Below are 72089 nucleotides of genomic sequence, written 5' to 3'. Positions count from 1 at the left end.
GCAAGGAAGAAAGTACAATTAATCTTGTTTTATAGTTTGTGACCTCAGATATGGTAGGACTAAATGAACCATTCAGTACCTTTTAGTAAGTTGGTGGCAGAGCTAGGATCTCCATTTCTCTATTCCAAGCTCTAATTCTGGAACTTTAAGCACAGAGTCATCTTGCTCCGCCTTTATGCCTTTAAATTTGGCTGGGTCCTGTTATTTCCATCGATCCTATAATAGCCTATTGGGCAAGAGAATGGATGAACAGTCACAAGAACTTTAATTATATCTCTGGCTTTTTCATTGCTGGTGAAGATCACTCAAACTTTGTGCTTTGGTTTCTTTGCTTATAAGATAAAGATAACTTTGCCACCTCAGTTTTGTATCATTCTAAACATGCTATGTGCTGTTGTTTTACTTGATGAACACTCGTGGCCAAGACCTCTACTTGTTACTTGGCATCATTAAAATCAGTGGATTGTTTGCATGTTAGTGCCTTAGATTTGCAGCCATCTGTGAATGTCTAGAGGAGCTGTGGTAAGGTCCTGCCGTAGCACAGTTCTTGTACACTTCCCTACTTGCCTTCAGAGAAATTTCTCTTGTGCGTAGTATTTGGCACATGCTGAAGTATCTAGATGAATTGGAAGGCAAGAACAGTGGATGCAATGCCAATTCTTTGTTGCGTGCCTTGCAATGCTCAGTTTGAGGTTTGCACAAGAAATCATGGGTGACTGCATGAAGATGCAGTGAGGATATGTTTGGAATTCTAATTTTGCTATTTATGCTCAGACAACTTACTGTTCTCAAGGTATTTCAGTATAAAGCATAAAGGTTTCTAATTAAACATATAAATCAAGCACACATGTACTGAAATATTTCCCACTGCTGGATGCAAAGAATATTTGCAATGTGTCAAAGAGTAAAAGGTGCTGTGGAAGTAACAAGTAGTTGTTACAGATTACAAATTGAAAATGCTGCCAGCATATAAAGCAGTTGATTTAAAAAAAAAAAAAAAAAAAACAACCAAAAATCAAAAAACCCACTTGTCCATATTGATGATCCTGGTCACTGATCCTGGTCACAGATACTTATTTATATTAACATTTGTGCATGTATATGTAAGTGTGTTTTGGGGTAATGTAAGCAAGAGCAGCAAGAGCCCTCTTTATATCAGATATCTTTCCTCAATTACTATGTACCCCTATTTTGGAAAAAGTTATCTGCAAATCGATACTGGAAAGTCACAATTATCAGGAATGTAATTGTCAGGAAGGAGAAATCGGACTAGTCTCAATACGTATATTATCCCTAACTGCCTTCCTTGACTCAGCTTGAAATATATGCTGTCAGATTTTTTATAATGTATTAAAACATTTTCTCGGAGATCAGATTTGAATCAGAGTGTAACCTAAGCAGTATTGCCCGGATAGAACATAAACCTGTTATCAGTTGCTCTTTTGCATTTGAAAGAGGGATGGTACTGCATCCAGGTCTGGCAAATATCCCTGATTGTTTCCTTATAGGACTAATTAATGTCCCTGGAGCTAATGTTCAAAGTGCTCAGAAGGATCAGACTGATTCTGTGTGTTCATTTAAGGTTGCCCTTTTTTTTTTTTTTTTTTTTAAATCAGAAGATTGGCATTTGATCTGCTGGTTAGTGGATCCTCTTACTAGAAGTAAATCTGACCCTCGATAATTAGTGCTGGAGAGCTGCTACAGCTCTGGAATGAAAGGTGAAAGTGCTGCGATGCTGTTCAAAATCCACTAACCAAAGAGAGTGTTAGGGAGCCTCTAGACTTCATGACCTTATCCAGTCTCTAACAAACAAATTCTGTAAGCTTAATCAATGAAACGGAATGACACTGAGGTCCTTATATTTACCTACTCTTCAGTGTTTTTAAGCCAACTCTATAGGAGGATGATTCTCTCCTGTTCCTTAAACAAAGGCTGATGACCCTCTGAGCTGTGTTTAACGTGTCTTGCTGGGAGGCCGTTCTGCCAAGTTATTTTTAAGACTGCAGTGATATGCAGTTTGGCTAGTAGGCACTGCTAGACCCGACAAACACATTCAGTCCTTTGGAGTCTAAAAGTACTTGACTAGCCCAGTGCAGTAGGTGAGATTTTTCATGCACAGCAGTAACAATGTGAAAACTCTTTGCGAGCAGCATGCACCATCTTCTTGTGAATGCATAAGCAAAAGGGACATGAATTACGTGTAAACACTGATAGGCTTGAAGCCCAAGAGGAGAGATGACTAAGTCGCATCTCTGCTGTAGATGCAGACATAATGAAAAATCTCAGGTTTCTCGGGGACGCACAGAAGATCCCAGTGGTCTCGGCATTACGAGGAGGCCCATCAAACAGCATTAGCAGACTAATTAAGTGTGCAGCTTAAACTTAATTTTCCTGGTAGCATTAGGACGGATTAAACATTATTCATTTTGTGATGTCCTTGTCTGTGAGTTAATATTTTTCTCTCCTCTTCCCACCTTGTCACTTTGTTTCAATCAATAATATTACTGTTTTTAGTTTAGTAAATGCACCTGAGCAGGATGTAAATATAGGATTTTCTGGGCAAATCTTCATAATTTACAGCACCTGGATTCCTATTTCGCAATAAGAAAAGCACTGCTTTGTATATTGAAATACACTAATTATGCAAAGCACGAAGACAGGGGGGAAGCAGTGAAAATTTGATAATCTATAAATGAGGAGGAGGATCTGTTTTAAAAGGTGCACTTTCTGTATTGCTCCACTTCTTTTTCTGCCATGCAAACTAGATGAAGCTGTGAACTGGCACTGGTATGAAACCGTAGGAATCCAAATATGTAAATTCCTGTTTCTGCTTTGTTTTCTGATAAGTATGTGCAATTGCAGTGCTGTTCTTATACAGAATGGGAGCTGTAACCTAGTACCATAGATCTTGCTGCTCTCTATGAAAGTCTGGAAATAAGTGAAAGATTTAGGGGGTTGAGGGTAAGAGGTTAATTTTTTTTTCCTTCCCCTCTTCTAGGAAGATATCTTTGATTTTTGTAATTATTTAAGTAGTCCTGAAGTGCTAAATCTTGCTCTGCAGGTAAACCCAGATCCTGCAAATAGATGCCCAGACACTGATTGTACAGGCAGTAGAAGTTTGACTGATACGTCTATTTATAGACTATATGGGATACGTTCTTTCAGACCTGCCTTCTGACATTCTGCCCCAAGGATTTGGTGGTCTCTTCAGTGTATCAGGAGATGAAACTCCTGGAAGCCATGCTAAAAGTTGTATGTTCAGTGACAGAACTAGTGGCCTGTTCAAACTTAATTTGACTTCTGTACATCTGCATGCTGATACGATCTTTAATTACATGATCACCTACTTTCTTTCCATCTGGGTCACTAGGTAGATTAGCAACTATAAAATATATAAAAGAGAAGGAATTATAGAATCACCTGAAAAAGACAGTTGCAATTTATTTTATATTGTGAAATGAAAGCTCTGACCAAGTGTAGTATAGTGTGGCACCTCCCAGCTAAAGAAATAGGCTACCTTTTAATTCCTTTTGTGTCCTTGAAACCTGCCATTAGTCCTTGCAGTGCTAGGAATCCCGAAGTGCATCATTTTTCTGAGATCTTGACTACAACTGCCAAAATCTGCTGGAGCATGGCATCTTACAGGATATGGGGGAGGACTTTTTTGTTGGTTGTTTTCTGCMTGTCTGCTGTTGACTCATTTTTTGAAATGGATGCTTATGTTATTTTATTTTCAATATTCCACTGGATCTGGGAGGTTGCTTTCCTGCTTCTGCAACTTCTTGATTGCTCTAATCTCACTGTAATACAGAGGGAGTTGGTCAACAGAAGCTTTAGCCACAATTTTCATGATGAATGATTTTYCCTTATTTATATTGGCTTATTAATTGTTTTTGGGAGCGCCCAGGAGTGCTTGGTTCTTTTTAGTTGTAGAASGAGTGACAGCTCCTGGTTGAAGAAACGCAAAGCTTCATAGCTGAGCCAGGAAAAAGGAACAACTAGAAGGATTTTTCTGTCTAAATCGGCAAGATTCATAAAGGTCAGCAGAGCAGATGGGATTTATTAAGAGACACTTCAGCATGGAGAAGGCRCAGTCTTGCAGCTGAGGTCACACAGTAAGGATGGAGTGGATTAGAGATGGTTATGTAAGTACTCCTGCTTTGGTTTGGTTACAGCAGGTTCTCTGGTCACGCTATTCAGCATATATTCATTTGATATTTTCTTTGTGACTGAGGGACCATGAACTGGGAAAAGGTGAATGTTTGCAAATAGCTGGTGATTTATGCTGGGATGGGGCTGGAATTGTACTAGGCTGTGGACTGTTTTTAACTTTAAAACCTTGTCCATGTAGTGACAGTCTGAAAAATGAAAACTTTCCTAGTACCTCTGTTTTTTAATGTTCACAAATGCTACTTGCAAGCCCAAAAGTAGTAAGGTAACATATCTGTTTTCAAAGAGACAGACAACTTAATTGGTGTATAAATTTAGAGTTTATAATGCATACTTTTTTTTTTTTGGTAATGTATTCTGTATACTTTGTGTTAGCTGGGTAATTTGTTTTTGCCTTCTACCTTAGGAAGTAGTGGGATGGAGCTATTTATCTTATTTCTTGTGGGAGATTTTTGTAAAGCATATGTTGGGTTGCTGATAGTGTATTACAAAACAGTCATTGCAGTTTTTACTAATCTGAAGCTTTTTTTTTTTTTTTTTTTTTTTTTTTTTTTTTTTTCCCTCCCCACCACAATCCAAGAGGCAGGTAATTTTTTTTTAAACCTCTTTCAGAGTTACGGACATTACACCTTTCTCTTCAGGTTTTTTTTTTTTTTTTTTTTTTTAAGAAGCACAGAATGCAGAATGTGTCTTGAACAAAGTACACTTAGTTTGGGACTGGTGCATGAATTTTTCATACAGAATAGCTAATCAGTGAGTGAAGTTTATGTAATAATAATGTGGTTGGAACTAGCTGCTTTATTTACCCATATAAGTCATGCTGAAAATGGGATTTTGAGAATTGAATTGTCTGCGGGTGAAATTCTCCCCCAGCAATGCTGAAGTATTGACTTGTATACTGGGTAGTCTCTATCCTAAGGCCTCTGAAGGGAATTCACAGGTGAAAACCTAATGGGTGGCCCATMAGATGGAGAAGATTGTGATCACCAGCAACACTCCCCTCTAGAATGGGAGGGAACAGAGAACAGATTATGTGGGGGCTGCTGTGAGGCTGTGGTTTGAATTCCTCTCCTTTGCCCCCAAGACAAAGGACCACTATGAACCTCATCTTCCACTCCCCAACTGCCAGGCAAGTTTCTTTGTTTTTGCATACACATGTACTTGGATATGTATTTGTGTAAATAAAAACAAAACTACCTATCACCAGAAGACTTTCTGCTCTGCCTCCTGAGAGAACAGATTATGTGCATGACAACTACCAGTTGTGTCGCTTGAAGTACTGTTGGAACATGCTTATTTCCTTCAGCAAGGAGCAAGGTATATAAATATGTGAAAAATAGAATGAAACTTCAAGTTTGTTTTGCCACAGGGATGAATTTCACCCTTTTTTTTTTTTTTTTTTAATTTAAGGAGTAACCAGACCCTGCCTCCCTCCAATAACCTTGGTTCAGCACAAGACCACGAACTCCTGATAGAGAACAGGTCTGTGTCTGTTGATCCCCTCATTAAACACTGCTTTTTTTGGGGCCATGGTTCTGCATAGAAAACTCACAGTCCAACTGACTGGCCAAAAATAAGGAAGCAAACGTGATGGACCATCAGTCCCTTTTTAACTCAGTACATCACTGTGATGCGTAGTTCAATTCCCACTAGTGTGGGACTCTGGTTTCTCCAATGATGGTGAACATTACAGCCTAACCTCTACCCTCTGGGAGAGGATTCTGGTCTCTTGGAGGCCTGATTCAGATCTTGTGTCTGAGTTTTGCACTGAAGCATTGTGTTGTATCAGCAGTTACTGACCCTGTCTGGCACCAACACCTACTTGCAGAGAGACTCCTGTGAGGTTTCTCGAGGTCCCCTACATTGGAGGCAGAGTCTTCTGATTCCGATCTGGGCATTCTTTTGTAACACCCCATGGTACAATCTATCCCTGTCCCTCAGCTGTAAAGGGAGGTTAGCCATGGCTGTCTCAGTGGATGCCGATTTTTGGGTAATATTAATCCCTTCTATAATGCAAAGTGGGAAYTGGGACTTGTGTTGCTACACAAGCTTCTCCCTGGGCAGCATTTATCATGTTCAGCTTTGTACTAACGGCTGAAGATGTGAGCAGCTTCAGAGACTGGGGGCCAACCCCGTGTGGATTGGGGGGATGTGAGGAAACTGGCTGTGGGGTCTCTGACACTCAAGCAGTTCTTATGCTGCTGTAAGCTCAGATAAAGTTTAGAGCAACTTTAGAGACTGCAATGCCTTACACCTGTTCTGGTACAATCTTGAGAAACTGCACAGCATGGATAAAACGCTGCCCTCAACCTATGTCTGATGCCTTGCAAGACCCAGACTGCAATGGGTACATTGGCTCTCTGTCCCAAACTAGGTGGTGCCGAAACATCCCCTAGTTCAGGAGAACTTTCATATGGCTGGATTTAGCTGTTATATCCTCCAAGTCTGACAGCAAGGACTGGAGTGCAGCTGAGGACTCAGTCAGTGCTCATATGAGCTGTACATTTTCCAACTTGTTGAACAAACAAAAAAAAGTGGTGGCATTATTATTATCACTTTTTACTTCATTTAATAGATTCCTGGTGTCATTCTCTGTGCAACACAACCTATTGTCTGTGTCAGCACTGTAAACTATTATTGTTGTTTATTATTTATTGTGTGTTAAATGTTGACAATGTGACATGCAAAGGATAGGCTGAAAAAGAGGTATTTATGCAGATGTGATTTATGCTTCTTGCAAGCTGCCTTTGTAAGAATTCAGGGCTTTCATATTTGCAAATCTCAGGTTGGTGGGTTTTACAGACTATTCAGCTAAATCAGCCCCATCTTTCAAACATCTGTCGCCTCTGCAGAGTTCTCAGTGTGAAGAGGAAACTGTGTTATTTATAAGAAGAAGCTGTCAAAGATCAGCTCTGCTCAACAATCTAAAGCATCGCTTACGTACATCAGCACTAAACTATGCTCATTTGGATAGCATGAATGGCTAATTTTAGCTTAAAATTGGAAGCAATTATGGGTTCAGGAAGAAAAGTAGGGCTGTATGTCATTAGTAATTGATTTCTTTTGTGGAAGAGCTTGAAATGAGCAGTTACAAAGAAAAACATTGTTAAGTGATGCAACCTGTCGCATACAATATGCAGATGTTTCCCAGATTTGTGGGTATGTGTCTCAGGTGGACAGATAGTTCTTCTGTTGTCATTCCCCCTCCTCCCTCTTGTTCCTTAATATTTTATATTTTTTTACCCATATCTTTCAGTCTCTTCTGTGGAACTCTTAAGCTGATGATAGCTCACATGGGGAGCATTATGCAACTCCTGTACAATGTGGAGAGTGGTATGTCATGGCGTAGGAAGCAGTGAGTCACTTGGTAAGACTTTGTTCCTTGCTTTRTACATCACAAGGCCTTAAAAATAAGTAATTGTTCCACCTGTGCCTCTTATGGTGAACTAGAGTAGGTCAGTCCAACAAAACAAAGATGTTTTATACACTGGTAAAATGGAAGTGCCTTCCACCCATTTTTCACTGAGCTTCACCTTTTCATGTGCAAGGAGTTACCAGAATGATTGGACCAGCTACTGGGAGAGAGTTGTCATCCTGAGGGCTAGCAAAAGGAGAGAGAGGATTGCGCACAAGGCTGATGTTATAAAGGATCACTTTCCTGATCACCGGTTCTGGGAATGCCTTGGGCTAGCAGAAGAAAGCACATTTGTCTCAGTGAAGCCAGCAAGTAGGGAGAGGAATGACGAAATGATTTTGTTCTGTGCCTGGAACAGAATCTCAGTACTCTATTGGGGCAACCTCTCTTTGCTGGGAAGGGTTATGTTTACATGGTCTTTTGCAGACAGACATGAACTGTGAGTCTGTGCTGATTAGCTGATTAGACTCAGTGTTGTGCTAATATGATGATGTGGCTTTTGGATCAGAGCTAGATTATGTCCAGTTATTCCAGCGTGTGGGCAGGGTGAGTGTGCATCTGTCTGCACAAGATCACATAGACCTGTCAGGTAGGATTCAGTTTCTCAAGCATTACGTAAAGCCATTTGAGACATGCTAGCATACCTGAGACATCTAGTAAGGGGCTGGCAGCGATAACATAGGACCTATATCTGACCCATGCTTGTCTGGAGAGGTAACTGGCAGCCAAACAGAATTCCCAGGGGCATCTAAAATGGGCTGAACACCTATGAAAACCACGTGCCCTGTCTGCTTGCATCTTGGTTGGTCCTCCCAGTCATGTGGGGAGGAGCTATTTGGAGGGTTGAGAGGAGCAGTCCTATTACAAGTACCCCAGGCCTTATACAGATGACTGGAAGAAATGGCCTGTCCTCCAGGGGGCTAGGCCACCAGACAGTGGGATTTGCTGCCCCTTTTATGGAGGGGAACCTATCTAGAAAAGTGGCAGGTTTGCACCATGTCAGGAAGCTTGAAGCCAGAAGTGTTCTGTGGACTTCTAAATTACTAAGACAAATATGTGCAGGAAAGTTGGCTGAAAAAGAAGGATTTCCAGTTAGTTTGAGATTTTTTTATTATTTTTATTTGATTTGGGTTCAAAGTTATCAGGATTGCTGAGGGGATGAAAAGCCCCTTACTTCAAATCTTAGAGAATATCTGCCAAGTACATCTGTTCTAGGACTAGCACACCTTGCTAGCCAAGACAGCAGAGCTGTGAGGAATGCAGGGTTCCCTTAAGTACCTGCTGTGGATTAGATCAACATTTGTCCAGAGATTTTTTTGTTTTGTTTTTAAGTAATTTTTCAGCTCAGCAAAACATTTTATGATGACCGTGGTTCAGTCAAAAATTTTCAAACATTTCTGTTTGCAGTGGCTGAACCACACACAGGAGACATTTGGCATGACTGCTTTCTTTCCTTAAGACTTTTTATGGCAAGAAAAATTGTACAAAGGTTTCATTTATTTCATTTTTGAAATTCATATGTATGTTTCGTGCATGCCTCAAACAGAAGATCCCAGACTGATTTCCTATCCCCTGTCCTCTTTTTCCTAGAGACAGAAAAAACCTGTGCAAAATTCTTATGGAAGAGCAAAATATTCATGTTTGTATTTATGTCCTCAATAGCTTTCTCTGACCTTGTTAAAACTGAGTTTTAACGTTCAGTTCTGTGGAACTTTATCCAGTTTTGTGTCTTGTGACTTTACAGCTAGTTGCATGGTATTTTGTTTTTCTGTAGTGTCTAACTTCTGCCCATACCTAGCTTTAGGCTTGTTTTGAAAAATAATATTATAATATATTAAACAGTAATATTATGAAATACTTAATGTGCCGTAAAATCTAAAAGCCTAAATAATAACTTTGTCTACTACAATGCATTCCACTATTTTTTCTCCTAGAACTTCATGATTGTGAGGGGCCCTCTCCTAAATCATAGATATTTCTTGTTTTAAAAAAAAAAAAAAAATCCAATCCCTTCTATTCTGGTTTCCTAAGGGAATGAGACTTATGATCTTATTCTGCCTGCCTGCCAGTCAATCTCTTAATAACTTTTGAATCCGTTGGTTGGTTTTAGCCACCTTTGACATGGGATAGGCATCTCACAGATATTACATTCCTACACATTTTGTGCAAATCAACAACTAGGTCAAGGAAAAAGATTTTATTGCAAATCCCTCTGAGGGAATGGCAAGGGTGTCTGTTATTTCTCCTGTATGGCAGCAGCCACACAACCAGTGAGCAAATTGGTATGGATCCAGCTCCAAGTTAGCCATAGCACCTGGGCTGGGGACATGGGAGAACCTGGAAGTGTTGTGAGGCTGGAATGGATGTGGGAAAGTCTGGTGGTTTGGAAAGGAGCAAAAGGGTTAGGAAACCTGGGGAGGACTGGGACGTTGCGGTGTATGTGATGAAGGGGATGCTGGGCTTGTCATAGAGGTCTGTGTGAAATGGGGACGTTAAAGACAAATCACTAAGGAACTGGGCTCTGCTAGTTCCACTGCTTGGGGAATAAATTTTAAGCTTGTTTCTTTCAATAGATGCGCTGTATTTCAACATCTTTCAGTTTGACCTCCAGTCTATGTGGTACTTAGGGCACAGAAGGAAAGGTGAGACGCATTTACTGTACAATTCTCTTTGATTTTTGTATCCCAGCTACTCAGTGGGTGACAATGAGTAGTTATACAGCTGATTATTGAGTGTTTGATTATGATCTATCCAGTCTTAGTCCAGAGCTAATGTATTTAACATCTTGATTTCTCTATCGAATAATATTGTGGCATTGGTTGCATACAGTGATTTCTACCATCTGATTAACTAAACAAAACCACAGGCAATTTTTAACAATAAGTGGTTTGTTTGGCTGCATTAATATGAATTCAAACTATTTTTATTGTGTCTGCATACATATGAACCATCTCTTTCAGAAAATCAGATTTATTCTGTTCGAAAAATCTTAATAGAAACTGCTGTTATCCAGCATTCTTCTCTACATAAGAAATTTTCTAAATTTCAGCAAGATTTTCAATAAGCAAATGCAAATCTTGGAAGATTTCATAGTTCTATATGGAAATAACTTGCCAGTTTTTGGAACCCTCTGCAACAATTCAAAGAAATGATTCTGTTTTGCTTAAGTTCTTAATGCTTCAGGAAAGGAATATTTGAAAAGATTTACTGAGGAGATCACCAAACTGGGYGTAATTTTGGTTTGGAAAATGCTATCATTATGCTCAGTTTATCTATTTTGTAGTATGATGTGTTTTGATCAAGAGGATTCTGTAGACAGAATAAAACGGAGAGTGCAAGGCAGATTGACGAGCAACTGCTGTTTGACACATTCTGTCCATTGGCCTAGTTTATTAAACCTGGAGTGAAACAACTTAAGCGCTAGTGATGAATGTGTCTTGGCTTTCCACAAAAAGAGCTCCAGGGTATTGCTGGAAGTAGCTGTTGTTTTTCATATGAAATTGGTAGAGTATCTCATTAAACAAAAGGCAATTATATGTATTAGCAATAATGATAGGATCATACCCCTCCCCCCCCCCGGCTCCCCCATGGATGTAATTTTAGAAATGCATTATGCAAGGGGTTAATTTGAGAGCTGTTTTTTTACATTTTGAAAGCTTTGCTGTAATTTTGTATGAAATTTGAGATCAGTGAGTCTATAATATCTTATGAATAATTTACAACACCAACAGTCTTTCTGTGGAAGAATACTAAATTAATTAAGGCCTGAAGGAATTTCCATGTGTTTAAGCCACATTATATCTTCAAGGCTTTACTGCTTCAAAGTCACTGAGATGAACTGCTGGCTTTTCAGGTGTTAACAGTTCTAGGAAAACAAGACTGGTGCCCTTGCTTTAGCCTAGAAGAACTAAAGGGCTTGAAAGTGTGTGCTGTGCATGAATCTATTAAAATAGTAGTACCTTACTCTCAGTTTGTTCCCTCACTTAGTTGTCTGATATGCTGTATTTAAAAGAACTGCCTTAGCATCTCCCACACCCACAGATATTTTGCTGGACCAGAGGGTGACAGGCTGCAATCCCCGAGCCAGCCTGGCTGCTCTTTTCTCTAGGTTAAAGGAAGTGAGAAACATCTCCTGACAACAGGAACAATGAGTAACCAAGCTTATTCCTGCTCTGAAAAGCACAAAGCATATTTCTTACCACACCAGAGTATGGGGAGAGGGATTTCTTTTGGCCTGGTGGTCAACCTTCAGAGGATCAATGRGAAACTTCTTACATGCTCCCAGAATTTTTGCGAGTCTCAAGCCACACGTCTCCCACAGCTGATATTGCAGCAAGGGCTGGAGATGGTGAGAACTCCAGCCTGCCACACATGCATTATTTATTTGAACAGGACAAAATAGATGCTTTCCAAGTGTTCTCAATACCCTTGAGTTGAAATGCAAATACAGAAAAAACATGTGCCACTATAACCAGCTGACAGACGTTCCCCTTCCCTGAAAACAAATCAAGCAAAGCAAAAGAGGAAGCAAGTCCCTCTCTCCCATAGCTAACCACCCTCAGCTTCCTTTCCTTACTTCTCTCTGCAGACAGCTACCCTGAGCAGAGTTGTTTTCTTTTCTCTGAGAACTCCTTCATTTAGACTCTCGCTTGGTATACCATTTATTGATCCAGACTAGTACTTGCATGTGTCTAGGTCTGGACTCTGAATGCCTCACAGTAATTAGTGTCCTCCTCACAACACTTCTGTGCTATCCCCACTTTAAGGATAACATACTGGAGCACAGAGTGCAGAGGTTACTTTACCATGGTTTGTAAGGATGTTTGTGACACATTATGAGTGTATAAATTCAGTTCCTTATTGGTGTATTCCCCATTTCTCACCCAAGTCCTGCCCCTCCTTTATTTCAAACTGTGTGCATGTTACTTTGTACCTGGTTCCTATGGTGGGGCAAACTAGATAGTCTCCTGCCTGGGAAAACCTGGGTATGGAGTCCTGGGGTCTTGTCCCTACTCACAGTATAGAACAGCTCACACTAAAACATACTCCCTTCAGCCTGCTGTAACTGTTGCTTTGACCAGGTTCTCTGCACTTTATCTCAGTGTATTGGGTGAGGGAGGTGAGAGCTGGGCTCTACCTTCTCTTTTATAGCATACAGATGGTTCAGGGGCAGTCCACTGTGGTCTGATTCTTGTTAAAGTATCTTGTCAAGCAGTAGCTTGGAGAGGCAGGGGATGCAAAGGAGAGGCTGTGAGGGGCTATGCTGGGCCTGGGCCCTCATAGAGATCAAGCCTGTGTGGTTGTACGTTGTATATGGGGCAGATGAGTTGGAGGGGGGTGGTACTAGCAGGACCTGTTTGTAAAGACTTATGGTCAAGATCTCATGTCATGGGATGTTCTTGCTGAAGTGTGTTAGAAGCAATGTGTCAGCCCCAGTGTGATGGAGATGAACCAGGCCATGGCACTTGATGTGGGAAATATCCCTACCAAAGGTAGTAGAAGCTCAGTTGTATACTCTCAGATAAGCACAGATCTGAGCTCACTTCAAGATCAGGCTTGTCCGTTATCCTCCTTGTAAATACATTTTCTTGTGCTGGGGAAGGYTGCCTCAGTCTTGGCTATCAGACTGGTATCTCTGTGAGGCTCAGCTCCTGTTCATGTGGTTTGGCTGGAGTAAGCACAGCCTGAGTCAGTGGTCTGTGGACTCATCCACATCTTATATATGGTTCCTTCCAAACACTGTGTGGTTGGTTTGGACCTGAAATACAGCTGAGCAAACTGCACACACTGTGGATGCAAAGCCTGTGGGTCATGAAGCATGCTGTGCTCAAGTCTTCTCTTAAGTCTCTAATGTAGTCTGGGGAGTTTGGTCCCTCCTTGCTGTAGAGCCCCATTTCCTCCTTATGAGCATGTTTGGAAACACTTTACCGAATCAGGACCTCTGCAGGACCAYGACCAATTTGTACATACGTTAACTCAGAAATGAACTGGGGCAAAGACTCAGGATACAGACAGCTGCAATGTCTTATTATACRTGGTCAAATTACTGACGTTATATGTTCAGGCTACTTGAACTTGCAAATTAAAAGTGGGGGGTGGAGGGAAGGCAGTCAATGAGGCCTGTATGACTGTAAAAGGTGGGGGGAAGTCAGTCCAGGGGCCCTCAGCAATACCCAAATTGTCCTGTTTGCCAATATCCATGGATAATTTACACATCAAAAGGAGAGAGCGGAAATGGACATGAAAAGTGACAGCAGTTGCCAAGTTAAATAAAAGCCCCTCAGTGAACATGAAGAGCAATAAGAGCCGTTTGGAAAGTTGGCTGCAGAAGAAGAGGTTATGTGAGAGCTTATACCGACCGCCTTCCTGGCCCCTTGGGAACCAATACAGACATGGAATTCACTTGACCTGCAGGGCTGAGCAAAATATGGCCACACATCAGTAAAGCTTGATGCTTAAGTCATAGGAAACAAAAGCAGAACTGTGCCAGATGCCAGACGAGTGGGATCAGGTAGCAGGAACCACAGCCTGACTTCAAAATGCTTGAGTAAATCTGGGCTGCTAAATTTCCACTGGACTGAATCTGAAGAAAATAAAGGGGAAGAAATGGCTGTTTTTTTCTTTTTTAGAAGGGTGCTAGAARATGGGTATAGGTTGAGTTCAAATAAGCAAGAGACAATATTTTTAAGAAAGATCACTTTTTAAAAAATAAGGTTTTGTAGCTTTGGCATTAAAGCAATTTCTGTCCTTGTCATGAATCACTGAAAGACAGATGGTGTGTACAGGTAGAATATTAATACCCAAATATTTTCTTGCCTCTCTGCCCTCAGTGGTATTTTTTCTCCTTTGCTTGAAACAAATTTAGAAATAATCTTGATTTTTCCCTCTCTATCCCAGTCTCCTCCTCCACTACTCAATAGCTGCTTAAGATACATTGTCAAGCAATGTCATCCCCGCTTGACTTTGCTAAGACGTGGTGCAAATGATCAGGGTTTCCAATGCAAGCACTAAAAGCAAAACTAATTTTTGCCCTAAGCAAGAATCTTCCGAATAGAAGCTGAACTCCTTTACGCAAGTCCAAACCTGAGACATCTCCACAGAAGTCAGTACAATCACTCTAGATGCGTAACAGCGACGAATCTGCCTGCACGTCCTCAGTCTTGTTTCCTGGGGGGGTTGCCTAGCTCAGGAGAAGGGGGAAGAAAGCAGGAGGCCTGCTAGGATTGCACAAAGCACGGAGATTCACCCTGCTTTTTTATACAACCTGCATCAGCTTTGTGATCAAAGGCTCCGAGTGACCAGACCAGGCGGAGTCCTGGGCCTTCCCATTCACTAGGCGCAGCAGGCTTAACCCTGCCTGCTTAACTCTCTGACTCAACGCTTTGATGCGGGTCACGTACGTCTCTACTGCTGTGACTCTTTGTTGCAGCCCAAGGAGGCAGGGAGTGGTGTACGTGTGAGTTTAGGGTGGGAGGGTGTTCAAAACCTGCTCAGACATTTTGGGTAGATTGGGGCTTGAGTCAGTCCAGAGTGCTGGGGCTCTGGGCCCGTGCTCCAGTGCTGGTCTGTCCACCTTCCTCTGCGAACAGCTTATTGTGATGAAGTCTGCAGCTGCCGGGGCAGGGGTCTCTGCTTTCTAGAGACAAGCCAAATACTTCACAGGATGGCTCTATCTTTGGCTGCCGTACGGTGGGGATTGGAYTACAAGTAGCTTCATGCTGACATGGCTTTGGAGAAATAATAATATCTTGAATATTATGGAATTTGAGGAATAATAATATTGGAGSGATCATAATATCCCCTAGAGAATGAGGTTGTGCCTCTCTTTCATATGACCCTGGCACGGAGAGACTGCAGCTTTCTATATGTAGTGGGGAATTACCACTTTCTTCAAGACCTACATGCCAGTTCTAGCTAAAGAGTTCCCAGCATGTATTCTGGCACTGCATACAGGATGGGGATCTCCCAGCAAAATAATGCAATTGGGGCTTCCAGATCTGCTTGAAATCACTCCGCTTCCTATGCCTGGGAGTTGATAGCACTCAGAGATTTCCCTTGGCATCTGCTCTTCCTTTTTCCTTCCAATCAGTTAAGGGCCAGGTACATTTTTCCTCCACTGTATTCTCTTTAGGACCCATGCTTCCATTTGCTGTACATATGTGTAGCTCCATCAATTCAAAGGAGCAGAAGGTATAATCAAGCCGAGCATCTAAATACCCCCAGAAGGTGGTTTGGGATACTGAACCCTGAATTCAGGGTAATGATGCTAGAAATAAATAATATGCTTGTGTTTCCATGCTAGAATATAGTTAAGTTCTGGTGTAATTGATTTGCATTACCTTCACAAAACCTCTTTACTGGTGCTAGGTTTAATACCTGAGGCTAAAGGAGAAAAGGTTAGGTTTAACAGAGAAAGGACATAGCAGGAACATGGCTGGGCGATGTTGGTTTCTAACACTTCCTTACAAGATGAGGAAAGTCCCCTTGATGAAAATCCTACCTGTACAGAAAAAAATATGTATTTTTTTCAGCATCGTGTTCAGGCTGGCAAGCTCTCCTGGTGCAGGAGAGCTGTCCAGTTCGCCAGCCCTCGGGCAGCCTGAGAATAGCAATTGCATGTGCACTGTGAGGCCAAAGAGCTGTGTTCCCTGGGGCGGTGAGCCCTGGGACAGCGCTGCTGCAGCCGCACGCTGACACTAATCTTCTGCACGTCAACAGGCAGTTCACCTTGCCTGCCAGCTCAAGACAGGATGATGCCACCAAATCAAGAGATAGAAATCTAGGTGAAACATAATATGGCAGTCTTTGTCTTGGCTGGCCTAGCAGAAGAGCAGGAGGATTTGCTGCATAATCTGGGGGGATCAGAGGGCTCAGTGAGCTCCTGAGTCCAGGACTAGTGGACTCAGGCAAGGAAGAGCAGAGCAGAGGCACACTTTAGCTCGCAGTGGTAGTATACAGGCTTCACTGTAGCTTCAGTACTGCCTGCTGGCGTATTCGTCCATTGGAGCAGGCAGCGTCTCTGAAACAGCTGCTTGCCTTGCTTCTCTGACACCCAGCAAGGTGCAATGATGACAGCTGCTCCCTTAAGGAGAGCTGCCTAGGAAGGGCAGCCAGGTCTGGAGGGATTTGCTCTGGGAAGGGCAGGCCTTGGGCTGTGCACATGCCAGTCCGCACAGGCAAAGCACCATCTGGTGAGAGGTGACTGCTGCGGAGGAGGGAGCAAGGACAAGGATTGTTTCTCAAAGCCAACTATGCACTYGCACTTTTTTTTTTCCTTTTCTGCAGGACTGCATGTGTGCTGGGGAAAAAAAGAGGGGAGGGACTGCTATGAAACGGTGTCTCTGTCAGCTACATACACACCTAATTCTTAAAACAAATGGGGAATGGTGGCAAAATCGTTTGGAAAATCCTGTGAGCTGTAGAAGAGAAAAGCAAAAAAACCCCTAAGTGAGATACCAAACTGCATGGCCCAGACCTCCTTGCCATGAGGCTCAGGAAAGGGGAGAGAAATCTAGTCAAACTCAGTGGGCTTCTAGCTGCCTTTGGAAAGACTTGCTGTCTCACATGAAAGCCACAGCCATGGCAGACGCTCCAAGGTGCCTTTCAGAGGATTGCATTATCCATGGCTCCAGGTGTTCAAGGGAGACAGCTGACAATTACACCTTTTGTTTTCTTTGTCATGTTTGAGAGCCAGATGCCTTTTTGATCTGCAGTGTGTGTGTGTCTGTGTGTGCATATGTGTATATTTATATACAGTCTCAGATCTATCACTTTGGCAGTATCGTAAATGGCTTAACTGAACATTTAAACAAATACAGGGCTGATTTACACTCTATAACATCAAATGGAGGGGTTGCCTTTTGGCAATTGCTGTCCCCTGCAGTGTTACAAAACATGTTTTTTCTTGTGGCGCTGTGAAATTATAAGGTGGTTGTGCAGATTTTGCTAAACAGAAGCCAGTCCTAAGGTTTGTTTCCCAACGATTGATGAGTTGTGTGACAAAACTGTTTGGCAGGACTTTGGAATTTAGTACCTCACAACAAGGYGCAGGATGACTGACTGTATGTTGTGAATGATGCCTATCAGTTCCTGAACCAGCTCTCATTTCTGGAGAGATCTCAGAGGTGGAAAAGCAAAAGACTTAACAAAGTCATAGAAACGGAGATCTTTCTGTAATTGTGAAAATCAGACAATCCAAGTAATAACGTAAAAGGAACAGGTTATTCCTACTGGCTGCATGTTGTACAGCCAGAGTCAGAAATGTAAAGAAAATGTTTGTATTAGTTCAGATATTAAGAATGATTTTTCCCTGCCAATGGMGAGTTAAAAATCAAAAAAAMMCCCAAGCYCCTCTTTTCCCTGAGYGTTTACTATTGGTCACTGTGGGAGACGGAATATTGGCTTGGATGGCCTCTTATTGACCTTATTACATTCTTATAAAAAGCAAGTTGTTTTCTGGTTTAGAGCAGGGATTTTCTGCTCAGAGAAAAAYCTTTGCTGGCTATTTCTGGCTCTGGAGTCAACCCCACTGCAGGAGCTCTGAGGCCTCCCAAGAAATGGTRCGAGCTGCAGGGGACTGTTAAATGGTATTCTGAGACGAAGAGGGCACTTCTAGGCTTGACTTACATTAGAGTAGTTTAAAACCATGGTAGCTCACCAAAGTATTCACGGCCTGCCATCAGAATTGCTTGAGAATAAGGCAGCAAAAACATCTGAGCAACCGGTTGCTGTGAACAAGAGAAATTCTGACCTAAGTGGGGGACTGGACTAATTACTGTGTGACCTTGTGGCTCAAGCCAAGACTAAGACTTGCTCAGACTGCAAGATTGTGGACTGTCATTATGTGAAAGAAGGCTTGTTCCAGCAATTCCTTCTCTTTCCAGAAACTACTGGCTGGGAAATGAAAAGCCTGGGATGAAAAATATATTTTCTTCCTGGACTGATATAGGATGACTTTTTTTTTTTTTTTTTTTTTTTTTGCTGTTGGAGAATCAATATATTGGAGGGGGAAAAAAGAGATTATAATTCATGACAATGTGCTGTTCCTGGCAATGATAGTTAAGTCTTGGATGCCTTTTAGAGTTAGGTAGCACTGAGCTCTTCTGGTGACAAAACATGTCAGGATACTTGGTTCCAGTGAGGATCCAAAGAGAATGGTAGGAGGGCTGTRTTTCATGATGCTCTGCAAGCTGAACAACACTGGGTGGAAGGCAGGACTGGCAGTGACATGTCAGCATTCTCAAAGGACAGCCAGTGAGTGATGTATCCCTGCTCACATTCAGCCTCTGCTTATGCAATATGTGAACAGACTAACGTGGAGAGAATGGCAAATACAGGACATATCAACTCTCCAATGCAGAGCCATCTATTGCTCCTGACTAGCTCTACCATGACTTCAAAAAGTTCCTAATTTAATATTTATTACATTCAGAATTCATAGGAAGTCACTGTAAGTTGTAATTTTAATGGAAACTGACCCTRTAAACCACTTGATCAAATCTTGGGTCAAGATGACGTGACATATGAAAATAATATGTAGAGCTCATGTACAGCTGCATGTACAAAGATCACACTCTACCACAGGTAAACCTCCACTGACTTCAATTAAAGTTTTGTCTAAGTCAGCTTAAGCTTTTTACGTGTAGCTCTATGTGGGCTTTGCACATGATTTCCATATGTCATGTAATGTACAATATGCTATTGTGTACTAGCTGTCTCCCCCTAATTAATACATGATAATAAACTCTTAGAGAGTAATGATTAAGAAAAATTTGTGCATAAGGAAATTGCTTGCAAATGACCACACTGGCAAAATTATAACCCAGTAATATTGCAGTCCCATTTATTTTCTGTTAGGTTTAATCACCACTAATAATTCAGTCTAGGGTAATTAATCTTTGCTGATCAAAGTACAGGAAAGGACTGAAGTACTATAACTGCATCATAATGACATGTAATGCTGATGGTGCACAACTGCTCAGTATATGCCTGCCTGCAGAGAGATGTGAAGATGTCCTCATTGGCATACAGTCAATGAACGTGAGTTCGTTATCACTCAGTAGAGGACAGAGGCTCAAATAATAGGTAAAGGAGCCCAGAAATACACACACAAGCAGATGCTTGTACCGACAGCTCTGCTCATTCCCAGAGTTGTGAGGATGGGGCTAAACTGTGGTAGAGACCAGTGAGGAAAAGGACATTCAATATTCTTCTTCCTCTTTTTTTTTTTTTTCTTTTTCCTTGAATTGATCTATCAGGATGGAGTCCAGCTTTTGCTGCACAGAAGAAACAAAAAGTGTTATTCCCAAACCCTTTGGATTTCCCATGGGAACGTCGTGCTCTTGAGTCCCTTGTATTTCTCAGGTCAGTATCAGTATGGAAGTTTGTTGCCTCCRTGGGATTAACTGGTACTTTGTCAAAAAGGATGAGCCTCTGGATGAGTTGATGTGGCCCAGACACCTTAAAGTGGTTGTCTTGCACTTCTTCCCCTAGGGGAAGTGGCTGCTGCATGAAGGGAAGTGGACTGTGGGTGAGAGCTCCTGCAATGAAATCAGAGCGTGGCTGAGAACCACCAAGAGGGGTGGATAAGGCATGTGTCTGTCTTAGTTCTTCCTCTACCATTTTTGAAGTAGGGTTTCTTATCCTGATCGTGCTGTTATCCTGGACCAGGCACAAATCCAGCAAGACCCTTTCAATCCATGTGGCCAGAGAGAAGGGACAGGGACATGTTGCCCCCTGAATTATCTCAGCTAAATATTGGATGTATAACATGCTTGATCTTAAGAGGCTTGGAGTAAATTCTGTGCTGTACTGAGTTTTGCAGATGACATTTTAAAAAGCCCAACACACCTAATTTATTTAGCTAGAGTTCATTTATTTTAATCTTTCAGCCAAGCCCTTGTTGGGGAACTTTGATCTGAAAGTGGTGTTTGTTTTCAAAGTACCAAAAAAAAATCTTTCCACGTCTGAATATGCTGTTTAAAATTCTTTTGATATTCCCTTCTATTGATACTGCCACATCAGTGGTGTTAAAAAAACCCTATTACTATAAAAGGCAGACAGCAACAATGTCCCCGAAGTACAGTGAATCAAAACTGGAACTCCATCAGTTCTTTGGCTGCTAAATCATTTCCATGCTGGGCTGGCATTTATCTTCTAGAATAGAGAAGCCATTCAGAGAACAGTAAATATCTGGCAGTGGGCCAGAGGCCTTGGATATAAGACAATTAGCACAACAGGGGGAAAGAGGGGCTTCCGGAATTAGAGATGAATAAGAAATATTTGTAATGCTCACTTTAAGTTATTGGTTTGATCACAGAAAATGTTTGCCACTTATTTCTCTTGGTTGCAACTGTAGTGCTGTATTACTGGTTGGGTTTTGTTTTCTTCTGTAATTAGTTTCACCACTGAGTGGTAGGACTAGTACATATTGCACTTGTTGTTCTGTTCTTCATCTTAAAAGGCTACTTTGTTTTGTTCAAGACAGATAAAATGGCAACTCATGAGTAGTTACAAAGCTGGACTACTCCCTCCTAATTTGTTAGCTCTCTCTGCATACACAACTTTAATTGGACATGAGGATTTAAGCCTTTACATTCTGAGACATGTAACAGTCAAACTAATAATTAACAGGATATATTTAGATGGTTTAAAAAAACCGCTGCACTTCTAAGAGTAAATCTTGATGTTTAAAATTACTGAGGGGTTTCCAGGCCCCTTACAGCATCATATGCTGTAAATTTGCTCTTCTCGTCATTTGCTCGTCAAAGGAAAATATAGCAATCCTAGAACATAAACAGACTGTCAGGACTTGAACATTAAAGGGTTTCAACCATCTTGTGCTACTCTGTTAGACAGACAAAGTAGTTTCATTGATTAGGGTCACACCAGTTGAAATTCTAGTTCTCTAAGATTTATCTTATGAAGATGAAGAATTAATGAGACCACCATAATCTTGGCTAATGTCAGGGACTGAAGCAAGAGCTTACAAATCCTCTTTTGAATACTTACAGAGGTGAGAAAGCATCCTTCTGCATGGCCCTGTTTAAACTTCAGTTGGAATATCATGCCCTCTTTTGGACACTGCACTCCATGAAAAAAATAGGCCAACAGAAGGAAGGTAGCCTAGAGGAGAACCAAAAACATGGATCTGAAAAATCTGGGGATGTTTAGTACAGAGAAGAGCAGACTGGTGCATGATATGGTATTCTTCAGTTATGTAAAAGGCTGCTGCAGAGCAAAACAGGTAATCTGTTCTCCACAGTGGACAGAAAAAGTAATTGGCTTAAAGTTCAGCAAAGGAAATTTCATTAAGGCATTAGGATAAACTTCCTAATGTAAAGGTAGTTAAGGACTGGGGGAGATTGCCTGTGGAACTTATGGAGTCTCCATCACTGAAGGTTTCCAATAGCATACTAAAGCAATATCTGCTAAAAAGGGCTAGGCTGATGTCCTCAGTGGCATGATTGGCTTCCTGAAGATGCTTTCAGCCCCATTTTCTGTGGTTCTCGCTAATCAGGCTTTCCTCTCACAGGTGCTCATCCTTTATGGCTGGAACATAGAGGCAGTAGCACAATCGGTCTTGCCTGTCTTCTAGACAGGCAGAATGATAGATTTGGAGTTACACATCCTGGAGATGGTCAGAATATGTATATTCTATCTATCTGTCTGTTTGTCTGTCTATCTATCATGTTGAAAATGCCAATGAAGATAACATGAATGTTTTATTTAGAGGTTTCCATGGGAAAACATTGACTACTAAAAACCTTAAGCATTCTCTTTCTGAAAATCAAAGTGCCCCGTGGGAAAAGAAAAGCAAAATACTTTTTGAGGTTGAGCCAATCCAAGTCAAAATGTTGTAGTTTGACACTCAGTGGACAGTGCCTGCTTGAGCAGTGGCTTACAAGAGTTATAGCTTTGTCTCCCAGGACGTGCCATGATCTCCACTCTTCTACTTTCTCACAGTGTCCCATTAGGTTGCCTTACTGGGAGGTTGCAAGTCCTCCAGAAAGATGTAGTGCAGCCTGGTTTACGGACAGCTGTGAGGAACTGAGGCTCCCAAACTACAGTTCCCATGGGGCACAGCAATGGCTTGGGATGAACTATCCACATATCTGAACTATAAAATATTTCACTTTGAAATGTCAAAATGTGTTGAGAGTTACCCTTTCCTGCCAAAAACTGCCTGTATTTACTAGTTTCTAGGGGATTGTTTTGGAGGTTTTTTCCACCCCAAAAAGGTAATATTTTTCATTGRTAAGATTCATTTTTCATGTGAGAAAATGCATGAAAAGAAAGTGTTCTGCAGAAAATTAAACTTCCGGTGAAAGCAAGCAAGCAAACAGCTCTTCCTTGTCCCTTTGCTGACTCTCATTGCTACTGTACCTGGGGAATTCCTAGAACTGAAAATCTCTTTATGGCATCCACTACAACACGAAGCTAAGTAGCTAGGGGCTACAACGGCATTTATCCCTTTGTAGGACAACCCTAGGGAATCATGTTCCAAACTGATGAGTGTACGGTGGTAGCAGAATAAACTCTGCTTTATGATCCCATTTCACTGTGGAGAAGAACAGGACAAAGGAAAAAGACCTTTCCAGAAAATAACTGTTCCTTTGCAAACATGTGAGAGGGAGGCCTCTGTCAAGTTCCCTTGGTTGGAATATTATCTGAGCTGGGTTCCTTCAGCAGTCACCTTCTCCATGGTAATTCTGTCCCCTATTTCTTGCAGCACCTTTGGTCTGTGAGGAGCCCAAGGCCAGGGCTTCCAAAGGAGGCTTGGTCCTTGGGCTTTCTCCATGGCTGCATTTCTTTTGCACCCTTTAACCTTAACCCCAACTCTTTACTCCCTCTCAGACTTTAATTTCTCCTGTTCCTACTGTTCAAGTGGCTTCCAAAGTGCTTTGAAATGCTGACTTAATGGACTTCCTTCCTTGCACTGCTAACAGACCCGAGTAACAGTACCACAGGACATCCTGACCCCCATCTCCCCATTTTCCATGTCAAGGGGAATAAAATGGCTCAAAGCTGTGCAAGAAACTACTCCCCACTTCTCCTATGTCAGTATTTCTCTTGGCTATTTCCAAGACCTTTACTGCTACTATATGGGAAATATGTGCAGGGTCAGAGTGCCAGCCCTTGGGTTTGCATTGCAATGAAGCCTTGCAACATTAATGTAGCAGCTAGACCATAACTGTAACCTTTAAATTGCAGTTTCCTTTATACACAGTCAAGCAATTAGCAGGGTTTGCTATTTGATGACTAGTAAATTTAAAGCTATGTGGAAACCAGCTATTTGTGCCCAGAATAATTTCAAGGGAAGATAGTGGTCTTAGAATAATCTTCCCTCTGAGCTAATATCCTCTCCTAGAGCCTTGGAACTACCTGGAGATCATAAGGGGTCACACTTCTGCATTTTCCAGAGACCCAGTGTGGAGCATTCATACCTTCCAAGGACTTCTCTCCCCTTTGTAACGTTAGCTGTTTTGTCCCATTTCCCGGAAAGCTGCTTGAGGCAAGAGGCAAAACCTGTAGGTTAACCGTAGTGAGTCAAATCCTCACCTGTTGCAAAAAAGTTATAGATTAATGACAAACGCCAGCCTAAGGCTGGGCCTTATGTTCTGAGTAGAGTTAAAGCAGCCCTCTGTTTTACTGCACTTGGGCTGTGCCCGTGAGAGTTAGTTGATAAATTAGCACAGAACAGGCTGCTGTTTAGCAATGTCAAGTTTGGGAGGTGACAAGAGCCAGCCCAGCCTGCTGGCAAATTTCAWTGGGTAGCACTCTCAGGCATGACTCAGTCTGTTGTTCTGTGTAGCAGTTCTGGGGAAGATTTATCATGTCAGAACMTGAAGGGTGGTGATATCCTCCTAATTCCTTCTGAAAAATAAAAAGAAGTGCAAGTCAGAGGCCTTAACAGCCTGATACTGACTGTGCTGTGTATTACGCAGAACTGAAAGTTAAGCACTTGAATACAGAGCGACTTAAACCCAATAAATGAAGAACAAATTAAAGGTAGTTGCATGTTAGATACAAAGAGGAATATTTTTCCAGCTGTAAGCCTTAATCAACTGGAGAGCCCATAGATATCCTCTTGCTGTGTCCAGTTGAGCCTGAGTGCCCTGCTCCTGTCCCTACTCCTTGACTCTGATATCAGCATCACAAATCAACCAGAAATCAGAAGGGGAAGGGAAAAGGGAAGAGGGGGAATTTGTCTTTTCCTTCCCTCTGCTCTTGGGCATTGAGAATCACTGTATACATATTCTGGCTTCCAGTGTTTCTAGGAATGGGTCCTTTTCAGAAATGGGAGTCAAGGGTTTTGTAGTGTCCCTTTCATTGGATTGGACTGTGCACCCCACTGCAGAACACAGGTAGATTTCCATACCAAAAGCAGGAATCTGCTTAAGTGCAGAGTTTCTCAGTGACAGTGACTGGTCTTAGTGATATACAGTCTTGCCATTCTTGTGCTCCTTGTTACTGGAACCAGGACGCTTTGTCACCAGAAATGAAATTCTTTACTTGCTGCAGCTGATCAGAACTGCTGCTGAGACTCAGACTTCAATGACTGTAAATCAGCTATTCTCCGTTGCTCCCGACATCATTTTAACTACTTGTGGGGTATTAATTATAGGTTGTCTTTTTCAGACCTACACTTCTGCATTACTTGTTGCTTTAGGAGCTGAAAAAACAGCCACAAGAGACAATGGCTCTACAGTGGCTTTTAGCCTCCCAGGACAAATCCCAGTGCTGACATCATCTGCAATTATGGTACACAAATACAACCACTCTGACATAAGGTAGTAAATTATTCATGATTTGGCAGCCATCATAAATGGAGAAAGAAACCTCAGAATTGCAAGACTGGTTTGTCACCACAGTCCTATTAGGCCAGTAGCTTATCTTCAGAAACAATACTTTGGATAATGGTGATAGATCCTTAGGGTAGGTGTATGTGGAATAAATTACTTCCCCTTGATTTCATGTGAGTTTCTTKGCTAAAATCTACAGGCACAAGGATTAAAATCCTTTCCATAGGGGGACATGTGGTTTTTCTGCCCCAGAGACCTTGTAGTTTAGACTGGACCAAAGCTAAGCACAGGATGAACATGCTATTGCAGCAGAAGATTTGGTGGTTCAGTGCACAGGGAGGARGGTGAGTAAGTAACCTGGGACAGGCAAACTTCCTGTTTTGTTCTAAAATGCTGGTGTTCACTTCCATACCAGCCAAAGCTGAGAGATAGGGACCCAGGTGCATTGGACTGAAAGGGACAATAACCACAAAAGGAACAGGTCAGGTTTGTAAGCACAGCTACGGAGTTTTGAGGAACTCTCATGAATGATGCAAATATGCGTCATTCTAGCTAAGGCTATTTTTGGTTCAGGAGAGAAAGGGCATTCCTTTCCCCACAAATTAATCAGTCATATGAGACACCTAGGATGAGATGGAGAGTTAATGCTGGCTCTGATGAAAACATTTAGCTCCTATGCTATAAGCAACCAGTGTGACCCATGTCAGTGATTCTGAATCACTATAAAGATGAAAAGTCTTCAAGTTAGACTGAGACCATCATGTGGGGACAGAACAGGAGGAAATACTCTCTTTGTCATCAGTGTTTTGCCCTTATGGAGACATGGGGCAGGTCTAGGATCACCTAGAGGTGAAAGAATCATTGTTCTGGATGGCTGTGAGAACATGAGAACGGGTGGTGAGAAATCCAGCAATGCAGCCTACTGTAGCTCTTGAAGGTCTTGTTTCCTTCCAGGAGATACTGGCAAATTCTGCCTCTCTATCACACATCACTGGTGTGGGCCAGAAGAGAGTATTTGATTCTAAAAGGCGATACCTGGTGTTTGGTAAAATTTCTTTCTTGCTGTTTGTCCTGTTTCTTATGCATCTTTACTGTCTACCATCATTATCACCGCAATGAAAATGCATGTATTTAGCCAGGAACCCTGGGGAAAACTGCCTAGGCCATTGTTTCCTTTGTGGGAGGTATATCATGTTACCCAGAGAAAGCCCCTTTGCATCAATTGCCCTATTGATTTACTCTGTTTGTTAAAGGCTTTTTTTTTACTCATAATCAGCCATATTCTCCAGAATTATAGTAGAGACTGGAATAAATTTTTCAAAAAATATGGAACTGCAGAAGAACATATATTCATGGATTTTCACAGCCAGTAGGGAACATTATTAGCTTCTAGCCTGACCTCTTGCATAGCTGAGGCTAGAGACATGGCCAAGTAACTTATTTATATGGTATTAGGGGAAATAGGTTCTTTATAATCTGCATTTTAACTAGTCATTACTCGGGGAATATGCGTTTGTTAGATTTATTTTTATATGTGCTGAAAATTTAGTTTCTCTCCTTTCCCTCTTCCAATTTCTGTCTTGGAATATCCTCCGGCTCCATCTGGCTGTGCTGGTAACTATGGATAATGCTCAGGAGTCCAGCAGGCTTCTCCAGTGCCGATGTGGTGGTGTGTGCTCAGGCACCTGTCTGGAGTTTACCCACCCTCCCTTTGTGATGAAGCCAGGGGACAGAGGGATCAATTGTCTAGTAAAGAATTAAATGTCCCCTGTCGAGATGAATATTAGTGCAAATGAAGAAATGTGTGGTAGCTGTTGTCCAGAAAAAAAACTTTCAATTTTTCAGAGGCAATTTACAACCCTGTTCCTAATCCAAAGGCAGAAAGTGGTGGATCTGTTAGAGTTTCTGCAAGACATCATCCAGGCAGAGGTGAGCGTGGTCTGCCCACGCTCCTTGTAACTGAAGGCCATGTGAACGTGGTGCTGAGCTGGAACTAATAAGCTTCCCTGAGAGATGGGGTATATTAGCTTAGGCCAAATGTGTCAGTGCTGTCCACATGCCTTCTCTTGGCTCCAAGCAGAGACAGATTCCACTTGCAAAATACTGTGCATCTCATTGCCAAAATTTCCTCTTGCAAACTACTGTGCACCTCATTGTCAAAAATTTCCTCTTGAAACTGGAATGGCCTTTTTCCATCTGTGACCTTTTAGGATATCCCATGATGTTTGGGAACAATGGGGAAACTCTTTAAGAAAGAGGACAATGATTCTTCAGCAGAGGAATTGGGCAGGGGGATATCCTTGGCAGAGATCTACAGAGCCATTTTCATTAACGTGGCCTGGCACTTTTTTGAGAACTCTTTCCTACAGAAAAGCCTAAAGAACCTTAAGGTGAAAGCAACTGATTGTAGAAGTTGGAGGAGTAAAATCTGACAAAAGGTTTCATTTTTCTGTTTGGCACCTTAAAATGAATGTGGTAGCTGTACTTGAAATGTGACACATAGGCTGGCTTCATAGAGAAATGGCCTTATAATCAATATCTTCTGAAACACTAAGAAGAAGAGGGTCCATCAAAGAGAGAATGATATTTATGTGTATTAAAATACATCTGGGTGAAATTTTTTATGCACAACATATTAATAAATGGTAAATAAGGGCTAAATATTAAGGCTCCTTCACGTTAAACAATAGACCCATGTAAATAAAATGCATCAGCGACAGCTGAAAATAGAGTCCTTTGCACACAGGTCCTTTGAATTAATACACTTTCACAAAAAAGCTGTACAAAGAGTGGTAAGTGCATTACTATCTAGAAACTGTCCAGAAGAAACAGCAGTGCAAAGCACAACTGTACTGCTAGCTACAATCTGGCAATCCCAAGTCCCCCTGCAAAACAAAAATCCCAATAAAACACTATATTGCAGGAAATCAATAGTTTTACCCAATTAGGCAGAATAAGTGGGCTGGTGCCAATCTGGTATCTCACGCTTGAGCAGGACAGACACAGCTGCAGTGGGATGCTGGTGACAATTTTTCCTCCAGCAATCTGGGATGAACATAAATCTGCCTATAATCATGACATTTCCAGGATATTGGTAGTTTCTTAGCCTGCAATTCAAAAAAAATGGTTTTGATTTTTTTTGGCAGCTACTCACATCTGTGTCTGAGTGAGTGCTCAAAGATGGAGAACTTGGAAATGAAGCAGCTAGATTCCTCTCCTCCTTCTGGAGCTACTAATCTGCATTAGTATGTTCCAGGCTTAACACCATGGCCTGGAGTCTGTGCTCTGCCCCACCCTCTGCACCAAAAGATATAGGAGGAATGTCTGTAGCACTGCCTGCATCAGCCATCCACAAGCCCTGTGCCAGAGTAGGTCTCCTCAAGGACCTTTTCACCCCTTCGTCTTTCCAGTCCCRATATGCTGCTGGACAATGGCCACTGAAGGAGACCCACTCCCTGCAGTTTACAGCCTCGTCTTGGAGAGCAAAATGTTTTCTGTGCTGAATGCTGCAGAAGCAGAACGTGTTTTCTGTGTATGCTGGTGAGCTAGTGGAAATGCATCCATGGACACTCCATTGGAACTTGGCTTGGAGGAAGTCACCTCTGCATTCCTAGGGATTATTCTGGTGATGTTCGCACTTGTGTGAGTTATTTTGCATTAAAAAAAGGGAGGATTCTAAAAAGAGAAGACCAAGTTGGATGTTTAATTCAGTACTTGATTTATAGTTGCCAATGAAACTAACAGATCAGAACATGGCCTCCAGATTTGTTTGGGTGGCTTTTTGCAGGAGTCATTTGTGCATCTGCTCTGCCATAAGAACACTTTTTGGTGGCATGGACAGCAGCTCTTCCTCTCCTTTCCAGCTTGTTCATATCTTTTCCCATCCAACTCATGCTGACAGAGAAGCTGAAGTAGAGGGACTGCCTGTCTGTTGCACCTACATCATCTAGGGAACTGTCTCTTCCGGATGCGCGTGTTGAAGGTTGATATTTGTGTTTTTGGCCAGCCATGGACAAAGAACTTGTGACTGTAGTGAAAATCTGTTCAGAGGAAATTGTAATGATACCCATCAATATTAAAAGACCTGATTTAAATGAGAGGACCATGCATTTTTCTGGAGGGAATTGTGTGATAGGGCAGACGGCACATAGAAGATATGGARGGTTTAGCATTACCTAGCAGTTCATCTTGAAAGACAGAAATAGCAACAGGTATCAGCAACGGTAACAGCCCCCCCCCCTTTTTTTTCCCCTTTCCCCTTAAACTGTGGAGGCCTGGTTGTCTCTGAAAGTCAGCGCACCATCCATTGTCTGTTATGATGAGTAAGCTTTAATGAGAACTGGAATGGTGATGATGGCAGAAGTGTGTGTTGCTGAAATGACATTTACTTCTAGACCTCGCTTACAATCAGAGGAATGCCTGCATCAGCTTACATCCTTGAATATTTAGGCCTGACGTTCACACCCTGTCTTATTACCTGCAGAAGGTATGGCATCCTTCCTGTACTTTGAAAAAGACACACCACTGCACAGCACTACAGCAAATGTTGTATATTAAGAGTATATATGAGAGAGAAGGGTGTATCCAGCTAATACTTCCATTACACTCACGCATATGCTAGGAATACCTTTAAAACTTTCAGCGTTTGTTTTCAGTACTTAACATTCAGTGATATTCATGCTTCAAAGAATGTAAGGATAACATGGATACCACAAGGTGCCTTAGGGCAGCAAAAGTTAGTTCGTCATGGTATTTGCCACATGTGATTAAAAACAGGATGATTAACTTTCATTACTCCAAATAATTTCTGGTGGCCATGGATAAAGTCCATCCATTCCTAGCCTGGCTACTGTTTCTCCTTCACTTCCAAGAAATCCAATTTTTGTTTTAAAAGTGTACATCTAATTAAAGGATATGTAATTCAGCAGAAAGTCTTTTAAATGCATAACTGATTATCTACTTCCTGTAATTGCTGGTTTGTATATTGAAACTCTGATTGAGTTGTAGACAATAAAAGATTATTTTTTAATTAGATATACTCATCCCTATCATTTGGGAATAGGGGATATTTTCTACTACTGCTATTTCTTCCAGTCCAGGAACACATACTAATCTCTTACTTGCTATCAATGTCATTTTTTCCCAAATGAGAAATAAACAGAAGCCTGCTTTCCTTGCAGAAACAGCATGGCTAGGCAGTATTTGTCATTTCAGTTTGATAAGATGCTGGTAGTGGCATGTGCATGTATGCATTATATGATATGCAGCAGGACTGTATGCCAGGACCAGATTAAAGTACTGAAATTTACTTAAAATCCCCAAGGATTTTTTGATGGTCTTTCTTCATTAAAAATTCTGCTTTTACATCAGAAGAATGTCAACACAAAATTATGACCCCAAACTATTCTTTTATGGGTCCCAAACTCATTTTTTTTTCCTTGTGACAAACCAAGCTATTGTTAGCTGTCTTAAAAGGCATCTCATGCAACCTCTTGGCCTGCAAATTCCCTCTAAAATGACAATATCTCTAGAGACCTTTCTCTGCTTGATAAACTGAGTTGCAGCCTGCCTCTGTTTTAACATACAGTATCATAGGTACCAAAGTGTTTTGAGCTCCTAGTAACAACATTGCTGCAAAATAGGGAGTCTAGTTGGTGAATTGGGAGCAAGTCATATTCCTAGCAAAGCCTCTCAAATTATATATATTTTCTTAGTGTGGGGACAACATTTCAAAGCAAGTGATAGAGTCCCCACACCTCTCATACTCAGCCTGCCCTCCTCCATCCACAACTGTATTACTGTCATGTGGCAACCAGAACAATTGATTCCCTGGCAAAGTAACGAGTGGTTCTGCATATATTTTTAGCTGTCCTTTTTATGTAGTTCAGCCACTAGGAAAGAAGGAGGTGGCAGAAGTACGGGCCTCCCTCATCAAGTCCTCTAAAGAGACTGGTATGAATCCATGTCTACTAACACAGCCAGTCCTTGTTTTACATTTCTGGAGTTAGAAAAGGAAGTCTTGTGATTTGGTGCGCATGGCAAAGCTGTAGCTCTAATTAAAACTACTCTGAATTTTGCTTGCCCCTAATTTTTGCTTAGCCTTCTTCTTTCCCCATCTGCAGTCTCCTCTGCTTCCTCCTCCAGGCCTTACGCTGTCTCGGCTGTGCTGGTGTAACTCCTATTCATGGCATCCCTGATCGTTTTCCTCTTGACTGCTGCAAATCTCCTTCTATTGCAATTTTTTTTTCAGTGGGCCTGTCTCTAAACAAAAGGGATGTGATTCTCCTCTCCCTCCCACTGACTTTAACCTGTTGTAGTTTGCCATGTCATTATTCATGATTTAAATGAGGCTAAGCGAGAGAAGAATAGTGCACTGAGATTTTCATTATGTTGAAGCCATACTATTCTCTGCACGCAGGCTACAGTATTATATCACCCTGTCCCTTCACCACTTTCAAAGGCTTCCTTTCCTCAAGATCAAGCTCAATAGTATGCTAAGGACTTTTAGAGCTTGTTTTTGAACTTGCCTGACCCTGCTTCTCTGATCTCATATCCACTCCCACACACATTTATTTGGTTCTTCTAATCTGGCTATCTCCTGTGGCCACGTGGCTCTGAGCATCTGGGTGTTCTCATTTATGCTTCCCATTTATCTGAAGCTTCAATCCCCTGAGTCATTTCCCCTCTCTCGGTCTCACCTTTGCAGCTCTCCCTCACCCTTGCAGCAGACAAGCCGGCAAGCCCGGCATGCTCCCTTTCCAGCTCCTCTGGCTAATGCTGCGGGCTGGATTAGACCAAGGGCTGCACCATGGTGCCTCACTAAAGAGCTCAGGGAGGCCCCTGCCTCCCTTGCTGCTGGGAGGGTTGAGTTGACACCTCCTTCGCTTTATGATTTCACTCAGCTTTGGCATGAGATCTGGTGACTTTTCTAACTTGCACTGGCTGTGCAGAGCCCGCTTGCTATCYTGTCCGAGTGAGCATAGCCAGCATGGCATGAGGCCTTTCCCTCAGTGGCCTTCTCCCAAGCCGGCTGCTGCACTGCTCCGTCATGTACTCTGCCACAGGACTCCCTCAGCCAGCGTCCTCTGTCTAGGGCTGCTTTCCACCTCCTCTCTGCCTCAAAGGGGACACACTGAGCAGGGCTTCTAGGCCCTGAGGGAGTGACAGGGTGTTTGCTGAAGAAGCATGAAGCTATCTCCAGCTGGGTACGTAAGGAAGGTGCGGGTATCTCTGCATGTGCTGCTGTATCTGGAGGGGCCCCCACAGTGTGATTTAGCTAGTGCTGACAGCACACAAGTATTCCTGGTCCGGTCAGCACCCAGGGACCTTTCTGTGATTAAACAGTGCTAATAAAGAAAGCTTTGTCAAAGCTGGTGATTTTCAGGCTGCATTTTAATGCCATTGACTCTGGATTTATGCTCCTGTGAAAGGATCCTCACGTTTGCAGGCATTGGCTGCTGATTCTTTTCCTTCCATAATTGCTCGACTGCCCTTTATGGGGAGGAGAGAAAGTGAGAGGTGGCAAGCAGCTAAGTAACCTCTAGCTGCTACTGCATCTTCAGGAGGCCTTTCAGTGTGGCAGGTGTAACCTTTGCGGAAGACATATGCTATCATCACTCTTCCTCTCCACCCACCGGGCTACCGCTGAGGTGACATGTGATCAGATGATTTGGAGAAGAACCTCAGGGCAGGACTGCATGAAATACCCAGGTATCAAATATGCTGCTCATCTATATGTAACTCTCTTTCTATTACGGCATATGTTATAATAACATGTGGGCATATCGCTTCCCACCAGGAGCAGCAATTTGCACATGTATATGTGAATTTTAAGAGGTGTATGCATCTCTGCAGTGCTGGTGCAGATTCTGTGCAACCCTTTGTCATTGCAATAGGTTACAGAAATGCCTTTCAGCTCAATGTGGTCTTCACACCTTTGAGACTCCTGAGAAAGTAAGGAAGAACAGACTTACATTTCTGTATAAATGACAGCATCACTGCTGGAATTTTTTTGGGGGATCTACCATCCTCACAAATGTTTGGAAAGCACTGACTTAGAGTGACCTCAGAGAAACTGTGCCTTCTTCTGAGCTATAATGGTTTTTGTGAGCTTGACAGATCAAAGGAGGAACATGCTCTGATCATACATCCCTCATCTGCACCCAGGGTGCACTTTCCAGCACATTTGTGGGAGAGGTGTGGGGAAAGGTGACTGGGGAATTTAACCRTAGGGGAACCTGTGTCAAATCTGTTATTCTTTTATGCCAGTGAAGACTGAACCTGGGACATATGTGACAGCAGCCCCAGTTGTCTTCTGTGGGAGTGAGTATAGCTAGGAAGTGTCAGGATCATGTTCCTGAAACCCCTAGGCACTTCTCTGGAGTTGCCAAGTTGTTCCTACAAAATCGAAGTTCATTATAAAACCCCCAGCCTCTCTAGCTTTTGAGACTGAGGAGGTCTTTTCTACTGATGGTTTCATTACAGGATTCTGACCCTTTCTTGGTGGCAAAAGATGTCCTGGTTCTCTTTCAGTGTGATGCTTTAACTGTTGCTCTGCACACAACAGAGCCTTCCCTCTCATTTGGTTAGGTACGGTGGCTTAGGAGAGGCAGTGTTAGTAGGATCCCTCTTATCCTGTAAAAGTACATATTTTGAACTACTGTACACTGTGGACATACACTTTTTTCCCCTACAGAATTTGAGTTCAAGCAATTTGGTACCTCTGTCCAGGATTTCAGAGGCTCTGACTGCTCGGGCAGGGTAAAAATTCAGATATGCTCTCTGCATGTGCCCGGATCAGCTGTAGGGCACATGTGGTGTGTCCAGCATTTCCAGGAGCCACAGGCCTTTGCTCTGTATGCTGGACAGATGGTCTGTATATGCACAATAAATGCCATGTGTTTCCATGCACAGACCATCTGTGAAATGYAGGCGCAGTATATCTGATGCTTTCTGAAAACCTGGAACATAAATATGGCAACCCTACGGCTGATGCAATGAGACTGAGACCAGAATTTTCAAAGGAATCTGGACTTTCAACTCCTGCTGATTTCAGCATATCTTCCAAAGCAGATGCTGAGCAGGCCTTGGACTCTATGACTGGGGCACTTAGCAGGACAGATGTTGCATTTGAAGGTCCTGAGTGCAGCAAGGAAAGGCAAGGAAGATATTCATTGGGAGGCTATTTGAACAGTGTGGTGCAATGTGGAAGGCTACAGAGTGCAGCTGGGGTCAGAGAGATATTTTAGCATAACTTCAATGTGATGAAAAGGCTGCGTGGCTCTTTCAGTGGAGTTATCCAGATACAACAAACACACCTACTGCTACTTATAGCAGTTTTATTTATTCACATATTAACTGTACTGGAAATTACAGCCTATTGTAAAAGTATCACTGTTCTCCAGCGGATTTATGATTGATGTCTTGTGAGCTTTGCATACCCTGACAAATGAGAGTGATGTGTTTCTTAGCTGTTAGCTAAATAATTCTTTACGTGAGTTATTGTCTCATTTAGTAGAGCTGGTAGACTAGACCTCCACCTGATGTGCCCTCCCCATGCAGAACAAAATTTATTTAATTTTGCTCTAATTTAGAATGGTATTAACATAAACATTCAGTAGTGAGATACTGCCCAGAGGCTTTTCTCTTGCGTTTTCCCTGTGGGGCAATTCACATTTTAAACTTTCCCAAAATAAAAGGTCATCCCATTTATTTACTGCATGATTGTATGCCTTTCTGGAGACTAACATATAGCCAATATTTATATAGGACAACATTCTCATTAGCCCACTGCTGCTGCCTGTCAAGATCATTTGGAAGATTTTTCAAATTTGCAGTTCTCCCATGTCAAGAAATGAAATGAAGAGAGCTTGCAGAATGGACCATCTGTTCTGAGAGAAGGCAAGCACAGGTATGGGAAGTGAAAATGCCCATGCTCCCACTGAGTTCCCTCTTGAGTTGCTAGAGCAGGAGCCTGGGGACAATTCAACAGCACTGTCACAGGACTTGGGACTGGCACACATGCTGTTTCTCTCTTATTATGACCTGCTGCCTTTCACTGTGTTTCCTTTCCCTCCTTGGTACCTTGCAGTGTCATTGGCAATGCTGGTGACAACACAGAATTTGCTTGTTCTTTGCCACAGGAGAGAAATGAGTGGAGGTGAAAGCAGATGGCAAAGGAAGGTCATTTGGGATCCAAATTTCCTAGCGTGGACATAAGCAGTTCCTCCTCACCCGATTCATCTTAACCTCCTTCGTTAGCTCACCTCATTCCCCTAATCTCCCATTCCCTTCTCTGTCCCTTTCTCTTTCTTTGGGCTCTCCTACCTACCAATGATTTGTTGCAGTGTGCTGGCTCATGTTGGCAGCTGCCACCACAAGAAAACAGAAAGAGTCATGAAGGTTTTAATCTGTTTGAGCTTAGCTTCTCCCTTAGCTGTGGCCATTGCCATTCTTTTATCATTAGCCATCCTGCCACCTTGCCTATCTTGATCACAGTCATCATTGCTGAAAAATCAGTGTAAAGTGTCCATTTAATTTTGGGGCTGGAACCTTCGTGTCTTTAATATTCCTGGCTAGCTGCCCCACTCCTTTCCCTGCTTTTTTTTTTTTTTTTTTTTAATTCATAGGGCTGAAGAACACATACTGTTTACTTTTGTATCCATCGCAAGGTCTCACTCAGTTTGCTCTGTGATTTCTAAAATGCAGTTCCCTTTGCTGAGTTGTCTTTTTTTCCATTCTTCTCTGGCTCTTGGTTGATTGTTATTAGCCTTTGTTGAGGTGGTTTATTCATCCATTTAAATTCAGAGTGATTCTTACAGGCTTTGTTTTTCCCTGGCTTGGGAGATGTGCTGGAGGTGGTTTTTATACTTTTGGCTTTAAGGCATTCCAGGCCTTTCCCACATTCAAGCCCTTTCGCTCTTTAGTCCAGCTGAGTTCACTAATTAGTTCCCTTAATTTCTCAGATTTGGCTCATTTGAAATGTAGAACCTTAATTACAGACCTATTTTTGTTTACTCTTCCATTTAATTTAAAATGAGTCAACTTCTGATCACTCAGTCACAGGTTATTTTCCTTGATCACTTCTCTTGTAATGTGTTTGCTATTTACCAAAACGAAGCCTAAAATAGCATCAGAGGTTCAGCACTCTTTGGTGAATTAATTTGTTGGCAATTACATCTAAAACTATCTTAGCCATATTGCCAGTAGTAGCATCTGCATCTGTGAAACTGTATTTATTACCCTCAAATTTCATTCCTCATGAGATGGTGCATCAACTGTGATATTGATAAAGAAGCAAATCAAATGGTAAAAATTCTTGAGAGGAATAGAGAACAAAATGGAGATCTTTGTTATGTCACTTTGTAACTCTTTAATGCTGTGTGCATTTCTGGTACATCCCGTCTCATACAGGATATAGCACAAATGGAAAAGGTTCAGAGATGGGCAAGAAGAATAAATATGAAGGAGCTTCTGTAGGAGGAACAATTGACTACAGTAAGAGTCTTCAGGGTGGAAAAGATATAATTGAAGGCATCTATATTGGAGGACAGGATATCATAAAGGTGGTAAATAAGGCAGGATTGCTCACTGTCCTTTTCCATGCAAGAACTAGAGAGTACCAGGAGAAAATGGCAGATAGTGGGTTCAAAACAGGAAAAAAGAAATGGTTCTTCACATGGTATGTAGTTTTGTAAAACTTCTGGCYACAGGATGCTGTACCTGTTCTGGTTCAAAAAAACCCAGACATATTAACAGAAGAAAGAAGTCTAGTGAAGACTACTGACAACACTTCCGACTCAGAAAGCTGTTGGAGACAGGGTGTGTATTCTGAGGAAATATCACTGCAGGCTTTCTCTGTTCTTATGTTCTGTCCTGGACATCTGCTTTTGGCTTTTTCTGGGGACAAGATGGACTTTTAGCTTGTTGGGCTGCTCCTGTAAACTCATGTCTAGTGACAAGCAAAGGCCTTTATTGTATTGCAGGTTATAATGCCTCCAAAATGAGTCCCAGTTCATTGGCAGGGGTAATGTAGGAAGATAAATAGCAATTTATGTTTTGTTTTCCTTTCTTTGGATATTTGTACAGGCCTGAGTAAGCTTCAGTTCTGAAAGGTATGTGCTCACCATTTCTTCTTAATTACCAGGCACCTTTTCTGTTGGAGATGGTCTCAGTGCTTTTTCCATGCTCAAGTAGGCAGCACATCACAGAGCAAAATGCCAAGGAAGCACAGACCTCTGTTCCGGGTCATTTAAGGGATAAAGGCAGGTGAGGGCAAACAATTAAGAAAATGTGATTGGCTAATAAATATTATTGAATTAATGGTCTCACGTATGGCATAGCTGCGCAACGACCTCTGAACAGTGTTCTTAGGCAGAAGCCCTGTGAATCTGCTAATACCACTGGATGCTGCTACCAACTTTATACAGTTCCATTTACCTCTTTGCTGCCAAAGCTGAGTTCATAACAAACAAACCTCTAACAACTGCCTGATGTTCTTTTGATCTTTCACATATGCTGCATTCTTCACAGTAACAAAGGCACAAGCAATAGTTTTTCAAATCCTACAGCTTTCTAGGAGGTCTAAGATTTGACTTTTGACCCTCCAAACCAAAGGTAACTGGCAATGTGCGATTGTCATACTTATTTCAGAATTTCTCAAGCAATGGATGTGTATTGAAAGGACTGGGATACTCTACCCTGCTTTTGGTAGTCAGCTCTAGCTTATACAAAGAGATGGATCTGTCTTGGCACATTTTAACTCATATGGGGAGAATCCTACATCTTTTCTGGATTGTATCCTTCTCCAGCCTTTTGTCTTGTCTATTAAGGTCATTAGTTCCTTGGGCAAACTCTCTCTCCACTGTTTGTTCAGAGCCTAGAACAAAGAGCTCATAGCCTGGCCCCTAGACACTGCTGTAATACTGCTATGAATGATTCTTTCTTTTAACTGCACAGATCATACTGGTGAACTCCCGCTTTGAGGCTTCCAGACTGATCATATGCACATCATTCGGATGATCAATTTTTTGTGGTTACTGTGAAAAACATCAGCTTAATACAATTTAACAGGAAGAAGAACAAAAGGGAGCAGTGTCCTACTATGTTTCTCATGCAATAAACCCCTTGGATATTTCCCAAGCTTCCTTCTTCCTTAAGATGTGTTTTTAAAATTTTTCTCCCTAAAACTCTTTGATCATTGCCCCTAGTTTAGTTGGCTTTTAGGGCATCTTCAATTAGAGCTGGTCAAAAGTTAATAACTTTTTTTTTATTCACAGGTATATTTAATGAATGCTTTAAAATTCCTTCCTACGTCTTCATGGTCCAGAGCTCCTATTTATTAACACATTCTATTTTAAATTGTTTTAACCTTCTGCACCTTCACTGTGTCCCAGTCTATGACTGATTGTTTCAGCATTTCCTCAAAACTAACACTGGCATTCTTCACATCTTCCTTCAGAATTTCAAACCACCTTTCTGGTCCTGTCTCACCCTTGGTCTGACTCTTCATTGTAGGTAACACATTTTGTCCTTTCATTTGTCCTTACAATTTCAGGAAATACTCCCTCAACTTTTTCTGGAAGATGGTCATGAGGAACTATGGCTTCTTGTCTTCTTGTAGCCTACCAGTTCCTGTCTCATTCAGTGGCTTCCTGAGCCTGGTTGCTAGAGTGACTCACCAAAATATTCCATATCCCTGCGTATTGGTTGAAGGAGCTCTTTTGCATCAGCATACATTTATATATAAATATGTATGTGCCATTTTGCTAACTTAGGGTTCTGTTTACCTGCTCATGTGTCTATCAAGCACTGTTCTCAATGGAAATTACTTCAATGTCTCTCCTTTACTTTGAAGTGATTTCTAGACAGCTACTTATCAAAGAATATTAACATTGATGGCAGAGCTATTTCCTCATTCCTGCAATTAACAATTCTATCCATTGAAAGTGTTTTTTGGGCCCGTGACTGAGGCAATAAAGTGTAAAATTTGTTTCTAGGAATGTAGTGATGCTTCATGTAGCAGAGGGCAGTAGGAGCAAGTACAAGGGACTAAACAAATGTAGAACACCACTAAATACACAGGAAGAGGAGGATTTAACGTCATTGAATTCAGTTAGATATTAACTCTGGCAAAGCAAAGATTGCTTCCTTCTCTTCTCCCATGCAGGATTCTCTCACATAAGCAGATAACCTGAGAGCTGATCCTAACAGAAACTGCTCTGTAAGCCATGGTAATCTTAAATACACAGGGGTCTTTCCTTCTTTCCTTCTGTTTCCTTCCTTTGGTGTGTCTTTACTTTATACATTCTGAAGTGTTGTAAATGTCAGAATTTTTGGAGCTGACACTTTTGTCTTTGTTGATCAGGGGTATTATTTTATTCTGCATGTTAGGATGATTTCAGTAGAACATTTATTTGACTAGAGCTATTTGCACTGTCCAGTTTTGCTCATCTAGCATAGATGGCTGAATTAGGAGTCAAGGCTCCCTATACAGTCACTGGGATTAATCTGGCCTGTTTTATGCAAAAGCTCACCCAAATATCATTCTTGGACTATTATGGGAAAACTATGGGATGCACCTCCTGGAACAATTAGATGGGGACTGCGTTTGCATGGGGGAATAGTACCATATTCTTGCCTTTTCTTGTGTTTCCAGGAATAGCAGAGCACTAAATCAAGCTCAGCAGCAGATCTGCACCGCACACCAGTGTTCAGTGCTGCAGCTGATATCAGTACGACTGTTGCTGTTTCACTCTGCTCTCGCTTTGGCAATCCTTTCATATGACACATGAGATGTTCCTGGCTTGGATTCAAAGGGCAAAGGGGAAAAGGATAACAGTACAGACTCTGGCTTTTGAGCATTTTGTTTACTGGAACATCCTTTTAACCATTCAGTAGTGTATACTGTTGGGCTAGGGGAAAGTCATTAATGCTGCCCTTGGTAAGTGGATCAAGTAATTGTGCCATATACTCTTATGCAGTGAAATGCAATCACTGCTCAGAAGACCTTTCAAACTGCAAAACCAAAATTGGATTTGTTTTTGCTTGCTTTACGTTACCCTAAGGATATGCACCATTGCTTTTTCACCAGTGTCACTAAAGTATGCAAATGTACTGGATGCACTTGTGCAAAGTAGAACTGTAGAAGAACCACAGGAAACAATTTCTCCGCTGCTTGTCAGAGTCACTGCCTGACTCTGTTTCAAAACAAATTCTGCTTATTCTTTTCTTCATGAAGTCAGAGCTCTGTGCCACCACTCCTTGCTCTGGTGAGTTGGTTATCATGACTTTACCTCTACAACCTTGGTTGTTTCCTAAAGACTGCAGCCAGGATGGGTCCTCGCACATATCTAGTGAGGTGCAGAGCTCACTAGAAAGGTGTGAAGCCTATTTCAACTCTGTGAAGCCATCATATGGATAGAAAAAAACCTAAATAAGTGACAAATTAGTAACATTGGGCCTGGTGCCTTCTTTGTTAGAGGCTCAGTTCTGTGTTGGCTCACACCTTAATCCACCCCAGCCGACATGCATCAGGCATAAATCAGCACAGAGCCTGGCCCGTGGTACTGTGCAAACATTAACTAATTAATCCTTCATTGGAGCCATTGGAGGTTGCAAAAAGGTTATTATTATACTTCTTTTCATAGAGGGTGTAACTGAAGCAAAGAGGATAAATGATTAAAGGACACAGACATAATGATTGTCAAAACTTGGATGCAGAAGGACTCTTGGACTTTTCTGGATCCCTTTTCACCTATTTTTTAGCAGTCCCAAGTGAGGAATAAACAGGAGCCACTGTTTGAACTATTCTGAAACAAGCTCCAGGGCCTTATCCTCATCTTTGTTACACTGTTATAAATCTGGAGCAATTCTATTTGCTCTTTGGGGACACACTTTAGATTAACAGCAATGTTGAAAATCAGAATCTGGCCCGTCATATTAATATAAAATGTGGAGAAAAAATACCCAGAGACAAGCAAAGGGCAATACAGAAAATAGATTTGTTACAAGCAAATTGGTTGTGTTTGTTTTTTCTGCATTAATGCTGTCCAGGCCTCCCCTGTGTATTCTCAAGGAAATGACTTCGTTATATCAGTGAAGTATATTGAAAATGAAATCAGTGGTAGCACCAAATGTGCCCAGACATGACAAGACTTTTAAATAACAACAGAAGAATTCTATCTCCTTTCCTGTTTGTTCCATGTTAACTTAAGGAGATTGGTGCTGACTTTCTGGAATGGCTGCAGCAAGCTGCAAATGATGTATGAAAATGAAATGAAAAATCTCTTCCCAGGCCACTGTGCAGAGCAATCACTGCTGAGCCAAGCTAATAGCTGTTTGCTCCTGTACGCTCTGACATGAGACAGAGCCAGAGAAGGCAGCAGTGCAGAGACTGCAACAACCACCCAAAAATACTCTGGACAAAATGCCTGTAGATTCTTCATGCAGTCTTATTTTCAGTGGTGGTGTCCCTTAAAGGGATGAAAGGGAAGAGACCCAAATATTTATGGCCCTTCCTGTAAAAGTCAAGTGGCTTACTTGCTCACAGTAAAGTGACATGTTAGATAGCGATGGTGCCTTTTCGGCTCCTGCTTTTTCCTGTCTCTGTTTCCCAGCTTTGCTTGCTGTCCTCTTCCCCATCTTTATTCAACTGTATCTCTGCTGCAACATCAACACCCCTGGGCTTCAGGGCTGTGCAGGTAAAAAAAAAAAAAAAAAAAAAAAAAAAAAAAAAAAAGGCTTGCATCAAATGGGTGTAATTAAGTGAGCGCATGTGTGTGGGTAGAGCTGACACCAGGTGCTTATGTCAGTAATGCAATGGGCATGGTGTCAAATGGCATTTCTGGTGACCCAGTTACTAAAAGGCTCTCTGCTATTCATGCTCCAGTGCAACACTGCAAACGATGATTATTAATACCATTAAAAATTAATGCAAGCCCAAGTTCTACAAATGCTCTGCCACGCGCATTGTCTCTGAGGAGATAAAGAGGGTGCTACAGCAAGTGCAGACAGCCAACGTCCAGGCTAATGATGCACTGGCTAGAAGTTGCCTCTCAGAGCTTTGGGCTTGATTTACACCTGTACCCTCAGGTGATGAACTGACCAAATGTGTCTGCTAACAGCCCCCTCTGCCACCCCCTTTTAGATGTTCACTATGCAGCTCTCTGCTCTCTTCCTTGTTTGCTTCTGCATGGGTAACTTATGCAAGTGTAAACTAAAAATAACACAAATTAAAAAATAATACAAATTAAACAAAATGCCCGTTGTGTGATACTTCTTCACAGCCTAGAAGCAAAGGGAGATGAGATTTAATTTAGGCTGGTCCTCTGCTACATTTCAGATAAAGGATTTTTAATCTCGTCGTAGGTTGATAAAAATACCCCTCTCTGATCCTGCAGGCAACTTTTTCTGCCAATTTTCTTTGCAGAGAGGAAGAGAGGGGAAGAAATAATTGAAAGAACACTGCTGCATAGAAAATGACCCAAACAGGGCAATGCACTTTAGAGCTGTATGCTCTGCCAGGTTGTTGTTTTCTATTATTTTTTTCTTCCCTTTACTTCAGAAATTTCAAGCTATTGGTAATCATCAGCATGATTAGGTGATTTTTTTTTTTGGTCTTTCCTAAAGACTAGCCAGGCAGCAGTCTTTTAAATACAAAATGATTTCTCTATTCTGGAGTGTTATTACAACTTTCACAGTACAGCTCGTTCTCTTCCACCCCAAGCAGAAAATTTTCAGGGTTAATTTATTCATCTAATTGTTGGATGCACATGTGGTATTGCAGTCCACAGTGATTTTATGGACTTAAGGCTATGGTAATGACTTAATAAACATGCATGTGTACATGATTTGAAGGCAATACATTCTCCTGAATGTAGCATTTCAGAAAACATGGCATGAAAAATAAAAGGGTGCCCAGAGGCATATCTCATTGGAGGCGTGAAATGCTGAACTTTTAGTATTTTCTCCAAATTAAGGACTCTGTTTAGAAAAGGCATTACCTGTCCAGTTTTCTGACAGTTCATGAGCACTTGAATAATCAAAACTCCCCACTTTTTTGGCTTCCTTTACCTCCATGTTATTCTTTCGAGCCGTTCTTTAAGCTCTTAAAAGTTAGTGTGTGTGGACTGACAGGAAAGCGGAGTCGAGCTGAATGAACAAAAGGAGTGGGACAGGTTTGGTGGACAACACTCAGAAAATGCATGTTAGAAAATCTCTGACGCTGTCTGGGAAAGGGTGAAGGGGAAAAGGACAAGTTTCAAGGGTTGTTGATTAAGAGGTTGGTGAATTAAGCCATGCCAGCTTAAACAAAACCCAACACAAAAGCACCTCTGTTAAAATGTGTGAGGTTACACTGGTTTAACACACTGGTTTGGACTCTGTAGCTGTTGGGCAATTTGTAACTCTTGAAAATTAAAATGTTTTCTGATCAGCCCATTGGCGAGTATTAAGCCTGATGGTCTAGATGCAACTTCCCTCTCGGGAAGTCCCTGAACTGCAGATTGCCAGTCGCTGGGACCACATGCCAGGGGAAGGCTCGCTCTGTGCATGGTTTTTTCTTATCTCTTCTCCTGTTCACAGTGGAAACCAGGCTACTAGCCTGGATATGCCTTTGACTGATCCCATGTGGCAGTTTGTATACTCTTTTCACAGTCTAATAACCTAATAATATTTGCTTGCAGTGTATCATAAAGTTATAAGATTTTTTTTACTGATGAAGTCAACTTTCACTGGCAAGCAAGCTTGTTTTTTTTCAGTTTGAGACGTCTCTTGGTAACTAATGGGTTCTCTGGTGAGAGGGTTGGTCTGCTGACAACTTGGAGAAGAGAGCTGCCTGCAATGAGGAGGTGCTGTGCGGGTCAGTGGTTAGGCACTCTGGCAATTTTGGTTGGGAGTGCTCCGGTTCCTTATTCTCTGCTTTCCCAAACATTGAAGTGTTAAATTGCTTCATAAATTGTATGGAACTGTTTATTGCAGCACCCAGATTATTAAACTATGAGAACAGGTGCTAAATGATTGGCCATAACAGACATAACCTTATCTGAGTCCTGGAAAAGTCTAGGTAAGTATTTTAGCTATTGCCTGTCTTTGTCTACGCCCAGTACCTGCAATGTCAAATACTTTGGGATATTTCTGTCCAGAACTAGAAGAGGTGACTAAGTTTTTGAAGGAACTTAGATCTTCAGTTCAATTTTGAATAAAACTCAGCTCAGTTTTTTGAGAAGAGCCATGGTCTGGATAGCTGGAGGCTCACCAGCACTTAGTCTCTCTGCTTCCTTTAAGCTGTGATCAGAGAATGTCTCACTGCACCATTTGGCCATCACTTGAGATGGAAAAATCCTCTTTGATCAGTCACACTATACCAAGCTCCTGCCACAATGGATATTTTTGGCCTTGACCAGATGAGTTCCCTGTGGGATGTCTGTGAGCCCCTCAGCATGCTGTGGATTTGGTATTAATGCCACCTCAGACTGGTCTGGCTCAGGAGGCTATTTTGGGAGACAGGCCATTTTGATCCATGAAGGTGGATGTGAAGAAGGCCCAGGATCTACAAGCAAATTCATGGATCGTGGAAGGATGGAAAAGCTCATCCTAGGATCCAGTCCTACTGCCCTTGACTTTTTTATATGCATTTCCCTATCCAACCCCCACCCCTGAAACTTGGCCCTTTGCTGAAGGAGTGATTTTCATGTCTTTTTGGAGGTAAATGGAGATGAGTTCTTTTGCTTGAGCTGTGACATTTTCTCTCTGCTTTCTCAGATTATACTTTTTGGAAGAAAGGCTGGTGAAGAACAGCTCACTGCTCTTTCTGTTTTCCTGCTGTAGCTCTGAGACACAGTGGAGCTCATGCTGCTCCTCTGCCTCCATTTATTGTGAGCAAGAGAAGCCAAGTTTAACTAATCTTTCTATTAAAATGAAGTGCTAAGATTAAAAGCTGAGCATTGAGGTGCAAGTCCTTTGAAGCCTCTAGTGATAACAGCTGTTTTCTGCTTTGGTGAGGGCTGCATCATCCTCCCACGTGCTTAATCCAAAGGCAATAGGAGTATTAATATGGATTTCCGTTGGTTTTATTTGGTCTGGAAGAGGGCATGACTAAATGGTCTCTCACTTTTGTGCTTGCTGTCCTGCGTACTTAAAAGCTAGAGCAGTGTCTGGCCATCCCTACAGACCAGCTGTAAGTCCTTACTCATCTTGCTTAATAACTACTCAGTGATGCTGCTAGCTTAAAGGTATTATCCAAAACAGTGGTGAGTTCCTTCTGCTCCTTGGTATGTGGCACCATGACTCCATTCAGGGTGTAGATCCTGTGCTGCTTGCTGCTTCCTAGGTTCATTATTTTTCATTTTGCTACTGCTGCCTTTGCTGGTAAGATCCTATTTGTCACAACTGCTTCATCCATATGGGGAACAGATTAGGTTGCAGGAGAAGTGAGGGGCACAACTTCACAAAGGAGGAAGTTATATCCACAGCATAAGACCACATCAATAAAGAAGGGAAGGTGAATGATAATATTTAAGTGAATGTCATTCATTATTTGTACATACAACCAAGATAAAGCTATTCCTCCCTGCCCTCTTGGGAGGTGGCCTTTAAATGAGGAAAAGGCAGGTCTGTCTTCAAAGAGCAGACAAGCTAACCAAATGAGGCAAGGATAGGAGAAAATAAATATTATCTTGACTACTGAGATAAAAAGCAAGACTAGAAGATGTTAAATGATTTGCTTGAGGTGATACAAGCTGTCTGTAGAAGTGCAAAGCTAGGAACTGAAGCCAGAGTTTCTGACCTGGTGAGCAGTGTCCTCTGGGGTAGTATTTGGTTAAGAAAGTTGCAACATCATCAAAATCCAGCTGTTCCCTGTGAACTCTCCCACCTTGAGAAATAGTGACAGCATCAAAAATTATTGTTTGCTTTTCTGATAATATTATCCTCATGTCAGAATTACTTTTTCAAAATTTTAATGGTTATTTGATACTGTTACTGTATTTAATTGCTGGGATGATTCTTGAATCTAAATGTTCCAGAATTCCTGTGCTCGGAAACATTTGCAAGTTAACTCCTTGTTCTGGTTTTGAATGAAAAGAAATTAGAATATGTTGGCATTTCTCACAGGACAAGCCTTCTTCTGGCTGAAGAATGAATCTTCATACCTTCATCATTATATCTTATATAGTTAAAAATAGCAGTGATATTCATGGCACTGGAATATATGCCCCTCAATACACTTGTGTGGTTATCAGAAAGACTCAGTTCTTAATTACCTGTAAAACCCATTTATTGCCTGATATACTCCGGCACCATGAACGTTATCCCTTAATTAACTGCCTTATTTCATCTAAATTAAGGAAAGATCATTTAAAATATTACCATGAACATGTTTTTGTTAATAACACCAACTGTATCCTCTGTGTCAAAAGAGGAAAAAGTTATTTTATTCTTTCCTGGAGCTGAGGTAGAAGATTTCTTTTTTCTTGGGTGAGTGAAGGAGAGCTTGATTGTTAACTCTTTGCATTTGTAAGAGCTGCTCAAAGTGGAACACACCCTGGGTTCATTTTTTCCCCTGTGGTTACAGGCTATGTTGTCCCAAAGGCTGCTCCATTTGACAGAAGTAAGTTAAGTAATTGCCCCTGGCAGACCTCCCTGTCAACTCTTCAGAATTGGTGCTGTGTTGTTTGGTGGGAAAACACCTAAAGTCAAGACAGACAGGTACTAGAAACAGCATTCAGGTGGTCAGAGGGGGTATCCGGTGTATCGAATGGAAGCACATGAAAGAGTCAAATCGAAAGGGAATAAGGAACCATTTTATGGTTGTGTAACTGTGTTTCTCTCTTGGCTACTAGATTTTCCCTGGAGCATTAGCCTGCTATCCGGTAGTAAAACGCAAGGATTTTTGTTGACTTATATTTGGCTCAGGCGTGAAAACCCTGCCTTGAGGTTCAGGGTAATTACTACTGCATAGCAAAGGCATGTGGGGCTGATTAATTCCAGGCTAGATAGGGAAAGAGGATGGATGGTTCCAGGTAGAAATGGAACTGGGACAGATGTTTGCTGCTGGGAAGTGGGAGTTTAGGGGGAGGGCTAGTTCCACACAAAGATTTAGGTACCCAAAGCAGGACAGAGTTAAATTTAGGTACTGCAGGCCAAAACTGTAATGTAAATCAGCTGCTGCCTAACCCTGGGAGCACCTGGGTTCAGTATCTGTCTATCTTATCTGACCTCAGAGATCTCTAAATATTTGGAGCAGCATGTCTGTGTGCCCAGAACTGCCCTGTCTGATTGGGATCCAGGACTTGACCTGAGAGGATGCTGAACATGACCCAAAAACCCCTCTTGATGTGCACAGATGCCTAGTTCAGTTAGCTGAGAAGGGACAAAGGCCTTCTGGCGCTGGCTACATCCAAGGGGAGGCAGCAGTGGGATGGGTATTTTGAGGCCTGCATCTCTGAACTTTGGTAACTAAGCTCTGCCTGCCTCCTGCTTTGGTACCTGATCTTGTTTCTGTATCTGCTTTTCACTCCACAGATGAGGAACAGCTGTCTGTGCTGGGAGTGGGAGACTAAGGAAAGGCCAGTAGCTACAAAATGTTATTCCTGTCAAAAGGAGTTGGGAAATTTTTCAGTGATAACAAGGATGCTGGTTAGGTTCTTTGGAGATGCTGTCTAGGTGCTAGGCTGCAGCTCTACCTGTGCATTCATGAAACACTAACAAAACTGAAACTGAGTCTCACCCCAGAAGAGGTGGTTAACCAGTCATTTTTTCATTGGCCTCTTTTTTTTTCTTCTTTTCTGTTTCTAGGTCTTTGGTTTTACACTTTTCCATTACACTATTACATGCAGTTACTGCAGATGAATTAATTTAGTGAGAATGGCTGTGGCTGTCCTTTACTGATGGGGGAGGAGGGCAGGAGGAAGGATTTCTTTTAATTACCGGTCTCATTAATTACCCTCCAAACCAAGCAGGTTTTGCTCAGAGCTGTTTCCACAAGCCAGAATGTCCCTCTGGAACTGGTTACACCTGAGAGGGTAATTGCTTCCTGACTATATGCTTGCGTATTTCCAAAACCCAACAGCATCTCATCTAGCTTCATCACACACCTCCTTCCTCTGCAAAACTGGGCTTGCTGGAGTTAAGAAAATTCCTTATTTAGCCCCATCTTAAGATACTTGCCTGATAACAGCATAGGCATAACCTGTAGCTGGAATTGCTTCATCCTGTCCTCTTCATCCCCAGTATGGTCAAGCTGTTTGGTGTTATATCTTGAAATAACTGGGCCTGGCAAAATCCACACGGGCAGGGACAAAATGGACAGTGCTGTTCATGAATAACTGTGCAGCAAGCGCTCACACGTGAGCTGCTCCTGCTGAAATTGCCGAGTGCTGTGTCTAAGCCCACCGGATGTGCTGGTACCGTGCCAAAGGAGCAGGAGAAAAGAAAAAACCCAGCCCACCAGAACACAATTTTAAAAGCACTTTCCTTTGGTGGTCCCCAAGCAAATGTGGTTCTGGCAAGGAAGGAAGATAAAAACAATCCCCTGCTTGTGGGCGCGCYGCATTGGCTCAGTTCTGCCGCTGTGGTGTTGCTGCTCCATAGGCACTTTATGAGTGATGTGACAGCTTCCCTGACTGAAGTAATTCCAAGTACTGTAACATGAGGTGTCAAGGCAGACAGTAGAAAACATTTCAATCCTTTTCATTAGAACAAAGCGCTATTCTCTTGACGGCTTTCAAATGCATATTGTTTAGCTATTATGTGCTAACCTTGACTATTATATTCTAAGCACAATAGCAGTGGGAGCTTTCTGCTTTTTTGTTCGAGATTGTGGTAAGAGGATTTCTCTTTTGCAGGGTCAGTAAAATGTTCAGTTATAAAAGCAAAAAAAAAAAAAGATATATTTATGTTGCAGTAGCAGTRAGAGGGAAGTCTGAGGTCTCCTCCTGTCTCTCAATTTTCAGGTGGCTCAGACAGTTCTAAGTGTGGATTTTTAGCCTGGTGCAGCTTGTACTTCTCTTGACAGAAATCAAAGAATGAGAGTGCATCCTGCCTAGACTGTTCATATGACTAGTGACAAGCTGATGCTAAAGAGACTGTAATATTAGCTACTGAAAGCCTTAGGCAATGTACAGCAGGTAAATGGTTAATTAAAATGATTCTTCAAGGAGGCCTTTAAGGGAACATGGAGCCATTCCAAACCTCTGTGGGGAGTTACGGATGGAAATTGCTGCTCTATGTTTTCTCTCAGGGATATACAGATATACAGAAGGCTAGTTACCTAAACTGTTTCTGACATTTCTTCCAACTGACCATGAGGTTCCTGAGATGGGAAGATTAAATTGCTCCTGTAAGAATGAGATGTGGCACAGGTGAAGACACAAAGATAAAGATATTGAGATGTGCAGGGAACACATGAAATTTCATGATAAAGCCTGGGCTCTCTCCTAAGACCCAGCTGGGCAATACGTTCAGGAGGGCAGAAGTTCTCCCCATTCTCTCAAAGCGTGAGCTCTGCTTCATAGACTCTCTTTGCCCAAAGGCCTGAATCTTTTTCTTTTTTTTTCTCCATTACCCATTCTCCTGAGCTAACCTTTTCCAGTTTCCACCAGTCCCATTCCTCATCCATTGCCCAGCAATCTCATTTTCTCTCATCCTTTGATCCACTTCCTAAACTCTTTTTTAAAATATGCAATTCCCATCACCATCCAAATCCTTCTTCCTGACCTCCTCCTCTCCTCTCTTCCTACCTGCTCCCTTGCACCAGCTCCCACTCCCATTTTTTCCTACCCCAAATTCCAGCTCTAAGATTACCCTTATCCCTCTGCCATCCCTTCCCCTCCCGTGGGTTCAGCTCTTCCCTCTCCGCAGTTTGATTTTTCGCCTTCCTCTGTGCCAACGCCTGACAGAGAAGGAGTCACTGATTATATGTCTTCATTGTAATTAAACTGGGCCAGAGCCCATGCTCTGGCACTAAGAGCAAGTGGCATAGCCTGGCTCACATCCACACAGCTAAACTCTCTTCCTCCCATAACAGGATGGCTTTATCCTTTCTGCCTATTGGGAACAGCCCTTGGCAAGTGCTACTCTCTGAACCTTGCCCAGACATAGTTTTTGAGGGTACTCCCTAGGACAGGCCAGAACTGTGCCAGGGAGCATGCTAATAATTAAACACTATGGCCTGTGTTACAGGCCTTGGTGCTGTTCAGTTTACTAGTAAAGATGCAGCTGAGAGAGTAGGAGAGGCAAAGCCCTTGTTTTCAGTTCAGTTATAGACTCACACTGCAGCTACAGGGGCCAGGTAACTGTCTCAAACCCAGTTTGGCCCATGCAAGGAAGGCAGACTCAGAAGTCTTAATGCGAGTCTCTGGGACTAGTTATCTTTCAAACTTAAACTTGGCTAAATATGGGCAATTTTTTTTTTTTTTAAATCTAGCGAGGGCGTGGGAAGCATGTCCTTAATTAAACTCCTGCCCTCCAGCTCCCATCCCCAAACATAAGCTTAGAAACAAGGATTTCCTCAGGATTTTTAAAATATGAGTGAAAAAACATTTTCCCCTACTTTTTCCCCAGTAGGCAAGGATCCCAAAGTTCAACAGAAAGCAAACACCCAGATGTGAAATGTTAGCTCCTTTAGTTAACATTTAGTAAAATATGCAGTAGCTGAAAGCAGGATCTTATTGAAGACAGTGCAAACCATTTTATGAATAAGTGATAACAACTCTTTCTACCACCTATAGGTCTGGGTATATATGCAGATTGAGAGGGGTTAGAGCTGGCATAACTCCATTGACAAACCATATTTACCTGAGACCAAACTGATCCTGTATCAAAAGGAAAATCCTGATGTTTCAAAACTGGTTTGGGAATGATGTTTTGAATCAAGTGGGTGTGAGATGGTGCAAAGGGAGAGTTACTGCTGGACTGCTGGCTGCTTGGCAGGGTGTTACACACTAGGGCCTGTGCTCTGCCCTAGAAGTAAAAGAGATGTGGTAGGAGGGAAATCCTCCATAAGCAGTGACTCTGAGATACACCCATCATTTATTTATATATCCTGAAAGGATTTGAGATAATATGGTACATACATATCCGGGTGTGCAACACAGCTGGTTGCCTGTATGTGTGCATATTTATAAATTGTCAAAGTCTAACACCATTACATTGAAACGATTAAAGCAGTAACGTGGGTTATTGCTGTTTCCACRGCTTTGGAAGTATTATATACAGGCAGTAGTAAAAACAATAAATAATGAATGTATTAGTTAATTCAAATGTTATTTCTGTAGTAACCATGCATATTTGCTTAAGATTTTGCCTGTCTTTTAAGTCTGAAATAACAGGCAAAAGTGTCCATCACCAGCTTGCTTTTTTCAAATACATATATTTGCAGTTCAAATCACTGGTTCTGTGCAGTAACAATGAAGAGTCCTGAAAACAGCTTTTCAGTCAGTGTTATCTGGAGTTTCTTTGGACAAAGATTTCAAATTTGGCCCTGCAGGCAGTAATGTCTGTTGCAGCATTCACAATCTCATATTTCATGTAATCACTTCCTTGTGCATAGCATGAGCAGGGAGGACTGAAATATGGGGATGACCAAAGCCTTCAGCATGCCATTTTGTCCCCAGCTCCTCTTGTTTCCTTCTCCCAGGCTGCCACTCTGGGAGTTTATCCCTTCCTATTGCAATGATTGCTGTGTGGGCAGAAGGAGTTGGGTTCCTCAGCCCCATGTCTGGTTGTGCGGTCCAAGGCAGAACGGATGTCTCCTGCAATATGCCCCTTTTGTGCCAGGCTGCACACTTTAGCCTGGAGTAGAGATTATCCTCTGTCATACTGCCTTGTGCAAGGTTGCTTGCTTCTACAGTCTCCTTTTTTTTTCCCCAGTYAAAAACCTATTGTCTTTGTGTGAAACCAAAATAGATGTTCAAATTCCATGTKTATTAGCATGCAGTAAGCCCATCCAAGACAATGGAAAAGCTCTGATGGGCCTATCTTACATTAGAGGCATAAGTTAATACTGCCCTTGCACACTGTATGGGAACTGACAGGACTGTCTTCCTGGGGAGATTGGCAGCAGAAGACCATTAACGTTCAGATAAAGAAAGAGTTATCTCCCGGTGTTGCTCAAGTCTGGCAAATTTCCCTTCAACTCCAGTGGAGATGGGAGTTGAGCTGAGATGCTTGCCTTTTTATGGACAGATTTTTCTTTTCAACTCAGAGATGAAGATTTTTGGAAGAGGAAGGCAGTGATTGTAAAGACAGAAAATGTCTCTGAAACCAGCAGTTGTGTTGGCAGATTTGAGTGCAGTGGGCCCCATACATAAAAGCTTGAACAGACAAGAGGAAGAGGTTTCCAAGCTGGGATCCTATCTGGAGATGAATAGGGCAGAGCAGCCAAAGGGGGAGCCAGGCCGCCTGAGGACAGGTTAGCAGTGGACCAGGGGGCTCAGCACGGTGTAAAGAGCACCCAAATCTGAGATCATTGAGCTCTTCCTGATGTGTCACTTAGATGGCTCAGCAGGCTCACAGAAGAATGGTTATCAAAACACTGTCAGCCTCTCTGAAATACAGAGTCTGTAATTAAAGACAGATTCAAATTGGTATCTCAAACTTGTTCAAATAAATCTAATGTCTGCCATTGGTTCACTGCCCTTCACGCTTTCTCAAAGTCCCCTGTGTGAATACTGCAGCAATTTGCTTGTGAGAGACTCTCTATTTTCTCTAACTTGTGAACTGCTCTGGCTTTTGCAACTTTGCTCTATTTTGGCAGAATCCCTCCCATTTTCTTTTTCCTCCTGCCCTGTGTGGGTGGAAGCCCTGTGGGGAGGACAGGAAGGTAAACAGAGCTGAGCAGAAAAGATTCAGGGTGGCTTTCCAGTGGGGAAATTGAGATCTTGTGCTTAAAGCCAAGTGTCCTCAATTGGACCCAGTTTCAGCTCACTCTCCCCACTCTACCACACTCAGGAAGGATTTAAATCTTTCTAACACAAGCACAGGATAATAGTTAGAGGAGCTCTTGGCTTTCTGTGGATTTTGGCTGAGATCTGACCCCTTCTTTCCCCTCCACAAGGAAAGTGCCCTGATAGCCTGATTTGCGCACCTACCTTTTGGTTGGATTTTAGGAATGTTTTCATGATCTAGAGCATTTCCATCAGTATTGGCTGATCCCACTGTCTGGCAAAAGCATCTGGTCACAGCGATGACAAAACGTGTTGTGAGAGGTGTGACTCTGTTCTCCCTCTTTCTTCTCCTCCTAATTCCTCCCATCTAGGCAATACTCCCCAGTGCTGGCTTAGGGTCTCACGTAGTTCTTCTGTGAACCAGAATTTCTTCTGAATTTGTTCTTCCATTTTAGTGAGGTAAATGAGCTCATGGGGGGATCTGATGAGTGTTGGAGTTAACACAAGCCTGGGACCATGGTGGAGAAGGGGGAGGATTGTGGGTGGGGTGGGGGGTCCCCCTTTTTGCTGTTAACTCAGCTCACCATGTTACAGCAACTATAGTCTCCCCTACACCTCTGTTCAACTTTCAAACTGAGTGAGAGAAGAAACTGTACCGTTTTTCTGGCTTTATTTTTTCCCCCCAAATATTTGTTCTCTTCTCAGGTGTTTGCTGAGAACTGAGTTTATGCATTTATACAGATAACCATAGGGTAGAGCCTCAGTTGGAAATCCATTTATTATAGTGTTCTRATATTGTACTAAACTGCTAGTTTCCTTATGCACGCTTTGCTTATGTTAGGGCTGGGGAACCTGCTTTCTGCTGTGCCCTGCTGAAAGGCTTGAATGGGTGCTTTTTGCTTGTGTGTCTAATTCTAAGTCTATTCAGACCTGAGACAGATCCTATTTCCACAGGAGCACCAGGGAAGCCTGGTACGCGGGGGTCTCCATGGCTGGCAGGAGTGCTTATGATCTTGACATCCTGAAGTGTTCAGCCCCCTCTCCAAGCTGCATGCTATGCAAAGGCTTGTTGGACTAGGGCCCCTGCAGTCTCAGAATTAATTTGTGAACTGGTCTACTTAAAAGATGAGGCTGTTGTATAGCAAAGGGCTTAGCTCTAGTAGAGAACACTTTACCTCAGATATCCTCATCCAGTCAGTCCCATACAGTCAAGTGGAAGTCCCTTTTTATTTTTAATTGTCTATCTTCCAAATTCAGCATTTCCCTTTTATAGAGGGTGTGAAGAAGGCAAAAACATAAAGAAATTTACTGAAGAGTTTTCTCTTGTTGAGACTTTAATGCTGTAGCAGAATACTACATGTGGGATTCTGAAAAGATACCCAAATTCTCTGAAAGGAGATCATCAGTCTTGCCTCTTTCACTCTAGATCTGGTATTCATGAAAGAATACACAAAGGCATGTCCCAGTATGCCAGAAGGATCTTAAAGCAATTAATAGTCATGGGATCCTGCGTAGGGTGAAGGATGGGAGTGGTGGGAAAGAAGGGAACATGCCCTGCTAACACATTCCTAAGGATGCAGAAGGGAAGGAGCCAGTGACACTGAGGTAGGAAAGTGGCTCATTATCAGGGAGCAGCGAGGGCTGGCTGCTCCCTAAGGCAGGTGAGCCAGGAGCCAAGGGTGACCCCACCGCAGGCAGTGTCCTCACCAACAGGGCACAGTCCCACAGGGTCTGAACATGGTGGGCAGAGCTGGGTGGTGATAACAGGGCTCATCACAGTCCTGGACAAGAAAAGGCATGAACGAAGTCCAGGGTCCAACCAGGGAGTCCAGTCAGGAGCAAAGGAGACAGGACTGGTGATGAGGTTACAGCTTGGGTCCAAAGTCCATCTAGSAGACAGGGCCAAAGGCAAGCCTGGAGACAAGCTGCAGTGTACAGCCAGGTCTATCTAGGAGACAGCACAGGTCCAAGGCCCATTCAGGGGACAGGGCTGGAGACAGGTTCACCAGCAGCATAGCTCAGGCAGGGCCTGAAGGCCCAGGACTGAGCTGAAATGGGGATCCTGTGCCCATGGGCATGTTGTGGGTGGGGGCCCAGGTGAGGCTGGTAGGGGCCATTAAGGCCTATTAGTGCCCTCAGGGCCTTGACACTCCTTATGGATGATATTGTCTGCTATTCTCTCTTACAGTGTATACGTGTTATTATTATACAGACAAGATTGTGAAAGCCTTCATTTTTGGCCTGCTTCTGTTGTAGACATCAAAGAAACTGGGCTTTCAGGAAATGCAGAGCAGGCATTAGCCTCTGATAACCAGGGTGGACTAAGACCTCAGACATTGACCCCTGTGAATGGCCTGCCCTGAAGGGGACACGTCCAAAGGGCAGCACTGTGTGGTGAGACAGGCTTGGTTCTCAGAGGTAATGAGCCTGTGTTCCCATGGTGCTTCATAACAGCTAATTAGTCCCAGCCCTCACCTGAACTGATTAGTGCAACTGTCATTTTGGTGCTTCCAGTTTGGGAGATGGTGTGGCTGCAGATGGCCTGGGTGTATCAGGCTTGTCCTTTGGAGAGCTCAGGTACCAAAATCAGCCATCACATTTGACCCTTGGCAACTTGATCCTGGCAGTTTCACATTGTTTTGTGTTGAAACATGCATCTGAGGCCAGCTGTTCTGGCAACAAGTAATATTATGCCTCTAACAGCCAAGAATTTGCACTTGTTTCTTTTCTAATCAAGGTGCCTTGTGATTCTTATCCTTCCAAGGTACTCCTGAGTCTTTGCTTTATAACCAGAATGCTTTGGATGATAGATGACAGGAGAATAATGTGAATTTAGGAGAATAGCATTGGTATCTTCCCAAAAATTCACTTACGGTAAAAATATCCTTTTTTTTTTTTTTTTTTCTTCAGTAAAACATGTGCTGGATTGTCTTCTTTTCAAATGGAATTTCATTTAGGTTTTTGAATTTCTCTGACCTAATTTAAAATAATCCACAAACATGCTTAAAAGGAGTGGATTTTGGATTTCATTCCATGCGGTACCCAGGTCTTTGGGACAAAAAGACCTATATTACTTTGAATGTCATTATTAGAACAAAATAGCAAACCAGGCAGAGATGGGATGTTTCAAGTATTATGCAATATTTGTAAGATACAAGTGGATATTTTTATTGCCATGTGTATGTTCTTAAACTCAGATTTATCCAACATAACAGATCAGCATTCGTTGAACTATCTGAAGGACTGAATTATGCATGTTATAATAATGTCATACTTATGATCTATTTTCTTATGTTTTTTTGTCTGGTGTTCAGAGAAACATCATGTGACATGTAGAATTTGAGGATATTATTGGATATAGCAAACTCTGAAGAAGAATTGGCTATACACAAAGCTCAACACATTACCATTATCACAGGTAACATTCCTCATTTTGCAAGGTATTTAAAAGACCAGCATTATAAAAGCAAGTCATAGTTATTACTATTTATTCTTGTATCATAATCTCTGTTCCACACCAATGATCATGCTTTATTTATCAGTCAAATTTTGCATTATTAATGGAGAATAAAATTCAAGGCTTAATTTCAGAAGAACAAACCCTCTGCTCTTAGCAAAGCCATTAGATTGTCCCTCTAATTGTCTTGTTCACCTTTCCCCTTTGCATGGTACATCATCTCTTTTAGTGTGTGGAGGCTGGTGTTTTCCTCAGAACTGTTTGGGGTTTTTTTTTTTTTGTTTGTTTGTTTGAATGGACAAAGTTACCTCAAAAGGGACTTAGTGTTGTCTTTCCAGGCTGTGCAAGAGCAAGGAGAATGACTGCCTTCTGAAGTCAGCACCTGACGGAGATGGAGTCCCCCAGGTGAAAGGCATGTAATGAAATTGCACTGCAAAGCAAAACTCACCTGAGAGTGGAAAGTAGGGCAGTTTTGTCAATACAAAGTTGGGATTCTCCAAGGAGAGCCTGTGAGTTAATCGTAATGAAGCTTTGGACTTTGCTTTCAGTCTCTGGGTCCTCTTGACCGTCTCTTCCTTGCCTTCCTTCCCTTGGCCTGTCAGGGCCTGCCCATGTGGACTTTCTTGTTCTGCAGCTCCCTCAGCTTTCACCTATTTGCAGTCTGTATGTGTGGGGTGTGTGAGATGATGGCCTAGATTTTGTGGCATAGCCATGTCACTAGCAGCACCTATGACTCCAGCTGGCAGTTTTCTTCCCTTTCCTTGTCTTCTCCTGTTGGCTTTCCACTTCTCATCCAGCAGCAGCACATCTTGGTGACTCTTTCTCCACTGCCATGGGAGCAGGGCTGCGTGATTCAAATGCAGAGAGCCTTGATGGCTCTACCTGGACATGGGGCAGTGGGAGGAGTAGGCTTGTGGGGTGGCTTACACTAAATTAGCTTTCTTGCTGCCCCATTCCTTGACCTTTTGTTAGAAGGTAGCACAGAAGGTAGCACCCCTGGAGCTGAGGCAGGGAGCTCTGGCACACATCCTTGGAAATGTCAGCTTAAAAACAGTCTGGATTTTCAGAGTAAGAGTGAAAAAAGAGAAGTTTAAGTTAGCGATCAGAATCTCTCCAGTACTACATAGATTCCCTGGCTGCTCTGGGAGTTTCAGATTTGTGAAATCAGGGCCTTTAACCAGATGCCAAGGACTGACTTTCAAAACAGGCTAGTGACTTCAGCTGTCTTAATACTGCAGTGCCTGCAAATGCAGTAAAGGGAGTAAGAGAGATTATATATAGCAGTGCATGGAAATTAAACAGCTTTGACATGCCTTTAGGCACCTGACATGGGAGCAGCCAAAACGTCTAATTACCTGAAAGTTTGGCTCCACAAGTACATAGGGAAGCTGAGCACTGGGCTTTCCTTTTAGAAGAGAGGAGTCTTAAATATGCAATGATTCAACTGTATTTATCTTAAAAAATGAGAACATTTCCATCTGCTTTTATTTTGCATACTGAGAAACTTCAAATACTTCCTCAGTATTTATTTTTAATAAATGAATGTATAAAATACATATATACAACTGCATAAATATATAATATTGAACAATGGAGGTGTATGTGTGTGTATACACATACATGCACACACATTTTGATGGATCCAAAACTACCCATGCATGTGCTAAACAAGCCCTACATTTCAGCCCTGAGCACAGGCTCAGTCCTTCAAAAAGTACCATTGTGCCAAGAAATCCCATTTTTGAACAAACAAGTCGGGGAACTTCACGTATTAGAAGGACAGGAAAGGTCCCCTCCTGCTGGATTCACAGCAGCTAAACACATCTTTGGCCGTGCTGGGAATGTAGCTATTGTCCTGCTAACCTAACTGGGAACTGCAGAAATTGCCTGGTGTGTATTTGGATCAGTCTGCAGTAGTTTTCCTATTCCAATTACTATATCACTTGCTGGCACACATATTTTCTTTGGCTGAAACCATCAGTGCCTTGGTGCCTGTATGAGAAAGCTGGTTAAACACTGGAACTTCTGCACACGCTACGTCTTGTGCACAGGATGAACCAAGGCAAATTCTAAATCATCTAGTTGCATTTGGAGTAGTGACAACTCTTTGACATGTGGAAAGGGGCCAGCTACCAGACCAGCTCAGTTTTCCCTATTTAATCTCTTAAGCATATTTTCAGGCTTAACTGCTTGAGTGGCAGAACCCCCATCAGCAATTTAAAAAAGCAATTATTTTGAATCTGTTCAGAAAATATTTCTATCTGCAAGATTCTGCCCAGCTACTGCATATTAGAAGTGGTATGAATCACTCTGAAATATTAATTGATAAGATTTATGACCTTAAAAACATTAATAAGAGCATGATGTAAGGCATGCGCAGTTTCATTTTGGCCAGGGGGACACAGTATTTTAATGAAAGAGTGTTAATTATCACGAAGATGGTGGAAAAATCTTTAGTGGAAAAGAAAAGTTCCTTATATGATCAGTTGTGCATTATGCCCTTCATTTAGAACAAAAAAATTACTAGATGAATTATAACTCTCTGCAAATCCCTATTGGAAAGGTCACACTTACACTCTTTTTCATGTCACTATGCTCTTTTGAGCCACCATAGCAGTGGTATGAGTGACAGTTCTGTTTCCTCTAATCTTTCTGTTACTAACAGTTTATTTTTCATAAGAACAAACTATTCTGTCTGTAGTTATTGAATGACATTTAGGAAAATTTCCATCTGTATTTTACTGTGCATGCAGTGAGACTTCAAACATCCTCCACTGGTTATCGTGCCGTCAGAGATCAGAAAGACCCACTGGCTCGCCTAATTCACTGCGCCTACTTTTCTCCTGCTCAAGCTTGTCCTGTCTTCAAAAGTGTTTACCTGATTAATACATGCACTTCTTGATGTGTGCATAAGGCTCAGTTCAGGTTTTGGATGTTCCCTGAACCTTTCTTTCTAGATCAAAGCTCCCAGGTCTTCCTGCGCCAGATCAGGGTCCTGATGAAGCCAGTGCGACCAGGGCTGTTAACGCCAGCCTGTGAGTGCATTGTGGGAGAGCAGAGTTAGGTGTGGGCTTCAGAGTTTTGCTGCATCAGGACCTTTATTAGGAACAGAATCTGAACCTTCGTGTTTTTACATTATCAGTCACTTGTGAATTCTTTATAATTCTTTTTAATGACTTTTGCAGAGAGCAGTCAGATGCTATTAAAGTTTTACTGAATTAAATTGGAGAAACTAATTTTGCTCTTAGTATTTTATTTCAGTGTGTAACTTGATTTTTAAGAAGCACTTTGTATTGCGTGGCCATTTGCATTTGCTTTATAAGCATAATATAAAGGTTTCCCTGGAGTCATGGAAAAATTACCTTCTATGTCCCCTATCTAATTAACACCATGTATGTTGCCTAACTCCTTATAATTCATTCTTGTGCACAGTATATAGGACATGACTGGAAAAATAATTTGAAGCAATGAGAAAAAAATGCCTTTTGTCACATATATGATATAGCCAAATACATTTCCAATCAAATTAGATTAAAAAAGAAAGGACAGCAGCACTAAGATATCTGATGTTGGAAAGAGACACCAAAAGCTTAATTAAAAAACGTGCCTATGTTTTTACAGGGGACTGCATTTAAAGACTAGAAGTGAAACCCTTCTTATTGAACAGCTCTGTGACCTGTCTGTGTTTGGGGCTATAGCTATCCAATCTCCTGGTGAGAGCCCTGATCCTGCGTTTGATGGGTCACAGATGAGCTGCTAAGCCCCTGGTGCATTCTGGTGGTTCATACGGTTCCAGGAGGGAAAGCAGCCAGTGCACAGTTAATTGCAGGACTGGGGTCTATCGTGAGGACATAGCCAGATGAGCCTCTGCAATTGAGTAAATCCAAGTATTGCCTCACAGCTGAGGGGGTTGTAAGTCTTTAAACCATTCTAACTAGATTGTAAGTGCTGTTTGACCAGGCTGTGGGATTTTTTTCATTCCTTTTTTTTCTTTTTTCTTTTTTTTCCCCCCTCCCTGTGGAGCCTGGAAAGCTAATATGATTTAGCGAGAGAGCATATGTCAGTGGACTCAACTCTTACTCGTACATCAGCAATGGAACAAAATTCCAAATGAAGAGGTTAACCCCTTACCCTCTGCAGATTCGTTGAAGTTAATCAGATCATGTGTGTAAGCCAGGGCATTGCTGAAGGCAAGAGGCTTGATTTTGCACCCTGCATAAATTACACAGGGAGGCAGAGAGCTGGGGTACAGGCAAAGAAATGCTGTTCAGAAATGTCCAGTAGCAGCCAAAGGCAGCCTTAGCTTATGCTGCATGCTTTCTACAACCTTTCACAGCAGAGCTCTGCCCTTACCTGCCACCCTTTGCTCCCTTCATGGGAGATGGACATCCCCTCCTTCACCCTCCCTCTGGAGCAGAAGGGTTGGCTCCTGTGGGAACCCATGAGCATCTTGCCATCAGATACTGCTCCCTGGTGTCTGCCCTCTGGAGGGCTTGTCACTGCTGGTCATCTCTGGGTGTTTTAAGGTCGTGTTGTGCTTCCTTACCAGAGAAGAAGTAAAAACATAAATATATTATAGAGAGAGTGATCTTTTCTATACTTGTACTTTAAAAACAAACATTCCCTTTTTTGCTTCTGAGAAGAAGTGGTGTCATTTCCTGAAGGAGAAGGAAAGGGGAAGAGGGCTGAGAAGAAACGCAAGTGAGAAAACAAATGCTTTTGATTAAAAATAAATAAATAAATGTATGTATGTATTTTGTCCAAAAAAAGGAAAATTTCCATCCTTTTCAGAAACCATTGATTTTCTACTGGAAAGATGGAAGAAAAGAGCAAGTGGAAGTTTCTTGCTTGCTGATTGTTTCAGGGAAAGTAAGTAAACATTATACAAAAATTCTTCCCTGTATTGTTCGGTACCAGCCTGCTCTCTGTCCTTGCGCAGAGGTTTGGGGAACAGGGAAAGGGCCTCTCCACCCTCATATCTCCTTTACCCCAGAGCAGGGAGCACAACTCGCTTGCAGTTCAGTGATTTCTTTTCCCCTGAGTGCCCCTACACCTGAATCAAATGCGCGTGGGCTATGGGTCCTTGTCTAATACTACCTCACTACACCTGGTGTGTGGGCCACCCAGTTGCGATACTGCACTGCAGCGAGGCGCTCTGCGCTGCTCCTCCGAGCCTGGCTGGCTGGCACGGCCCCTCGCAAATACCCCAGCTGCCTGCCCTGGTGTGCGACAGATCGCCACACTACGTCATGCAATGGAAAAGGTGAAAGCTGAGAGCTCTGTCAGTAGGTATTTCCCAATGTGACCTGTCTGCATGTCTTTATTCTCCCCTTTCACTGCCGTAGAAATAGTAGTCTATAGTCTACTGGTGTAACTTCACGCCCCTGCTGACTTCAGCTCAACTCATCAGGTTTGCACCAGCTACTGATTTGGCCCTGGCCAGGGAATGGAATGTCCATGCGCATTGAAATGGCTGGAATCACTCCCGATTAATGTGCATGAGAGCAGAGACTGGCCTGCAGGTCTTGAAAATCAAATCTTTGAAGAAACGCTAAGTCTGCTAGGTTTATAATTTCACTCAGAAAAGTGGACTTCAAAGGTGTCTGATAGATGTCTTTAAACAGGGAAGGGAAGAAGAGACAGCATTTGACAAATTGGTTAGAGCTTCAAAAAGCAGGTGTAAGGAGTAAACTGGTGGCATAGTCATGATGGTCTGAGGGATGTAGCTCAGACATTTGGGAAGAAGCATTCTGTACCAAAAAAACTAACTTGGTTTTAACAAAATGCAGCTAAAACAAGGATCTCTATTTAAACACAGCATGCCAAAATTAGCAAGGTCGTTCCCCTGTAGTGTAAAATAAAGGCATCTTCTCTACAGTCCCAGATATTTTGCATGCACAATCTAGGGTGAACTCTTACTTAAGATCACGCTTAAAATAGTACTGTCCCCTGCTTCCTAGGAATTTTGAATTTCTTCCTTCAGGGGGAATAAAATCTTTCCTGAACCTCTATTTTTCTTTCCATTCTCTTTCTCTTCATATCCAAAAGGCCCTGTCTCCCTTTTTCCTTTTGTATTTTCAGATGCATAGGATTTAAGATCTCCCTGCTCCCTTTCCGTCTTTGACCCTCGCATTTCCTGAATGAGGTGTCTGCCTTTGGCGGGTTTGTCACAGCGCGATTTACTTGTGAGACGCTGAAAGAATCTGTGCTGGATTCAGAAATGCTGCAGATACTTGACACACTGAAGAAGTCAAGTGAGTAGTATCAGATGTTTATTAATTAGGAAATGCATATCTCATATGCCGAAATGGAGTGGAGAGAGAAATTGATTCACCGGGCACTGAAACACAGGCATTGCTTGCTGAAGTACATTCATCTTTTAGTTAAAAAAAAAAAAAAAAAGAGAGAGAGAGAGAGAAAAGAAGGGACCAGTCTCAGACAGAATTCCTTCCTGCATTAGCCAAATTGCCTATTGCACTGGATACATCTCTTGTCAAATCAAATCTTTCCTGTGCTAAACTGCAACTGTCAGTTCTTGAATCGAATATATTGACTATTAAACTTATCACCTGGGAAATCACATCAATATTGTATTTCAAATGTATAGCGGTTATTTACCAATCTCTGAGCTAATAAATAAGATACAGAAAATACTACTATTTGGGATTACAAGAAATGCACCGAACACCTTCCAAACTGAATTGAGATCCACTTCTTTGGTCACTGTAAATGGAGCTTTATTGTGTGCAAAGAAAGTCTTCCTTTCAGCTTCACTTTTAGGGACACTGGTAAATTATTATGTACTGTTGTGCTAATACTGTTGAAATGAGCTTTCCTTATCAAGATGGTAATAATAGGCTGGTGAGCAGAGCTCACTAGAAATTGAAATTTTGTATTGAAAACATGTATTATTATGAAATGCAACAAAAATTACGTTTCAAGATTTTCCATAGTGTGGGACTGGGAGGTAAATGAGAGATGGACTAGTTAGTGTGAAAATCGAAACAAATCTATATTTTCATCTTTTGAAGACCTTTTTTGAATCCCACGCAGGCTGTGACTGTATTTATATTTTGGGCTAAAAGCATCCCAAAGGCCTGGTTTCCTAATCTTCTAGCTCAGGTATGTTTCTTGGCTGCGTGGCTGGATTTTCCTTTCATRGAAACAAGCATCTGAACAGGATGGTTGATGTGTGCCCAAGTCTCTCTTCAGGACAGGTTGAGGAGTTGGGAATTTGCACAGGAGTCCCTGAAGAGAAGTGTTGCCACATCACTTGCCCTATAAATAGCTTAAATTTCTTGGATTGCTGTCAGCTGTCAGCTGAGGAGCTTCAGAGATAGTTCAGGGATTTTCAGGCTCCCAGTGCCTTGCAGCCTAGAGAGAGACTGAGAAAGCCTGGAAGGTAAATTGCCAAGCAGGAAAAATGGGCAGAATGCTGTAATACTGGAAACATTTTAGGGCTGGTTTCTCCCTGACTGTTCATACTCTGCAGCATGGTGACATGGTGCCCCATGATAACAAGTTCACACTTGTTTTGCTCTCCCTTTTCAAGGGCATGGACAGCTGACCAGGACAGTGGTGACTTAGGACTTCTCATTTTAAAATATATTACCTTGAAAGATTCCCTGAAGAGTTTCGAAAAGAATCTAATTCATTTTTAATGTATTGAGATATTCTGACAATATCTCAGCTCCTGCAGGGCTATGAGGAGTACAAAGCAGCCCTATGGAGCTGGTATATTCACAGGCAGGGGAGGAAGAGGGAGGTCTCTAGGGCTCTGTTACCATTTCTGTTTTGCACAGCTGTAAAGTTGGTCATGTGCATGGGGTGGCCCTTTGGCCTCTTTCATAGAGCAATCAGACTGGCTAACCTTAAACCTTGTGAATATTGTAATAGTAAAAAGCAAAGCAATGAGCAGATCTGTTCACCAGCCCCCTGGTTTCTAGCACCCTGAGTTTTGATGGGGAAGTTTTGWTTTCTGAAAATAACTTTTATTCTTTTTGAAGGGCCTCTGGTTTTATAYGGATGGGTTAAAAAACAAATGCCTAAACTCAGGAAACCAGGATTTTGGTATACTGGAGAGCCAGTTGCAAATACTGTATTTGGAGCCTTTCTAATACAGATCCATGGACAGCTGCTCAGCTGTGCACAGTCAGCAAGAGCCATTGCTGCAGTCAGGAGCTGGGTTCAAACATACAGTTGGGCAGGGGCTCAGTGAAGTGGGGTTTAATTCYTCGAGCTGACATGGCTTTCCTGTGTGATTCTTGGCAGGTCACCAAATCTCCCTGGGCCTCATTCCCTGTCTGCAAAATCACACCTCTCTGACCCACTGCCTGTTGAGAGAGCTGGGGAGAGGCCATCCATTACTATGTGTTTATAAATTGGGGGTTCTCCTTTTGGACAAGGCCCCCAGACAATCTCATAACACCAGTCGCGAGATAAAGCAGGCGGATTATCTTAAATAGTCTGGCAGATGTTGGAAAGACTCCAGCCACGAAGCGGTTGGGAGGTATAATGCAAGCTGCTTATTCAACGCTGAAAAGATTCACTGTCCTTTTGTAGCTCACCCCCTTGTGAACAATCCATGATTTATTTATTGAGGAGCAGTTTCTGAGTCACCTTCTTCACCACATTATGAAAACACTGAGAAAGTGAGTCATTTTGAGGAACACAGCCCACAGCTCTCGGTTCTCGCCCTGTTTCCTGGAACAGGAGGGGAAGAGAGAGCCCAGCAGGTGGGCTTGGAAGAGAGCGAGAGCAAGAGATTCAGCTGTCTTCTCTCCAAGACTTTTTATCTGACCTTGGGAAAGTCACATAACCTCTTTAGGATTTAGTCCGTAAACTGGGGATAATGGCCCAGCCTTGCTCAGAAGGGTGTTTGTTATAGGATAAGGCCATTAGAGATGTGAGACTGTCAGCTTCTCTGATAACAGGATCCTTTCAGGAGCCTTGGACAGGGAGAGTATGAAAAGTGCAGATGCAATAACTAACTCCAGATATGTAAAAAGTGGCTGCAAAGACAGACGGAGTAATCTGCTCTCCATGTCTTCAGTGGAYAGGAAATAAAGCAATGTACTGAAATTATAGCAAGGGAGGACATAGGTTAAGYGTTAGGAAAAAACCTGCTGGAAGTAAAGTGTAAAATGCTGGAATGGATTCTCTAGGGGGAGGGTGGACTCTCCAGCCCTGGGATTTTAACACTGGTTAGATGCACATCTGTTTGGGATGGTTCAGGTGGAGCTGCTTCAGGCTGCTTTTTTCTGGCTCTGTGCAGAAAGGAGTTGACTGCATTCCCTGACCAGGCTGGCCTTTAGCAGATCCCTCCACTACTGACAGTCTCAGCATATCAGAACGCAAAGAAGAAAAATATTGAATTTGCCTAATTATTTGATTCATTCAGTTCTGTCCGACTGTTCTTTGATATCTTTCCTTCTACCAGTGTCACAGACAAGAAAGCCTGGTACCCTCACCCATGTCTGTAAAATCTGCCTCTGCCTCCATCCATTCATCAAAACCCTCCTTTGATGCTGACGTTTTTCCTTGCTGCCTTCTGGTCCATCTCCAGTTGTAGGACTACCTCTACCCTTCAGGCATCATGTAGCTGTTCTCGGCTGCACACATTTGCTAATCAAGGTATTTGATAATGCTTGGCCTTCAGTCTTCTCCTGTAGCTGTTGGATTGTTCATTGAAGTATTCAGGCTTTCCAGCTGCTGCTGCTCAGCTGCCCAGAGTTTGGAAGAGGTATTAGCAAGGCTGGGATCCTGGAGTCCTTCTGAAGCATTAATCTAGGAGATGGGAGCTCTCTGCTAATGAATGAACAGAGAATGCAGCACTGAGATGAAAGTCCACCTCTGAGGCTTTCTTTCACTTTTCTCATGGTTTGAGCCAGAACAAGTGCCTCCTCTTTGTCCCCTCTGGCAGAGCTTCGCTGCCTATCTCCCCCCATGCCCTTCCCAGCAGAGTGTCCATGTAGGCCATTCCCCTTTTGCCTTCTCTCACTCCTGCTCTGTGTGACTTTAGGCTTGGGGTTTTGCTCTGGCCAGGCACTGAGCCTCCTTCTGCCAGGGCTAACACTCCCTGTCCAGCCCTCTGTGGCAGACCCATCCCTCCCCTCCCTGTTAGCATCTCCCAATGGACCTGGGAGACACCAAGGAAGCAGTGTAGGTAACCCTGCTTCTGTGAGGTCCCCTCTGGGGACTTTGGCTCTCCTGTCCTTGCCTGAAACTGTGAGGCAATATCTCCAATTTGCTTTTTGCCTTATGAAGGTCTATAAATCTCTAACCTCCCTGTGAGGAGAGTGAGGGCTGTCTACCCATCTCTTCCTCCCAACTGACTTTACAGGAGGCCACTGGAGCATTAGAAGTCAGGGTATCAGTGAGCTAAAGCCACTCTGAAGCCACCAATCTTTCAAGAGAAAAAGAGGTAAAGTCTCTGCACCTAGAGCACTGCATATGCTAGAAAACATTCATCCATAGTGCCCTCTTGCACTTAGGAACACAGCTCAACAAACGGGTTCTGGCCAGCACCGCCAGTGGCATCATGTTGCTTGAGTCCCCAGGAGATGAAGGTACCATCGATGTTGTGTCTATGCCACTGATACAAGTTGGAACATCAATCTCAGTCTGCTTCTCTTTAGGGTTTGGATCTGAAGAGAGGTGATAAATTTGGGTACACAGTATTTGCTCTCTCTGCTTGATGCACAGTCAGCCGTCACTGTACAGGAAAAGGCTTGTGGAAGACTGTGTGATAGTTCCTGCACACTGGGCAAGATCTCTTAGGAGAGCAAATAAAACTCAAGGATGTATAAAGAATGGGGTAGAAAACAGCCCTTAGGATTCAACCTTGAGAGTGTTTCACCATTTCACAGATCAGTGGTACTGAAATTTCTGCTTCAGCAAGGGCATGGAGGAAAGTGTCTTTCAGGAAGAGAGGAGAAGAGCATCTCTCTTTCAGTCTGAGTAAGGCGGTGTGAGGGGTATTCACTGCTCTCTGTCACTGCGTCAGCCGCATACAGAGCTGGTGGGTGGAAAACCTCTTGGATGACTACAGGGACAAATGGTATTTGGCCCCTAGGCAAACTTAGTCTCAACATCAGCAGGTAGTGGTTTCCAGCCATCAGAGCTGTCAGCTTCTGAAGCAATGAGAAGGGGGAAGGCTGCAAACTAGTTTTAAGATGGAGCTTGATGGATTTTGAATAACCTCTTACCAGTCCTACATTTCTAAAAAGATACTGGAGAAAAAGAAGAATGATAGAGTGGATAACAGAAATTCTGAGACACAGCAAATTGCCTTTGAAAAGAGACTGAAAATTGGTAGAAGTGTGGGAAGAGAGAAATAGGAGGCAGCCTGGTAAAAGTAAAAAAAAAGTAAGTCCAGCAAAAAAAAATCCCTCCTCCCCTTTATCAAATGGCACAGAGAATGTAAATTGGGCTTTGCTACTCCCGCTTCTCAGCAGACAAGAACATCCAGTAACACTGAGAGGCAATACATGGCAAGCGTCTCCGTTCAGACCCTTGGCGATGCAGCGCGCAAGTAACCTGTGGGAAATTGCTGCCATTAGGCATCACTGAGTCAGAGAGTCTGGCAGGAAGGATTAGAACTGGATAGGGCCAGTGAGAGCATCTGTGGTTATATATGAACGGATAAAAATAAGCATTATAAACTCGCATGCTTCCAGGCACAGACAACCTCAAACTCCTCAGGGCTAAGAAACTTCCCTTATAAATAGGTTATTCCATAACTCTCTGTGGCATTAGCTACTGTCAGAGACAGGATACTGGACTAGATGGGCCCCTGGCAATTCCTCTGGAGAAACTATATTTCCAGAATAAAGACCCTAAAAAAATCCCTGTAACAAAGAAGAAATTATTGAGTTGTTTATTAAATAAATTAATTTGAATAGGGAGAACAGCAGCTCCTTTGTTTCCCCCTCAGTTTGAACAGTGGATCTCGGAAGGGAAAATGAAACCACTGCTCCAAGTAGCAGAATAGCGTCCTCAGCGCTTGCTTCTTCCAGAATAAAAGGCCTATATTTAGAGGATTCCAAGTATTAGAGATATACAAAGCTGGCAACTGTTTTGGGCAAATTTCCAGACCCATCTGATTTTCTGCATAAGTTAGACATTTCAGTAACATAAGAAGTATCAAGAGAGTCTAAAATAGTGTTTTGCTATCTTTACAGCCCAGCATGTCTTATTTTATACAGTTTTGAGAGGAAGTGTTTGATAGAATTTGATGCAATTAATACTAAAATGCATCTAATTTTAGAATGGGTGTGTTTTCATGCATATACTTATGTACACATGGACACATACACATTCTGAATGTATATATATGTATATATGTATGTGTATATATAGAGGGAGATTTCCAGGCTTTTCTATTAGGTTCCTTGCTTGCTTAATTGTGCGTTCACTCATTGTCTCTTGACATCTGTCTGTCTTCTGTCTGTCTGTCTATCTATCAAGGGACTGCAGGGGTGTATTAGAGTAGGAGTTAGGCTTTAAATTTGGACACAATTTAGTGCCTTTGATTTAATAGCTCTAATAACTCTGTTTGAAAGGAGAAATACAGATGCGCAAGACAATATGATAAAGATGGCAAATGCTATGCCATAGTGAATCACTGTAACAGTCACAGAGTCAATAGTCTGCAGATACCTCAGGCTGGTCTGACAACCATGCTAGGTAAAAATTGCATCTTGCTTTAAGAGAGGTGTTTTTTATAGCTACCTTCCAGAGTATTATAGTGGAAATAACAGCAATTGCTGCAGTGAGCATTCCATCGCCCGTTGTAATCCTCTCTCCTTCCTTCCTTTTTTGACTGATCACACATTTTGCATAGGCCCTTTGGGCTGGTGATTCCTATGCTTGTTCTCTATCCAAAAGTCAGTCTTTCCACATGAAAATTATAGGTGAAGTTTCTGAGTTCTGCATTGGCCTGGTGTGGTCCAAAGGCACTTTTCCTTCTTCAGCTCTTTTTAGTGGTACCTTTATTATGAAGTGATCTTCCAGGTGCGGATTGAAGTTAGATTCATATTTCAGTCTTTGTGTGGCTTGTGTTTCATAGGAGCTAGACACAACTGAAGGCTTCAAATCAGCAATAGAAAACTTTAAGCAAAGAAACTGAGGTGGAATTTAGATGGCATGAATCTGGACTGCAGTGTTTTCAATCTGTAATACACAGAAGTCAGTGTACCTGAGATACTGCAGYGTATTAATAAGGACACGTGGATTTAAGATTAGAAAAACAGAATCCAAACACACCCATAATCAGAAACATATTAGTGCAGCTCAAAATGTATCAAGGTGTTTCCTGTAAAATTCATTGGCTTGCTCGGTAGATCGCAAGTGGTAAGTTTTTCTGGTCATGTTGGCGTTTTCCTGATGGCACGCTTCTGTCCTGTGTCCACCCCACGCGCATACTGAGGCACGTGAGCTGTCTTTACTGCAAACTCCCTGTGAGATGTAGGCAGAGAAACATAGGGGTAAGTCAGGTAATCTATCATCGTGAGCGCCTGAAAGTCATTCATTCCTGAGCGACAGGACTTCCTGTCAGAGTCCTTGCCTGATGTGTTGGCTCATAGTGTGTGCACGCACAATATATTTTGGAATAGGTGCCTCTAAACAGTCAGCAGCTCTAGGAGCTGCTTGGAGAGGAGCTGGCCTATCAGACCTGGGAAAATTCAGAAAATCTAGCAATGCTGACAAGTCCAGGACATCACGAAGTCAAAAGAGAGAGAGTGGTGATGCATTTGAGAGATGTGTTGTTTCCTGTGTGACTCATGAACACCAGGGCATCTAGGATCTACTTTGCAGGGGCTTTGAAAAAAAAACTCCCTGAAAAGCAAGTCTATTACCAGTGGCACATATATAATGCAGCTATTATTTTTAATGCATGTATGACAAAGATTTTACCCTTTCATTAGTTAGGAACTATTATGGGGCCATCATTAGCTAAATATTATCTCCATTTTATCATCCTCTGGGATATACAGGTTGACATTTCTAAACTATTCATTAATTTTAGTGCAGAGTATGAGCATTGCATAGGAAAAATATAATTTTTTTTTTCTCCAAGCATTAGTAAAAAGACTGATTTCAACATATTTTTAAATGTTTTACTATTTTAAATATTTAAATATTAAATAAAAATATTTTAAAAATTTAAATGGGTTTGTGAAATATCGTATGTAAAAAAACCAGTGAGCTGCTAGAAGTAGCAGCTTGGATCAAACCTGTGTTGCTAATACGTGATTTGAGCAAATGTTTAAATGAAAGCTTCTCTTTTAGATAACTCAGAGATTAGAATGTGACCTCCAAAACTATTCAGTGGCGAGTAGTTCGACAGAATCAGACTGTCTACGCAATTGCCTGTACTTTAATTCCTATCTAAAAGGGACAGATAGAAGCCAGGATAACTCCCATCTTCTAGAAATCCCTTCCTCGTGAATTCCTTGTCCTACTCATCCTTGTTAACGTTCATCTCATCCTGCATGTCTTTCCGGAATCTGGCCTTTTAGACTTGTGAAAAGATCTCCTAATATAGCCATCTGCAACTTTAACTGCTTTTAGCATCTTTCACTCTGCTTCATTTTCCTAATTCCTCCTTCATTATCTTTTATTTTTGTTCCTTTTATTTTTCTTAGGAAGGAATATATTCTGAGTCTAATGATGTACAACTTTTTAAATAATATGAATATTTATTTAAAGTCTGGTTCTGTTCTCTGAAGTGATTCTGTGAAAACAGGGTTCTTGGCTGTCCTGTTTGCTGCTGAAAAATATCTGAAACAGATCTTACTGGCCACCAAATGAAGCTTTTTTCTAATCCCTGAAATACCAGCCTCACAAATACATCTGAGCTCAGAAAGCTGAACTGTGTTCTTTCTTTCTCCTGCCATCAATTAAGAAATTTGCCATTATGAAAATACTATTGATGAGACATGAGTTGAGGCAGAATGGTGCTTACTCTCTCATAGCAGAGCTAGGTGGAGTAAACATTTACTAGAGACCGTAAGCTGAACAGATGCCATGCAGAATGTATGCTAGGTCCTGATTCTGGGCTTATGTGCTGCTATAACTTGACTTATTAAATTCAGAAGCAGGATCCCATCATGTGCTCCACAGAGTGTTACTGTTGGTGGAAGTCAGTATAAATAAAACAAAAATTATGATTAGGAAACAGCTCTGTCAAGTCAGAAAGTGTCATTTTTCGCAGGCAGTTTTTATTTGGTTTAACATAACACCTCGGAGACCCGAAAAAACGTTGTTCCTCTTGAGATCCTGCCTAGCTCTGTCTGGCTTATGACAGGTGGGATTTTGGTGGAGGCAGGAACCCCAGAGTAAATAACGTGGTAAAA

This window comes from Apteryx rowi, unplaced genomic scaffold (assembly GCF_003343035.1).
Source record: "Apteryx rowi isolate R43461 unplaced genomic scaffold, aptRow1 scaffold_78, whole genome shotgun sequence".
Classification (NCBI taxonomy): Eukaryota; Metazoa; Chordata; class Aves; order Apterygiformes; family Apterygidae; genus Apteryx; species Apteryx rowi.
This window is presented reverse-complemented; position numbering follows the sequence as displayed.